This window comes from Nymphaea colorata, chromosome 14, assembly GCF_008831285.2.
Source record: "Nymphaea colorata isolate Beijing-Zhang1983 chromosome 14, ASM883128v2, whole genome shotgun sequence".
Taxonomy (NCBI): Eukaryota; Viridiplantae; Streptophyta; class Magnoliopsida; order Nymphaeales; family Nymphaeaceae; genus Nymphaea; species Nymphaea colorata.
Genome location: NC_045151.1, coordinates 3,489,759 through 3,549,760, shown reverse-complemented (window position 1 = coordinate 3,549,760; position 60,002 = coordinate 3,489,759). Strand labels below are relative to the sequence as shown.

The following is a 60,002-nucleotide window of genomic DNA, read 5'->3' as shown; positions in this document are numbered from 1 at the left end:
TATGTTATATATGTTATATTATATAGTATCTTATAGTACTTTATTATACACAACATTACATACATTATGTATAATAATATATAATATACTATATAATATATTATATATGTTAGTATATAGCATATTATATGTACAGTTAGCATATATATTATATATGGGTTATATTAACATATTGTAGCATACACACAACATATAACATATTATATACAATATTAATGTAATTTATGTTATAATATATATTATAATATATACTATGTATAACATATTATATATTACCAATAATATATAAATATATGAAACATATATGTGTTATATTATTATATAATATATCATAACATATATTATATATAACTATATAACACATATATAATTATATATGTGTAACACATAATTATATATGTGTTATATAGTTATAACATAATATCATAATATTATTTACATAACATATATTAATATAATATGTTATTATATGCGTTATAACACATAAATTATGTGTTATATGTTAATATATGTTATATAACACAAAATATATAAGTGTTATTATAATATATTATATATAGTAACACTACATGTAACATATATAGTGTATCATATATATAATAATATTTTATTATACAACATAGTAATATGTATAACACATATTATATGTGTTACATAATTATATATAACATATATATGTTATATATAACTATAATATATATATATATATATATATGTAATATATGTATAGTATGTGTTATATTACATTATGTTATATGTGTATGTGACATATATATGTGTATATATGTGTTATAAATATATATTTTGTTATATATTTTATAATATATATATTATGTTATAACACATATAATTATATATGTGTTATAACACAATATTTATTATACATTTCGGTGCTAGACAAGGCATTAGTCCCACCAAAGTATCATATAAGTTTAAATCCTGCATTACAACTTTCGGCAGAAGAAATGGATGGATCCTTACATGAAGGTTTCATATCATTAAAACACTAATTTTACGGATATAAAGCAAGAGACTTTTAATTTAATTAACTCAATGAACTTAGAAAAAACCATTAAATAATGTCTTTCTTAAATGAGAAATAATATAGGTCACTTGATTTAATAATTTTCAATAAGTGATTATCATTAAATAATAGTTTACTCCATCAAAATATGTTATTACTTAAAAATAATCAAATGAATGTTCAATATGCACAATTAATATGAAAAGAGTATGAAATGTCATATGAATAACTTATGAAAAAAATATATAAATCATATGAAAAATTTGTAGAAAAAATATGAAAACCATATAAAAAATATGTTTTATAATAAACAGAAATCTTAAACGCATTATGATATTCATTTTAAGTTGAAAGCATCTTCACTGTGCATAATCTCAAATCAACATGTTTAATATCAAAAAAATTGCTAAACTCATAAAAAAAACTATTATTTGATGATGATCACTTATTGCAAATTATTAAATTAGGTGACCAATATTATTTTTTATTAAAAAAAAGATCTTATTTAATGATTTTTGCTCATTTCATTGAGTTAATTAAAATATTTTGTGTTACATTTGTAAAAATCAGATAATTTATTGAATCGAACAATTTGTTATTTTGCTACTAGTTAAAGACTTTTGTTTTCAAATTTGTGAATTATGTGTTATATATCAAATACCTAAGACTTTTGGATAAAAATATATTTGATAAATTGAGTTCAATAGTTTTTTTTATATTAAATATATTTATTTGAAATTATATACAGTAAAGAAGCTTTCAACTAAAATGAATATCATAATGTGTTTAAAGTTTTCTATTTATTATAAAACATATTTTCTTTTAAGTTAGTTTTTAAAAAAAAATATTTTTTGCTCTCAACCTTTTTTTCATAGGTGACATACATGCCAATAGTTTTGTTTTGATACATTACATTTCTAAAGTATATAATATAGCTATTCTTGAAACCAATATGACATAACAGTCCATTAAAATTTATAGCTTTAAAAAGTGTCTTTTTCATATTTTTCAAAATTCTTATTTTTTGAACTTTCTGATTAAAGTTTTATTTATTATTTTCATTTAAATAAATATAGTGTTTATGATTTCCTGCTAAAATACATGGTGAAAAAGCTTTCATACTTTCGTTATAAAAATTGTGAATATTGAACATTAATTGGTTTATTTTTAACTAATAACATATTTTAATTGAGTAAACTATTATTTCATTATGATCACTTATTGTGAATTATGTGCTATGTATAAAATGCCTAGGACTTTTGGACATATTATATGATTATATAAAATGATTTAATTGATTTATTAAATAAATAAATTTTAATTTGATAAGTTAAAACTTTTGTATGAGTTCAAGAGTTTTTCATATTAAATATATCTACTTGTGATTAATTTTCATATTTTTAAAAATACTAATTTTATTGAAATTTCTTGGTAGAAGTTTATTATTCTTATTTTTAATTAAATAAATACATTATTTATGATATTTTATTTAGTTGATGCCTCAACTATAATAGTTTACTTGTTTGCACAAAAACGTTTAATTAAATACAATATTAATTATTAATTAATGAATTTTATATGATATTGTTTCAAATACTTTATGTTGAATGGTATACATAGTAACTATATGACTATTATTATATGCAACTTTATAAAAACCATCAGTTTTTAATGAGATTATACTTTCATATACAGTTTATATTTTTCATACGTCATAACTTTAAGTTAACTTTAAGTTGGAGCGCTTAGTTAGACCTTTTGCCTAACCATTCATAGGTCGGACACCAAATCAAAGTCTCATTTTCGGATTCGGATATCATCGGATTCGGATGTCAGCGCTTGCGCTTCGGATTCGGATAACTCATGGTTCGGATTCAGAGATCAAGCTGTAATTCAGATTCGGATATCAACTCAGCAATTTACGGTTCAGATTTGGGTATACTTGTTAAGATGGTTAAGTATCTGATCAGATATTTACTTAAAACCGAATCTGAATCCGTATTCGATCGGATAAGATGGTTAAATATCCTATCAGATATTTACTTAAAATCGAATCCGAATCCGTATCTGATCGGATGTTATTTCTTAAATCTGAATCTGATCTGATTTCTCAATCGGATGTCAAATTGCTAACCATATCCGATTTTTTAGAAGTGATTCGGATCATATATCCAATCATCTACTAATTATTTGCGTGGATGTCTCTAAATTCAATTTTAATCCAGTAATCAACTGAATTGCATTAAAAAAATTGCATATGGAAAAGTTTTAGATATTCAACTAACAATGCATATCAGATTCATATATAAAAAACATCTGTTTGGATTTGGATTATTTGGATTATTCGCACTTGTACCGGATATAGTTTTAAACAGATATTATATACTCAATGTCTATAATACGACTTAGGTTCAGTTTAAAAAATAGAATTCAGGTTCAGATGTTAATAGAAAAAAATTGAATTCAGATTGGATTCAAATTTTGGATTCTGGTATGGTATAGATTTTTCTTCATCAGACACAAAATAACCGATATGTTAAAATATACATTTTATTCAAATCCAATCAAGTCATAGGGCCAACTAGGGCTTTCCATCACAATAGCCTTTAATTGAAATTGAATGGCAGTGAAATCCAGATCGTCAGTTGGATTTCTATGGCCATTATACTCCTATGTCAATATATATAATGCCCTGGGGATCTTGGCCCTCTTTTAGAAAGTGGGATTCCCTTCTACTCATTCAAAAAACCTGGATAAGTTAAATGTAGGGATCACACAATGTTAGTGCCTAATTATTTAAACTTTTTTTGGGTCAAATTTACTTCAAAGGGTTATTTATTGAATTTGAAATATTGCTATAAATTTAGTTTTATATTGAAGATTGTGAGGAATCTTCAAGGGCTTATAAAGGGGGATAATTAATGAGATGATTGTCCTGGTTCCTAGCTTTTTCGGACTTCAAGCTAAAACTGCTAGGGGTGGGTTGAGATCCGTCGAACCAGGAGCTCAAGCCCAAGAGTGGGTCGAGTTGTTACAATACCAACCCCCTCAAAATCTTTATTAAGAGGGAGCTGGATCTTCCAACTAAGTGTGGTACCTACATCAAACCCAATCAACGATTGGTGGATGCCAAACCTATTAAGATTAGTGGCCCTGAATAAAATTCTCTGTCTCTACCACTGTAAATAGGATGCACACTTTAAGAGGACAATATTATGTTCTTAAGATGCATGTTCATGTAACACATAATTGACAAACACTATGTTCTTGTTATATGTAACATGATGTGTTTGTAAATATTGATTTCAGACCTCCTGATCAAACATCAGATATGACTGTCTCGTGTCTTCTGAAATGATAACATTACGTTATTTAAACACTTGTTACAAGAGAATACATTCCAAGAAAACAGACATTTTTTTTTTTAAATTTTAGACACCGGTTCTTTTTTATGACTTTTTCCAATTGAGAGTAAGCGCTGATGAGAAATGTGAAGCTTTACGAAGACAAAAATGACAAGGTTGGTTGGCAAACTAGGTATTCCACTTGAGGGTGATCTTCCCTTTGTCTACCTTTCTTTGTGTCAAATCAGTGTGAGTGTGAATAGGTTGCACTTTTTTTTTATTATTTTAAATTCAAATCAGTGTCAAAGTTAGCTCGGGCGTCATCTTGGATAGTCTAAGCATGCTGGTACTCTAACTAGAAAGCAGAGTGGGAGCATGAAGCAAGATACGAGTGTTTGGTGTTTGATGGTTTGAAATTTTGATTAAAAAATAAAAATTTTAGAATCATAGTTTCCCTTTAAATTGGAATGAAATTGAAATTTTAAGTTTCAGTTTGTTAATTTTGGAAACATAATATCCCGTTTGTTCAATGATTTCAATTTTTTGATTCTAAAATTCTATGATTGCAAATATATTAGTACTAGGAGCCGAGATAGAAATTTTTCGTGAGGGGGGCCAATTAAAGTTTATAAATTATGACACATGTCAAAATATAATTTTTCAAACTTTTTATATTTGACAAATAAAAATTTCTAAAATTTACATGTAATTTTTTTAAAAAAAAATTATGGTGGGGCCAGGGCCCATGCGGGCCCCCCTTGTCTCCGCCCCTGGTTGATACCCTAAAGAAATGGGGAAAGGGCGGGAGCTGGACTTTAGGATCAAATACATACTCTTCCTACTCACTCTAAAAAGAGAAACTCTCTAAATATTTGGTAAGAGGCTTAACTGGGATCTTCTGACTAAAAATGTTAACTGGGGCCTAATGGCCTAATCTAAGGAGCGCTTATAATGAAATCTGAACTCCTAAGGTGCGCTTTAAGTACCATCTTGGCACATAGCATGTGGACAGACGATGATAGTGACTTGAGGTGGAGCCAGGATTTTCTTCAGGGGTGGGCCGACAGACCAACCTCTGGATTTGAGTAGCGCCAAATTGAATTCAAATCCAAAAACTGCATGGCGCAACTAAAAAATTATATTTTTTTCAATGTAATATTTTTTTCATTGGCCAGGGTGGGGCCACGGCCTAGGCGCCACCCACCACGAAGGGAGTCCACAAAAACAAGTCCATCAAACATTCAAAGGTTGGTCTGTTAAATCAGAAGGCCGTGACGACAATGGACATTATTGTCGTCGTAATCTAGCTCAAACATGGCTATCTATAATAATCTAATAACAAGTTTAAAAGTAATAATAGAATAATATATGGTAGGCATCATAGTCATCATCAAATAAAATATTATATATGAGTTACGGCTTGCAACAATAGAACTGGAGAAGGATGCGTTCTAATAAGGTGGTGTTTTTTTATCGAGGCTGATTTGGAATCCCTTTTATGTGATGTCCATAAAGTAAATAAATATTATACTCAAATCTATAGAAAAATAAAAAATATGATTTGAAATTCTCAGTGTGGCCAAAACTTCAGAGTTGAGGTCCAATGAAAGGGAGAGTCTAACCTCATATTCTCGGATATGAGATCCTTAGTGATATCAGATCCCTAGAATCTCAGATTGAGGGAAACAAATGGCCCCAAAAGATCTGAGAGTTTAGTCCGCAGCAGATAAGCTGTTTGTTTGATTTCGAATTTGTCAAACTTTTTCTTCAATAAACTGACGAAAATGGTGTTTCCAAAGAAAAACAATAAGTTAATAGATGGCATAGTGCCCGGCAGGGGCCCAAGTAAGGTGAGCCAGCAAGGGCCTTAGTCCTTCCTTAAAAAAAAAAAATTAATTTACATGTAAATATTAAAAAAATTCATTTATCTTATATAAATATTTTGAAAAATTATATTTCAGACCATGTTAAGATTTTGAAACTATAATTTGGCCCTCTCATGAAAAATGTTTAGCTCCACCCTTGGTGACTAGGGTGGAGCCATGGCTCCAGGACACATTTTGAAAAAAGAAAAAAATGCATATTTTTGAAGATTTTTAACTTGGCGTATGTAAAAATTTTAAAAAATGTTGTTCTGCCCCAAATACAATTTTATAAAATACTACTCAGCCCCTCATTAAAAAAAAATAAAAAAAAATTTAGCTCTGCCCCTAAGAACTTATTTTCTTATATATATATATATATATATACACGTGACGTGAATGTCTTAGAGTGCAAATACAGGTCGATTTGTTGGTTAAAGAAAGTGAGGGATGGATGTGCTGAGTTCTTATAAGCTAGGAATGAATTTGGAGAAGCAAACCTTTTATGATTAATTCTTTTTAAGTGCCCCAACCTTATATATATTGCAAAAGAACACCTAACCTTTTGCATGGACGTTGGACATTAGTAGTCCTATAATAACTAGAGTTAGTTTCTGATTACTGTCAAATAAGTGATTTCACTTCACTAGCATGGAAATGATTGTGATCTTCATGCGAAATACTATATGTCAACAAAAATGTTTCATTTTATTCAACTTCTCTTGTAATGGTCCTTCACAAAAAGGGAACTGTTATCTTACTTCAACAGCAGATAATAACTAAAACTATTTAAAAAAAAGGCAATGTCAAGTTAATATCTTGTTACCATCTGTATATATATATATATATATATATATATATATATATATATATTGTAAAATACAACTTAGTTAAATACATATAAATTTCGGTGAAAATTGGGTCTCGGAAAATAGAAAATGACAAAAAAAAATTCAAACCAGATGTGGCTCATTTTGCAAACCTAATGCATGATTGGGTTCAAAATTCCGACAATATTTTTGAAGATTTAATATTATCACCCTGAACCTGGAACTCTGGCCCAACCTAGTCTCTCTCTCGATCTAGAAGACTGAAAAAAGGGGAAAAAAAAAGTTTTTAAGATCAATCAAACTTAGACCTCTGATCATGTCCAGTTGTCTCCACGTAAAAATTTCTTTTTGTTTGCACTTTCGGGTGAGTGAGAAGTCCTCACCACCAAGTTAAAGGCCAATGATTTTTCCCAGCCCCTTGCCTTGTAAAGTACAAGACATGCTTTTTGTGCCTCTAGTAGCCGCCTCTACTTAGCTTCAATTTGTGTATCAATGGCGTCCCTTTTTCAGTGCACAGAGAGTTGACACCCCGGATATTCGAACAAAGATTGGCCACCCACCAGCCCCCAATCTGTGGTGCCAACCCTCTTAGGGACTTTTACGTTTTGTCTTCATCTACTCTCGTAAACATGCATGCACGCACACACACACACACGTAAAACTTTTGGTTTCATTCCTGTTGTATGGGTCTTAATTTGCCTATAGCAATTAAATTTTGAATTGCGATTTGCTTCATGGCGCTTGGTAATAAGAACATAATTTGTTTGGAAAGCAAAGTTCTATAAATGCGTTCCCAAAAACAGATGCATTTGTAAAACATTGAGTTGCAAAGAATGCTGCCTTCCAATTACCAAATTGCCTTGAATTGTTGCTTCATGGCCCCTTCAAGTTTTTAAAAGTATGCTATGAAGAAGAAAGACTTTGAATATAACGAGAAAAGAAAATTGGGAAGAAGAAGCTGCAGTAGCGCATGTTAGTATAATGTGTGGCCAATCAAATTTGACAATGGAAAATTTTCTCTATCTTAAATTGTAGGTTGTCGACCAGAAAAGGGAAACTTTTCATGTGAACATTGGAAAATATCAGCCTTACATTCATTATTTCAACTTGGCTTTTACCTTTTAATTTTTCACGTACACCGGCGGTTGAAAAAAAACACAAAATTTGCGACAGGCAACCTAACATTTAGTGATATAGCAAAAAAGTGCTAATGTTTGGAAACTTTTCATTCGACTGCCTTGTATGTGGAGCTATACTATGTGACTGGTGTGAGCCATTGCCCTTGAAATCTTTTACTACGAGCGAGTTAAACCTGTGTGCAGCCACATAGCCACATGTAGTGATGCCCACATCAGACCTAAGTGAGTATCTCACAAACACTGATCCTTTATCCAAGATTTTCTAGCTTTATTAGTGTTCGGGCAGCAAAATGTAAGGATCCTGGAAAACAATAAGGTTACCATTTGACTGCCCTGATATTGGATTTGGGGTTGATTTCAAGTCCTCGGATCTTAAAATCAGAGGTTTCTCAAAACCTCTTCTGCCTCATTTCATGCCTCTCTCTCTCTCTCTCACACACACACACACACACAAACATCTCTAACTCTCTTCAGCATCGACCACTTTCCTTTTGTTTTCTGCAGAGGTAGGCCAGCCCAGCCCAGATAATGAGATAAGTCTCTCTCTGTGTGTGTGTGTAGGTATGTCAACGGATCATATTCAGATCAGATATACTTTTTATCATATCCGATTTTTCGGATATTCATATATTCAGCTTCATATTAGGATTTGAATTCGGATGAGAATAAGTATATGCCATATCTGAATCCGACTTTAAAATCTACATTCGAAACCGATTTTTAGTTATACTTGAATCCGATCCAAATTTTAAGTTATATCCGAATCCGATCTGAATCTAAATTTTAAGTTATGTCCGAATCCGAGAGCTTGAGTTGGCCGTTGTGACCTATGAATGGTTGGACAAAAGGTTTAACTGAACACACCAACTTAAAGCGATGAAATAAGATGAATATAAATTGTATATGAGAGTATAATGTAATTCAGAGGTAATAGCTTTTGTGAAGTTGCATATAATAATAGTAAAATAGTTACCATATATACCATTTAACTTAAAGTATTTAAAACTATATCACATAAAATTAATTAATTAATAATTCATGTTGTAATTAATTAAACTTTTTTGTGTAAACAAGCAAATTATTATAGTCAAGACATCAACTAAACATGATATCTTAAATAATATGTTTATTTAATTAAAAATAATAAAAAAAACTTGTATCAAGAAATTTCAATAAAGTGAGTATTTTTAAAAATATGAAAATTAATCGTAAATAAATATATTTAATATGAAACAACTCTTGAACTCATAAAAAAGTTTTATTTATCAAATTATCAATTATTTATTTAATTAATCAAGTAAAATTATTTTGTATAATCATATAATATGTCCAAAAGTCTTTGGTATTTGATATATAACACATAATTCACAAATTTAAAAACAAAAACCTAGGAAAACAATAAATTGTTTAATTTAATAAATTATATTATTTGATTAAATAATACAAATTTATGTAAAAAAACACTTATTGCAGTAAAGCTAAGAGGACTAACCTAAAAAGTTAATGAGGATGTGGAAGAATGAAAGTTTAGTATCATTGAAACACTCTTTTTATAGATATAAAACAAGAGTTTTTTAATTAACTCAATGAAATAAAAAAAAAACCATTGAATAATGTCTTTCTTAAATGAGAAATAGTATAGGTTACTTGATTTAATAATTTTCAATAAGTGATTATCATTAAATGATTGTTTACTCCATCAAAATATGTTATTATTTAAAAATAATGAAATCAATGTTCAATATGCACAATTAATATGAAAAAAGTATGAAATGTCATATGAATAACTTATAAAAAAAAATATACAAATCATATGAAAAATTTGTGGAAAAAATATGGAAATCATACAAAAAAAATATGTTTTATAATAAATAGAAATCTTAAACGCATTATGATATTAATTTTAAGTTGAAAGCATCTTCACTGTGCATAATCTCAAATCAATATATTTAATATCAAAAAATTGCTAAACTCATAAAAAAAACTATTATTTGATGATGATCACTTATTGAAAATTATTAAATTAAGTGACTCATATTATTTTTCATTAAAAAAAGATCTCATTTAATGATTTTTACTCATTTTATTGAGTAAATCAAAATATTTTGTGTTACATATGTAAAAACAAGTGTTCAATCATATATAAGATAATTTATTTGTAATTATACACAGTGCAGAAACTTTCAACTAAAATGAATATAATAATGTGTTTAAGATTTTCTATTTATTATAAAACATATTTTCTTTTAAGTTAGTTTTAAAAAAAGTATATTTTTTGCTATCAACTTTTTTTTCATAGGTGACATACATGCCACTAGTTTTATTTTGACATCTTTCGTTTTTAAAATATATAATATAGTTATTCTTGAAACCAATTTGACATAACAGTCTATTAAAATTTATAGCTTTAAAAAGTGTTTTTTCCATATTTTTAAAAATTCTTATTTTTTGATTTTTTAATAAACTTTTCTTTATTATTTTCAATTAAATAAATATATTGTTTTAGATTTCCTGCTAAAATACACGGTGAAGAAGCTTTCATGCTTTCGTTATAAAAATTGTGAATAAATTAATTGGTTTATTTTTAACTAATTACATATTTTAATTGAGTAAACTATTATTTCATGATGATCACTTATTGTGAATTATGTGTTATATATAAAATACTTAAGACTTTTGGACATATTATATGATTATACAAAATGATTTAATTGATTGATTAAATAAATAATTTTTATTTTAAAAAATTAAAACTTTTTTTATAAGTTCAAGAGTTTTTTCATACTAAATATATTTACTTGCGATTAATTTTCATATTTTTAAAAATACTAATTTTATTGAAATTTCTTGATAGAAGTTTTTTATTATTATTTTTAATTAAATAAATACATTAATCATGATATTTTGTTTAGTTGATGCGTTAACTATAATAGTTTGCTTGTTTACACAAAAATGTTTAATTAAATATAATATTAATTATTAATTAATTAGTTTTATATGATCCAGTTTCAAATATTTAAGTTAGAGGGTGTACATAGTAACTATATGACTATTATTATATGCAACTTCAGAAAAACCATCAGCTATGAGATTATACGTTAATATATAGTTTATATTCTTTATATGTCATAACTTTAAATTGGTACGCTTGGTTAGATCTTTTGCTTAACCATTCATAGGTCGGACACCAACTCAAACTTTATCTCATCGGATTCGGATGTCAACACTTGCGTTTCGGATTGGGATATCAACTCACGGTTCGGATTCAGATATCAAGCTGTAATTCAGATTCGGATATCAACTCAACAACTCACGGTTCGGATTCGGATATATTTGTTAAGATGGTTAAGTATCCGATCAGATATTTACCTAAAACCGAATCCAAATCCGTATCCGATCGGATAAGATGGTTAAATATCCGATCAGATATTTACTTAAAACCGAATCCGAATCCGTATCCGATCAGATGTTTCTTCTTAAATACAAATCCGGTCCGATTTCTCAATCAGATGTCAAATTGCTAACCATATCTGATTTTTTACAAGTGATTCGGATCGGATATCCAATCCAAATCCGATCCGTTAACATCCCTATCTAGGGTTGTGATTTTCCTTTGCAAAAATCTTTCGATTGGTTTGTCAATGAGTTTCCACCTTTTTTCTCTAATGTTTCTTGAAATCTTTTAGTTCCTTCTTTAATGGACGTGGATGAAATTGAAACTTTTGAAAAGAAAATTGCGGATCCCTCTAAGAGTTTGGTTCCAATAAGTTTATCTGTCGCCTCTTTGTCTTCCTTTTGCATTCATGTGTACATTTCCAATTCGTCTAGATAAAAATTCATTGCTCTAAAATAAAAATTAGCGTCGTCGTTGCTCCTTTCCCTTTGTGAACAGTGAATGATTCGCAGAAGAGGATAGACAAATCAAACATTTGAATGGCATAGCCTAGTTCATTGATTTTTATATCATCTAGATGGACAATCACTCACACACACACACACTCTCTCTCTCTCCCTTTTTCTCTCTCTCTCTCTGGCACACACACACACATCTTGAATTTTTAGTCATTTTTATTATGACTGCATCTGAACTTTTCATTCTTTTCTCCGAGAACAATTTTTTGGGAAATTCAAGAGCTTTGTGAAAAGAGCTTTTATATAAATGAAGCTAGTCGATGAGGAAAAAACAATTATCAAGAAAACGAGACTTTAAATATAACTTGGTATTGCTTTCTTCTAATTGCTTTGCTTTGCATTTGAATTTGGTTTTGGACAAAAAGTAAAGGTTGGTCATTTTGGTCTGCATATGGGTCCTTTTGTAATTCGTATATATAAGGATAATATGGTAAAAAGGTTTCACAAGTTTTTGGTTCATTTATTGTCATAGTCTTATTAGTATTACCCTGCACTTTTTTTGCATATAAGTTTAAGGACAGTTGCTCAATTTTATTGATTTCTATGTATCATTGGTAGTATACAATGTTGTTTGGTGCAACAAAGCGAAACTAAGTGCTGAACTTGTGAAGGGAGGCATAGCCAAGCGATGAATACTGAAGGATAAGTTTTAGGGCAAAATAGTATAGTACATAATATCGACAAATATCATATCTGTTTTATATTTAAAAAAAAAACAACGAGCAAAATGTATTTAACGTTGCTCTCTCATTTGTTGTGCAGGCATAAAATTTAATTAGATGTTATTGACAATGTTGAATCAAAGATTATGAAACGTTTAATATCTTCTATGTATTGCAGATGAAAGAAAAAACATTACTTTTTTTAATTTAAACAATATATAGGAGCACGTATTTCGTCTAATGGATACAAGTTCAATAAATTCACTAACTTGTATGATTTTATCCAACATTTTCTAAATTCCATGATTTCATCCAACAAATAGCGTAGAATATTTACGAACCAAACTTGGGCTTTCCAAATTTGAATGTTTCAACAGAAAAAATTTGAATTAGGTGTAATTGTATTCAGACCTTTTAAATTCACAATCCAAATTTGATCCAAATCAGACTTGTTTTTACACCCACATTCGAATCTAACTTTTAAATACATAAAATCCCATTGTGACATATTAAGGGCCAGCTTTCAAAAGATATGAATATTGAATAATACAATATTTATTTGACGTGGAGTCTCGAATATAAAACTGAAACCAATTTGATTGGATGTTGACTTTTTTCTTAATATTCGATTTTCTAAATAAATGAAGGACAGAGTAGTAGTTTTTCTTTTCCTTTCCAACGAACAATTTTTTTTTTTTTTTTTTTTTTTTTTTTCTGAAAATACATTTTTGCATGGGTCATAGTAAGTAGGTGGAAGCGTCCACTGGCAGGAGTCATTGTTGATTACAGAGGAAAGAATATCACCATCGGAGGGCGATGCTTCTGCTGTAAACGATGAGAGATCTGTGGCGGCATTTTCGTCATCTGGATGCGCACTCGCAGCAGGCAGGCAAGACTCATTCTCTGTCTCTCTTGTTTCTGTTTTGTTTGCCGTCGCAGGTGTGCCGAATTGAGGGGGGAAAGATTTATACGGGTTCTTGATATCTTCATCTCTTTTTATGTTTTGTTTGCCATCGCCGGTGTGCCGAATTGAGAGGGGAAAGATGTATACGGGTTCTTGGTATCTTCATCTCTTGTTTCTGTTTTGTTTACCATCGCCGGTATGCCGAATTGAGGGGGGAAAGATTTATACGGGTTCTTGATTTCTTCATCTCTTGTTTCTGTTTTGTTTGCCATCGCGATGGCACACCGGCGATGGCTGCTGACAGCCATCTCCACCCTGCATTTGTGTTCGTACGTGGTTTCCGTTTGATTTCATTTTGGCTCTCTGCTTTGGGGGTTTTATTTGGGTTCTTCTGTTGAAGTTGTTGCTGATTTCTGATATTTGGCTCGCCATCGGGTCTGCTACCGCTTTCGGTTAGTCCGCCGCTCGGGTTCCTGCTCGTTCTGTCGTGGGTCGCAGCTTAGGTTGTTGCTGTTGTCCCTGCTGGGTCTACCGCCTTGGGTCGCCCGTTTGGTTGCTGTTGGGCTTGTTTCTAATATTCGCTCATATTGGGATCCATCTTTCCCGACTTGGTTTTGTTTTCTTGAGGTGTTCTCCTTTGTCCATTTGTTTCTTGAAAAACTCCGTACAATGTGATGGTTTAGGGCGGCAACCTACCGGTCATAGGGTTGCTTATATGGTTATCCTACAGTTCTTGTTTCCTTTTCTATATATTGGTTCTAATACATGGTTCAGTCTTCTGATGTCGATTATGAGAGGAAAGTAGATGCTACCTCTCTTGCTTTCAGTGTTTTGGTTTCTTCATTCTCAGGGCCGTTCTTTTGTGAATAATTTTGTTTGACATTCACATATTGTTTTGTTGTTTGAGGTAGTTAACGTGATTCAAATCTACATGTTTATATGGTTATCCTCTTCATGTTCGGGTATGGTTAAAGGTGTTATTAGGTGGATTTAGGTTGAGTTACCTAAATGGACCTTAGTTTGTTATGTGTTATTCGGTATATTATTGATAAACTATCATTTTTGTTGAATCAAATGCTAAAATAAACTGCACGTGGTTTGTGTGCTTTTCACTTTACAAGGAAACTATGCCTACTCTTTTAGTTACAAATTCATATAACTGGTCATTTTTTTTAGGTACAAGATCAAGATGTCTATCTCTATATTCCCTTCCTCGGTTTCTGTTGCTGAATTTCTCCAGGTACCACCACTACTACTACTACTACTACTACATATAACCATATTTGAGTTGGAACTTTTTGCTTGCTTTTTAGGTTTCTACGCTTTCTTCTTGTTGAGGTAAAATTCTTTATACTAAAGAAATAGAATCTGTTTGTTAGGTGTCAATTATAATCACTATTCACGTGCATTTGATAAGGGTCAACTATAATTGCTAATCACGTGCACTGTTTTGTGTGATTTACTAATTTTGGATTTTAGAATTTTGGCCTATAAAGAGTTGGAACTTATTGCTGGTTGCACCTAGTGTGGGATGGATGCATTCGTTTTTATGTTTAATTTGCTGCGCATTTGATTGCTTAGTGATAATTATAATTTTTGAAAGTTTGAATATTACTTGAATGTCAGCATTCACCATAGAGTGGGATAAAGGAGGAGCTATTTGTAATACTGTTCTGGCAACATAAAGATCTGCTACGATGTAGGCTGAGCAGCTGGCGGAACTTGCCCATAATAATTGGTTCTAGCGGTTGTGCACCTGTTGTTGGTATAAGACTATAAGTTATATCATACTGATTGTTATGGATTGTTGTTATGTATCACTATCAGTCAATTGTTATCGGAGGAGCTAAGTTTGTGTTTTTCTGGCGAGCTGGTCCGAAAATTGGTGCCGTGATTATGCTGGAGTGAGGGTTAAAGTTTCCAGGGTTGTCGAAGAATGTTTTACACCCAGTTCATCTTTGCGAAGAAGGGTCCTCTGAGGACGATCTGGATTGCTGCTCATTTGGAGGGGTTTAACTGGGTCAGCATGCAATATCTTGGACACGAATAAACTGGAAATTTTTATATTAGTCATAAATTGCATTAAAAGGATAAAGTGATTTTGGCGTCGATGTATGGTTTGAATATTTACATAACCATATATGCTAATGGCAAGTCCTCCAAGCAACTTTGACGATGTTTCGACTAGTTGTATATATATATATATATATATATATATATTACTGTAAGTTTCTCTCTAATGATGGTAGTGCAGCTGGTTGGGCCTGTTGGTATGTAATGGGTATATGAGCTTTTCAAGAGTTGAAAGTTATAGAATTAATTATACACATTACGTCCGTGTAGTCAAATTTGATTAAATAATTCAGCAAGGCTGAGATTCTTGGAGTGCGATCTCAATCAATAAGCTTTTAGAAATACCATTTTGTCAGGTCCAACTTGTTTTTGTGTGTGCAAAATCTGGCTGTAAACTTCTACAACAAGCGTGCATGTTCGAATTACTAAAGGTGCATTACAACCATATGATAAGAGATCCATTTTACTTGACATGAGTGTTAACCTGAACACCTTTCATGATAAGATTGAAGGAGGCCAAGAGTTCAACACCGGAATGCATCTCTCAACATATAAATTTGCTTAACCCAGCTTACTTATTCTATTAAACAACTAATAATGGCTTGAAATTTCTAGATTTGGAACTCCCTGAATAACTTTTGCAGGTTTTAACTCTACAACATCATGATGAACAAGTTCTTTTCCTCATGATAATGGCCACATTATAGAAGTAATACCAAAGGTGTCTTGCTTGTGATTAACTTTTGTTAGAAAATGATCATGAACATGTCCTTTTACATCCTATTTCAATGCTTCCTATAGACTTATTCTAGTAAGGCTGCATATTATTGTTCTTGTTGTTGTTTGAATCTATACTTTTTAGAAGGTATATATTCATTTAGTTTATGAAAATGTGGGTATATTCTTATATATATCTTTGTTCTTTGAAAGTCAAAAAGAAATTTCCTTAAAAAGACTTTCGTTCTCCAAGATTTCTTGAGATACTAATGGCCCTTTTCATAAACTTTCTTGTTCTTCTCCCATCGATCGGATGATCAATAGTTTAGAAAATTTGGAAAAACCACTTGCCTAAAAGTCCCCTAATTTGGGAAATTCTGGACAAGAATCTAATGCAATGAAGCTTCCCCAAAGAAGATTAGTCATCCATCTTCATACTCAAGAATGTGGGAGGAAAAGCCATTCACGTCAAAGAGCAGAATTCACTGCTGATGACACCCCATAAGTTCTTGGAGTTGTTGCACTAGCGCAAACACCTAAAGCCTCTAAATCACTTGTTGCTCCGGACATCCCATATGCACTCTCGAATCTATTGAATCTATCGGTAGTGAGTCTCCCTGTTACGCCCGTAAGTTTTCAAAATGGCAATTTATGAAATTTTTAAAATTAAAGTGTGTTTTTGAAATACTACATAATATTTGGGTCGATTTTCAAAATTTGGTGAGAGGGGAGGTCTATCGATCTCTACCCGCCTCTTTCCTTCTTCAGCGCGGACAAAATTTCTGCCCATTAGCACACAATTTCTTTTTTTTTTTTGTCCTTGCCCGTGGAGAAGGGTCGTCTTCTTCTCGCAGAGGCTCTCCGCATGCAGCTGCTCATTCTCGTAGCGCTGGTCTGCTTCAGCTCCTCTTCCGCATCTCTGTCGAGGTATGGCGTGGGCTTGCCTCTTTCTATCACGTTTTATTTCCAAACAGCCTGTGTTTCCTGTTTGCCTTTCCCCACATCGCAGCCTTAGTCTTCTTCTTCGCCTGCTTTTAAATCCCATCAATGGAAAAACAAAAAAGCAATAAAGGGAGAGAGAGGGGAAATAATGCAGATTCTGTCATATGAAAAACTGGTTGTTCACCTCGAAAATGCTCTTATCTGTTGTGTTGTTTCGTATGCTGACACAAACTGCTGATCCCCAATCCGATGCTCCCATGCCCACCACGTATAAAATGATTGGCTCAGTAGAATTGGCTTCACGCTCTCTTTTTGTCCCCTTAAGCTCCTTTCTTTTATTAGAGACCTTATTGAAGCAGGAAATGTGGTTAAACTAATGATAAAAAGATAATTCCATACAACATTTCTCACCTATGATTCCGTCGTTAGGTACTGGCAAGGCTCAGTCACTAACATTTGCTCCAGTGGCGGATTTTCATATATATATGTATATATATATATATAACAGAGCAAATAGTTGAATATGTTAATGTGAAAATAAATGAGCATTGAAGGGCTGACGTGGGCAGTTCATATGTGGCTCCGTCAATGATTTGCGTTCAGTTTCAATCAGTGTGGACGGCTTGTCTGTCTTTTCCCCTGATCTCATTCTAATGCATTTGTTTTAAGGTGTTACGGTATGTTGGATGCCCTTTTAAAAATTTTGAAATTTTAATTAGAAAGCCATTTTGATCTTTAAATTTTAACACAAGTACAGTAAAATACTATTGGGTTGTATGATGAAAATATCAAAGTAAAAACGGCTGCATATTGTTAATATCAATGCATTATAGCAGATGTGATCATCTCGCTATCGGATAAGATAGAAATGCGGCCAAAATTGTTGCTATCAGCTTGTGACTTGTTGGCCACAACAGCGCCTTCCAGCTATGAACTAGCGTGCTTTGGAAAAGGGCCTGCTTACAGCATGCATGTTATATGAATATCGGACTTCCATGCACTGACGTTTTTCTTTGTTGGTTGCTAAATGCTTTTATGATTTTATCTGTTTAGTTATATTTGGGCATGTTCAACGTACTTCCTAGCATTAATGACATTATTGGCTTTTGCTTCAAATTGTATGGTTTCATCTCTTATTCTTGCCTAGTTCTAAATATTGCTTAGATCTTTCTTATAATTCTCCTTTTCTTGTATTTGCAGTTATGACTTGTGGCCTAATTTTGCTGATGGCGGGTCAAATTTGTCGTGAGAAAGGGAAGCCTCTATGAGGCAGCACATTGTTGTAGACAAGCTTTAGCAGCCGTTGTCTGGTATAAATTTTTTTCTTTTCTTTCTTTTTTTCCTTTCCTTCTTAGTTGGTGGCTTGTGCTTGTCTAAGACAGTCTTATTGTCAAAAAAATGTTTCCCCTTAGGCCTTAATGTAGCCCCAATTAATTTTCATACAATATGGTGAAGGTTCATGGTTCCTTACAAGAAGTGAGTTGCTTTGTTCTTTGAAGAGGAAATTTGTTTTCTATAAATTCTATAGAATAGCATAGTTTGATTTCTTTACTAATATACTTTCCATCTTTTCATCTATCTTAGGAGAGGAAGATCATTTGGGAACCTGACCCATTATTCCATCTTGACCGAGTGTATTCAGCCCGTTGAATTGTCTTCAACCTGTATTTCAATGACATAACCTAGACTTAGGGTTGAGGATATCATGGATGGAATATTTCTTCTGTTTTCAAAAGAACTGGTTCAGTTTTGAACTATGACATTTTTGAAAAGTTATATCCTTTTAAGTTGCATGAGTTTTGTTCCTGGCTTCATCTAATATTTGTCTTGGCTTGCAATACATGGTTTTACAAAATGGGGGTGGAGTTATTCTTCATTGTCACCAACTACCCACCCATGCCTTTGCTTCAACAGCTGGGTCCTTCATAGTTTTGGACTAGATTAGTATTCAGTTTCTTCTTGTCTCATGTTGGTTGAGTGTTATTGGCTTTTGATGTTCTTATCCAGATGTTGTGCAGGTAATGCCCGTGAATTAGAAGGTGAACAGTGATATATATATATATATATATATATATATATATATATATATATATATATATATATATATATATATATATATATATATATATATATATATTCCCAAGAATAATTTCTAATACTTGTAGCATTTTATGCATTTCATGAATTCGTGAACTTGATCCTAACATTTTGGGTTTTCCTGAACTTGGTTGCCTGCCAGGCCTGTTGTAGTCGGTGAACCAAGAGCCTCTGATGCCATTCACCATTCAACGACAACTTTTCTAGAAAAACGAAAGTAGTTAATACAACTAGAGACAAGAAATTTCCTTTTTATGTTTGTTGTGGTTTAGTGCATAATTTTTGTTGTGGTTTGAAGCATATGGAAGATATGACTCAGAGTCTCTGTCATGAACATGTGCGTGTGTGTCTCTCTCTCATACCCAAGTAGAAAGACAGATGTGCACATGCACAAGTACAGAAGAACATGTATTTGATGATGTGCAGCTAGTGCTTGAATTCTTATGGCATTTCTAAAATATCACAATGCAAGTGGATATGGCTGAGTGGTGTATTAGTGCAGCCTAAAAGGTTAGAACTGGGCCCACTGTTCAAATGTACACATATAGTGTTTTTATTTTCAGAGCTAACATGTCAATTCATACAGTTGAAAGCATGCTTTCTTTTTGTGCTTGTAACTAAATCTTAGTTATCAGATCTAATTGCAGGACTTGCCTTTGGTTGCTCAATTTTATTGCAGGTGGGGCATTTGCATTGTACTCTCTGATATGCAAACAAGCATGTAAAGCTCTGTCTTCTTCCAAACCAATTGTCATCTGATGCTCAAGTTCAACTGAAGGTCCACCTCCACAGCTTGGGATGTCAATAACGATTAAAGAATGGAAGTATATAAGCTTCATTGTCACTAAAAAGGATGTTCTCGTGTTTGTTCTTATTGGTACTTCTATGTTTTGACATAAGTGTCCACTGTCTTTTGATGTCATTGTTGAATTTCTCCAAGATAGTAAGGGTTCATCTAGATTGTCATATAGGATTTTAATGCTGCTCTTTCTATTTTTGACTTTTTTTTTATGGAACAGACAATTGCTTTACAGATTACCACAATTATGTTGTGCCTATAAAATATTGCTTTCCTCCAAAATTTCGCACATTTGATGTAGAAGGTTTGCAGAGTTCAAGCTGGACTTTAGGTAAGTTCTTGTATGAAAACCTGTATTATAGCATTTTTTTCCTTGTACACGGGAAAATCTAATTGTAAAGGGAAAAAAAGAAATTGAAGAAACATGACAAAGTGACTTAAATAGAAGAGGCCATATTTTCCATATAGGATGTATGCACTAATAGAAGCAAATTCATGTTCTTTCTTAGAAATGATATGTGCCTCACAGGGAGAGTTACTTATTACTTATGCAAGTTTTTTGTCCATGCAGTTGATTGCCACAACATCTCTTTTCTTAGCTGCAAAGTCAGAGGGGACTCCTCATCTCCTGAACACTATTCTGAAGGCTGCTTTTGAAAATTGCCATAAGCACAACTTTCCATTTTCCTCCTATTTTCTTTCTGCTGTGAGCATTTGTCACTTTGGCCTGTTGAAACGATGCTGCAACAGAAGATGCCAAATATTATGAGCTGTTTGGCCATCATCTTGATCAAAAGAGAAATAAATTATGAATCACAGGTGTGGATCAAATTGCTGGCAAACTGATTCTATTCAGTGGATATAGACTTGCCATCTGTCACTTTTTTTGTTATATTCTCAAGTCTTTTAAGATTTTTCTTATTTTATTTATTCTTTGACAAAAGTAAATAATATTTGTTTCTAAGTCCAACTGATTGAGTCATTGAATCAGCCAATTCAGCAAATGGGCACCCTAACCAATTTGATTCACAGTGAGGTTTTTATAACACTGATTAAGACTGTTGTTGACAGGAAATACATTGGCATACTTGATTCTTACCAAAACTGGTTTGGAGCAGGAGGAGCAAGTCATTGATGCTGTTACACTGATGACTCTGGACTTTGTGTGTGGTATTCAGCCTGTATGTGTTCCACTTACCTCAGTTCTTAATAAGCTGTGGATTGGACAAATGTTCTTGTGAATTTGGCTTGGAAAATGGGAAACTTATTAATCCCGTTAGGCTATGTTCTCCTGTCTTGTTTTTCTTTGCATGACTAGGATTAAAAGTCTTCTTTATAGCCATGTTAGCCATGTATTTCTGTAATCTACTTTCATAGCAATAGTGTCTTGTTTATTGAGTGTAATAATGGTAAATTTGTCCGTTGGTGCAACGTTGTAGATTCAATCTAAGATGATAAGTTTTAAGTACTTTCTTTACAATTATGTAATTTATATGTGCAATTGCTTTTCTATTAACTAGATGTGCACATGTGTGATAGAAATCTAGCACCAATATCTGTAACCAGAAAACAGCACTCACGCAGGAAGATAGAGATAGAGAGAGAGAGAGAGAGAGAGGGAAAGAGAGAATGAAAACAAGAAGAAACTGAGGAGAAGAAGCCGTAGCCAAAATGGTTTGCACGGCCTCTATTTATAATCTCATTTCCAGAATTCTAAGAGTCTCCAATCGTAGAATCCTAGGAGATTTCACAAGCTCCAAGGACATTAATTACATTATAGAAACCTAAGAGACTTCACATATTACAAGGATATTAACTACAACATAGAATCCTAGGAGACTTCCCATATAACAAGGATATTAACTACAACATAGAATCCTAGGAGACTTTTCACATGTTACAAGGACATTAAATATCTTAACACATTCTACAAGGAGGTGGAATCCTAAGAGACTCCTCTTCAACGTGCTGGTGAAGGATTTATATTTTAACACCCTCCCTCAAGTTGTGCATGGTTTTGCACCATGTACAACTTGCCTTTTAGAAACCAGAATCGTTCCTTTGTTAATCCTTTTGTAAATAAGTCTGCAACTTGCTCATCTGTACGAACATAAATAGGCTGAATCTCCTTGTCTTCCACCTTTTGTCTAACAAAGTGTTGATCAATCTCAATGTGCTTTGTTCGACCATGTTGTACGGGATTAAAGGTAATGTTAATAGCGCTTTGATTATCGCACATTAACATTGATGTTTTAATCTTTTCTCCAATGTCTTCTAGCAAATGTCTAACCCATGTAACTTCAGCAGTACCTGCAGCCATGCATCTGTATTCAGCTTCAGTGCTGGATCTTGCTACTGCCTTTTGCTTTCGACAACTCCATGACACAAGATTACGTCCAATGAAAATACAAAAACCAGAAATGGACTTTTTTTGATCGGGATCTCCAGCCCAATCTGCATCTGTGAATATCATAAGTTGATGTCCAGTAGTTATATTTTCACTCTTACCATTAACTAAGCCATCTCCTGCTGTCCCTTTAAGATATCTTAATATTCTTTTGACAGCATCCATGTGAGTATCTCTAGGTGCATGCATAAATTGAGATACTTGATTCACAGCATATATAATATCTGGTCTAGTAAATGTAAGATATTGAAGTGCCCCAACAATACTTCGATATTGCGTAGGATCTTCATATAACTCCCCATCTTGAGTACTTAGTCTTTGATTTAGAACACTAGGAGTTCCAACAGGCTTACAATCAGACATACCTGACTTTTTCAGCAGATCCAACGTGTATTTCTGTTGTGTCAATGTGAGGAGATTATTGTGCCTATCAATCTCCACTCCAAGAAAGAATCGTAAATCACCAAGCTCTTTCATTTTGAAGTTTTGCATCATCAAAACTTTAGCTTCTTCTATGTGTTTTTCTGAATTGCCTGTGATAACAATATCATCAACATATATAAGAAGTAAAGTAAATATGTTTTCCTTTCGATAAATGAAAAGAGAGTGATCTAGAGGACATCTCCGAAAACCACATTCTTGAATCTTGCAAGAGAAGCTGTCAAACCACGAACGTGAGGCCTGTTTAAGTCCATAAATAGATTTTCTTAGTTTGCAAACCCATGCATGAGAGTCTCCTTTCGTGTATCCTGGAGGTTGTTCCATATATACTTCCTCCCTTAAATCACCATGAAGAAAAGCATTCTTCACGTCCATTTGATATAGTCTCCATCCATATTCAACTGCCAATGATATAATCACGCGAATTGTTCCCATTTTGATCACAGGGCTGAATGTCTCATCATAATCTTCTCCATATTGTTGTGTAAACCCTTTTGCTACTAACCTTGCTTTGTGTCTTTCTATGCTGCCGTCAGGTTTGTATTTAATTTTGTATACTCATTTGGAGCCCACTACGTTCTTTTCGTGTGGCCTCGGAACGATCTCCCATGTTCCACATTCATGCAAGGCATCCATTTCTTCTTTCATAGTCTTTCTCCAATGATGTGATTTTGATGCTTGATCAAATGAAGTAGGTTCTTCCTCCTTGCCAACTTTTGCCATGAATAACTGAAAATCAAGTGATAAAGAATCATAGCTAACCCACCTGTGAATGGGATGACGAATGCGTTGGGATCTTCTAAGATGGGGCATGTTGTCTTCTTCACTGTGAGCATCTTTGTCCCTTAGTCGTCGACTGTAGATAAGACCCGAATACCGATGTGCATCGTTGCTCTGTTCTTCATTATTGTTTTCGTGATGACTTGATGATTGTGTTGGATCTTCTTGATTTTCACTTTGAGCCATATCCGACGGTTGTATTGCTCTCTCTGAATCTTCACTTTGAGGCACATCATTTTCTATAACAGGATCTGCATTGAATAACTGTGTACTGGTCCAGGGATCATAAGATTCAATGGTCATAGGCATTTCATTTGTATTATCAAAACTATGTTCATCAAAAATGACATTTCTTGAAGTTTTGATACGTTTAGTTGTTGGATCATAGCATCGAAAACCTTTATATTCATCAGCATATCCAACGAATCTACATTGAATAGCTTTGTCTTGAAACTTGTTCCTCAAGGCAGCATCAACATGAACATAGCATACACAACCAAAAACCTTCAAGTTCTTGTAATCAGGTTGTTTGCCTAAGAGTGTAAAATATGGCGATTTAAACATCAAGAGTGTCATAGGCAAACAATTTATTATGTATACAGCAGTATGGAAGGCTTCAGTCCACAAGGAAATGGGCACATTAGTATCATGCATCATGCTCATGGCGCTTTCAACTATATGTCGATGTTTCCGCTCAACTACACCATTTTGTTGTGGTGTGTAAGGGCAGGAAATTTGTCTAGTTATCCCTTTTTCACGTAGAAATTCAATAAAATCAAGCGAGGAATATTCTCCCCCTCCATCACATTGAAAATGCACCACATTGGATGAAAATTTAGTTTAAATCATGACATAGAAGTTTCGAAATATGTGAGGTACTTCTGATTTGTGTTTCATGAAGTAAATCCAGGTGAAACGTGAGTAAGAGTCAATGAATAAGACATAATATCTTGACCCAGACATGGAATCAATAGGGGCTGGCCCCCATACATCAGAAAAAATAGTTTCAAAAGGTTTGGAAGCCCTTTGATTTATATTATGGAAAGGTAAAACATGACTCTTACAAAGTCCACAACTTGAACATTTTTTGACACTTGAAGTAAGAGGTAAACTTGATCTTGGAATGAGACTATCTGTGACAAGTTTTTCAATGAAATGTCGACCACAGTGTCCTAGCCGACTATGCCACAAATCAGACTCCAAAAATTGGTTAGGGCCCCTTACTTTTGATTGAAAATGGCAAGAACTTGGCACTGATGACGCATTATGAGAAAGAGAAAATGTCTTCAATCCTATATCAAAAGTGGATGAATCCTTGGGTAGACATTCCTTGAGGACGTACATATTCCCTTGACGCTCCCCTCTAGCGAACATTTTCTTCGTTTGGAGGTCCTTGACATAGACAGAAGAAGGTGTGAATTCAACAGAAGAGCTTGTATCATCAATGAGTTTAGAAATGGATATGATGTTCTTTTTGATATTGGGAGCAAGAACAACATTAGACAGTGATAGAGACGAGGATGACAATGGAATATGTGCATTTCCAATATGTGTAATAGGATGAGATTTTCCATCACCTGTTATAATGCAACTTCTACCGTAATGAGGGGATAAGTTAGTCAATTTACCTGCATTTCCTGTCACATGGGTAGCTGCACCTGAATCCAAGAACCATTCTCCCTGCTCATTTTGCTTTATAGTCATCTTTGAGAATGCGGTCATCAATAGCTGTTGCATATCTTCAGCGGTGGATTTAGAACTTTGTCCTCCTTGTTTATAATCATGTGTTACCCCTTTGTTTTTATTTTGAGGATTAAACCAACATTGTGCCTTCATGTGTCCTTTCTTATTGCACTGAAAACAAATTGGTATTTTTCTTGAAGTATCCAAAGGAGACATACCTTGGTTATGTGGTGTTGGTAGAATGCCACGACCACCATGGTTGGAGCTCCCATGGCTCTTACCAAACTTTACATTCATAGCCAACACATTTTGGGAGTTCCCTTGATCAGTCCTTTCAATGACTCTTTTCATGTTCATTTCATGTTGGAGAAGTTTACCTTGTAGTTCGTTGAAGGAAGGCAGAACAGGAAGGACCTCAAGAGCTGTAATAAAAGCATGATAATCATGCCCAAGTCCATTCAAGGTTTGCTGCACCTTTTCCTTATCAGAAATGTTATTCCCTGAGGCAGCAAGTTGGTCTGCGACGGCCTTAATACGCCCCAAATAATCCATGATAGACGTTGAACCTTTGCTTAAATTATGAAATTCTTTCTTTAAGTACATAATTCGAGCTTCTGATATTTGGGAAAAGGTATCAGCAAGGGTTTCCCATAATTCTTCTGCAGTACAATCATCAGAAACTGAAAGTAACACTTGTTGAGATAAAGTGGACAAAATATACGCAACCAGACTTTGATCACGTCTCATCCACATAGCATGTTTAGGATTGTTGTCTTCATGAACAACAATAACTTCTCCTGCCTCATTTTTTATTTCCTGTAAGACGAATATTGGTGGAGCCTTTGTTGAACCATCGAGATGTCCAAAGAGGCCTTGACTTCTTATGAAAGGCATGATTTGCCTTTTCCAGATCAGATAATTCTCATGGTTGAGTTTTTCGGTAATAAGGTGAGGAAGAAAACTTGAGGACATGCCAGAATGCGAAAGGTTTTCCATGACAGCAGAAAGAAATGGTATATAGGTAGAAGATGAGAGGGAAAGAAGACACGATATAACAAGATGTGTCCTTGGGTAAGCAAGAAGAAAAAGGAACAAGAATTGCGCAAGAGAAAAGTAAATTCAGGATAGAGACAAGATGAAAAAAGAGTTCTAACCAGATCAGACCTGTTTGGGCATTTCGTTTGGTAGAGATAACGTAACCTGGCGCTCTGATACCATGATAGAAATCTAGCACCAATATCTGTAACCAGAAAACAGCACTTACGCAGGAAGATAGAGATAGAGAGAGAGAGAGAGAGAGAGAGAGGGAGAGAGAGAATGAAAACAAGAAGAAACTGAGGAGAAGAAGCCGTAGCCAAAATGGTTTGCACGGCCTCTATTTATAATCTCATTTCCAGAATTCTAAGAGTCTCCAATCGTAGAATCCTAGGAGATTTCACAAGCTCCAAGGACATTAATTACATTATAGAAACCTAAGAGACTTCACATATTACAAGGATATTAACTACAACATAGAATCCTAGGAGACTTCCCATATAACAAGGATATTAACTACAACATAGAATCCTAGGAGACTCTTCACATGTTACAAGGACATTAAATATCTTAACACATTCTACAAGGAGGTGGAATCCTAAGAGACTCCTCTTCAACGTGCTGGTGAAGGATTTATATTTTAACAATGTGGTGTTCAAAATTCATGGACTACACAATTGATGACATGCCCATTGGTAAGCATTTGTTTTTCATGAAAATCAGTTTTTTTAATTCTACCCATCTTGTTACATGTGAAAAATAATGCATAATTTTTTGCGTGAACAGGGGTATAAACATTGGTATTCATCTTGTTTGATCTTCTTGTTCTTAAATTTTGTTTTGCTTATCTGGTTGATATTTCAATGGGTTGGATATGCCCTGATTTGGATCCATATCTAATATGAAAGTTTATGGTTGGACGAAACCATCTTTTTTTAGGAAAACGAAAACGCTTTTGCTCGCATATGTCATCACCCATCGGTAGACGGCGGCAGCAGACCACCACCAGTAGGCGGAGAGCGGTGATGGCAACCGAGGTACAAGCATCTCTCTCTTTTATTTCTGTTAAAAATGAGGACTGGCCAAAAAAGCCCTCTGTTTTCAGGCTTGTTCTCTCTCTCTCTCTCTCTAGACCCTCATGCCAATCTACAACAACTGGAATTCTGCAACAACCTGCATCGATTTCCTTTTCCGATTTTGATTTTTTTTTTTCTGAATATCAATTGACGACGTATTAAGTGGTTGTAAGAAATTTTTCTCACTAAGTGTCTTCCGTTGTTGAAGGGCATGACCTTTTGCCAAGGGGATCTTTGGTTGACAAGGCAGAGGTTGTGGCCCTAGCTTGTGGTGACGACCTTAGTGTCTTTGGGAGAAGGTAGTGCTGTTTTTGAAAAGATCAGGACTGGTGTAGTGATCCTCTTGAACTTATGGTTTTAAGGGTTCAATTCTGGATGTTGACATAGTTGAGAAACCAACTGAAGCCACGCATTTGACCATTTTATAAGCTCAGGTAACAATACAGAAGTTTCCATAACCAAATACAGGTGAGTTAGCTTTAAAAATGCTGTACTGCATGTGAATATATTAGAAGTTTAGAACAAAGTCTGCAACCGAGTAATGGTTGCTGCAAGTTGACCATATGCCCAAAACCTTTAATACAATACAGTGTAAGGATTGTTGTATCTTTAACAGTTATGCACCTTCAAAGTTGTTTGCACCTTAGGTGCAAAAGCATATATGTATATAAAAAGAGGTGCTTCAAACCTAGGATGGTTGACTTTAAGTGTCTTGATTGTGATTCTTACTCAACATGCTTCAACTTTGATGAACTTCATAAAATAGATCCATTCGTTTTCTTGTGATAATGATGTCAAATTTGTATATAGTATCAAGTTAGAAACTTTTGAATGTCACTGTACAATTTGAAACCTGCAGTGAGACTTGGGGAGAAAATAAAAGAGGGTAACCACTGTACGTGCTTGGATGGTTGCCTTCCATGTTTAGAAGATGTAAAGCATCAGTTAAATAGAAGTTACATTGCGTGGTCTCAAATTGCTGGGCTGAATTATATTCAATGTCCCATAGGTCTGAAACGTAGTATATTGGACTCAATTGAATTTGCTAAACTCATCGAGTTTCTAAGTTGCTATGGGTTGGACAATGCCACTGTCAGGAAAACAAATGAAACTCATGTACTTTGAAATTTGAACAGATACGTCGTGGCTCAAAATTCCTTGTCGTTCTTTGTAATCAATTATGAATAAACACTAAGTTAAGTAACTAGGTTATGTTCGATTAGTGTGATCGCCACAATATTGTTTTCTCAAGTTTTCTTATTGAACTTAAGCGAATAGTGGAATGTACTCTAGGAACTTGCTAGGGCAAGGTTGAAAGTCGATTAGAAAGAATGATCGACTTGGTCAAAAGCGGTAAGTATCATCTCTTGGGTTGGACGGACAAACTGAAGTAATTTACTCGTGTGAGTTGAATGCTTTAAAATTTACGATCCATCGTGAAAATTTTGTTCTCTTAGGTGGAACATGAGTATCATTTAGTTGGTCAATTTGTTGGATTTTTTTTTATATTTGAAATTTTCTCGTTCTAATTAAAATAAAATATGTTTGAATTTTTTTTTAAACATCTTTTGCCAATATAACTTACGTTTGGGGCTGAAATCCGTTTTGTTCTTAAGCTCTTTAGTTTTTGCATGTTGGTGACAGGCCATTGTCATGCATCATATGCCAAAACAAGAATATTTTTTAAAGCAAATAAACTGGAGATTCCAGTGGTGGGGAAAGGGAGATTTTTCTGAATCATGAGAAATGAGGAACTTGATAAACCCCAATTTTATCTGAGAAATTTGATATCATTTGAAACCCTACCTAACCAACGAAGGTTTCGTTGGTTTTGAAACCCTTGCACCTGAGCAAGGGTTTTCAAACCCTCACACCCGATCAAGGGTTTTCCTGAACTTTTGAATGATTCATTTATGGTCATTTATTGAAACCCTCGCTCTTGCCTGCTGGAGAGGGTTCTCGCTCCCTGGAGTGAGGGAACGAGCAAGGGTTCCTGTGCTTCAGCAAGCGATGGATGAAACCCCCACTTGCTGAGGGAGTGAGCACCTTCCATTTGGATGATGTTGAAGACGAAGAAAGTGAAGAGAGAACCAGTGGTATGAAATGAGAAGCAAACCAGAAACGAAATAAATACACTGAAGTTGTTATTCATTTTTTATTGGACTAACTTGAGTCGAGCTTAAAAATTCGAGTTCGTTTGACTCGAACTCGGCTTGACTAAACAAAGGAGTTGAAAAATCAGCTTGAGCTCGGCTGAAAATAGTCAGCTCGAACTCAACCACTAGCTGAGCTTTAATGAGCTCGAGCTTGAGTTGCTAGACTCGTTGTTCACCCTTAGTTACCACTTATGGATGATGGGCATTGTGGCAGCTCATGTGACGAAGCTGACAATGTTTCTACACGAACAATGGGTAAAATGTTTTGATTTTTTTAGTTGGATAGTTGCTAAGGTCATTTTCTCTTGAATGTCAACGGATCGGATTTAGATCAGTTCGATTTTTCTTTCGGATATTCATATATTAGGACTCAGATTTGAATTTGAATTCCATAAATCCCACTTTAAAATCTAAATTTTAGTTATATTTTAATATGATCCGAATCCAAATTTTAATCTGAATTTTAAGTTATACTGAATATTCGATCCGAATCCGATCTGAATCTGAATTTTAAGTTATATCTGAATCCGAGAGCTTGAGTTGGTGTTCCCGTTGCAACCTATAAATGGTTGGGTCTAGCCAAGCACATCAACTTAAAGCGGTGAAATTAAAATGATGAACTATGATGAATATAAATTGTACATGAGAGTATAATGTAATTAAGAGGTAATGACTTTTATGAAGTTGCATATAATAATAATAGTCAAATATATCATATACACCATTTAACTTAAATTAATTCAAACTATATCACATAAAATTAATTAATTAATAATTAACATTGTATTTAATTAAACGTTTTTGTATAACTATTATGGTTAAGACATCAACTAAACAGGATATCTTAAATAATGTATTTATTTAATTAAAAATAATAAAAAAAACTTCTATCAAGAAATTTCAATAAAATGAATATTTTTAAAAATATGAAAATTAATCGTAAATAAATATATTTAATATGAAACAACTGTTGAACTCATAAAAAAGTATTATTTATCAAATTATCAATTATTTATTTAATTAATCAAGTAAATTATTTTGTATAATCATGTCCCTAAGACGTATTTGATATATAACACATAATTCACAAATTTAAAAACCAAAACCAAGGAAACCAATAAATTGTTAGAAAGTGAAGAGACAGAACGAGTGAGATGAAATGAGAAGCAAACCAGAAGAAACAAAATAAATACAATGAAGTTATTCATTTTTTATTGGACTAAGTCGAGTCGAGCTTAAAAATCGAGTCACATATAGGATTTGTGGATTCACAACACAAAATGTTTGGTGTTCAATCATACCCGATGCATTATATATATATATGTACTGACATCTATGAATTGGTGTGTTTACTCCTTAATTAATTGCGATCCTTAAGAATTCCTCACTCAACATATTAAATCATGGGATGTTAGAAATTGGGTATTAATTTATTTCGTAATATCAAAAGCATCCGGATACAAGGAAAACGTCTCCCGATCATAGTAATTACCCACAAATGACAAACAACAAAGAAAGAAGGGTTGCACAATGTGTGAGCAACCTCACATACGTACATAAAACACAAGAAAAACATATGCAGGGAGTGTAAGTCTACCGGCGAACGCCAAATGGCCGTTAAGCTGATCAGCACGGCCTGTTGTGATCATGGTGAAGTGGGCTCGTAAGGAACTGCGGGAAATTCAGGCAGAGTTGGCTTGGGAAAAGATGGGAACTCATGAGGCAACTCAGGGAGAGTAGGCTTAGGCAGATCATGAACATCTGGAAGTTCATGAGGGAGAGTTGGCTCGGGGATCTCTGGGAATTTTGGCAGCTCCGGAAGATGATGCTCAAATGGGTTGGGGATTTCTGGGAACTTCATCTCAGGCAGATCATGACCTTCGGTTAACTTGGGAATTTCCGGGAGTTTCGGTTCCGGCAGCTTGGGGATCTCCGGGAGTTTAGGCTCCGGCAGAGTTGGGAATTCAGGCAGCTTGGGCAAGGTTGGTATTGTCGGGAAAGGGTGTTGATCATGTGGGTTCACCTCCTCCGGTGCCTTGCTCTCATCAGCTTCCAACAGATAGCGACCACCCAAACATACATGGCTGCTTAGCATTGACAGAGAGAGAAGAAGAGCTAAGATGGCACAGCGGCCATGATCAGAAGAAGCCATGGGTGCTGTGAAGAATGAAGATGACTCTGACTGCTCTGTATGTAAGATCGATCCTTACAAGCTGCAGTGTCTGCTTGCAGTTGGAGCAGCTTCGTATTTGTAGATCAAACTCGGTTCACATGCTGTGTACTTAATTCTGGGGTTTTGAAATTGTTGCACGGTTGGCCACCTTCCGATTGGCGAGTCTTGATACTTGCGTCATGCTAGATCAAGGTCTGATATGATCAAGTAGTTCAACCACTCACCAAACGCATTTACTATACTCTTATGTCAAACAGATAACTATGCTCATATCAAGCAGATGATTAGTCAATTACAGAATGAGTTTGAACAAACTTGAGTGACAGTTATTCAAAAGATTTCAACCCAATTTAGTCCTTTAGTTCTGTTAGTTTAGAAGTTTTGTTGATGAGGCAACGTGTTTTGATAAATCATAAGACGTCAACGGCTTTTTTCTCTTTTCCTTTTCTCTTTGTTTTGATCAACTGGGCATGCATTAACAATTTAACAATTAAAGCTAGGTAGCTGTAAGCCTTCTGGCAAGAAGGCATGTGAAGAAATGAACAAATAGTGCGTGAAGGTGTATACATCTCTCAAGGCTATACCTATATGCCTTCTTGATAAGGCATGTCAAGACATGAACAAATCTTGTGAATATATATATATACACACACACACTCACGCACACACATAGGTCAGGGATAAAAATTAAACTAAACATCTTAAATTCTTTGTTCAAAATAAAGATTATACAAAACATGAAATCTCCAATGTATGTTTACACATTAATTTAATATAAAGTCTTAATTTAAATTTTTTATTAAAATGATTGAATTTTCTATTATTAGAATTTTGATGTTATAAGAGCCACTCATTTTCTGTTGCCTTAAAAAATTATTAAATAAATGATAATTCGTTCGGCATATATTTGTCATCAAAACATTCTTATATTAGAGTTAGATTGCGCAAAATAGTTTCTAACAATCGAGAGGGGTATATAGGTAGTCATTATTATTGAATTGTTAAAAGAACCTTAAAACATCAGTAAAACCACTATAAACCATCATAGGACTATAAACTATAATTAATACCATATTTTTTTTAGAGACAAATTTTTAAAGTTTAACCATCCGGCAGGATTGAGATGTCCTACACATGTGTGAGAGAGAGAGAGAGAGAGAAGAGAGAGAAAGAGAGATCTGCATGTGCTTGTGTTGTGTCTATGAGTCGGTGTGTTCTAAGGTCAAGGTGACTTTACTTAATTCGTTATTTAGGATTGTGAAGGCTATTTTGGGGTCTGGTGTTTTCTCTCATTGTTTTGTGATCTTTTTTCAACTAACAAAAGGAAGGAGCACCAATCCCCGATAGGCGCCGACCATCCGGCCTGCTTGGCCCAATAAGGAGTCAGGCTCCGGCAACGCCATAACTTGGACACCCAAAACTCGAGTCTGGACTTGACCCGGTCTAGCTTGATTAAAATAAAAATATAATATAAAATAATACATTAATATAATTTATCGTAATAAAATATATATAATTATATATATTAATAAAAATAATATTAAAAAAATTTATCGAACTGAATTGGGCTCAGTCGGGCCAACCCGGGCCTGATGCCAAGTTGTTTCTATGAAATGTCAAATAATTAATTGCTCACTGGTTTTAGTTACCACACTATACTGCTGTTGGATACATTTGATCTTATTTTCTATTTGGTGGTTGTGAAATTTATTTTCTCTAATGTTCTTTGAAAATGTTTATTTTCAGTTAAGTTAATGATGAAGTAGTTGTCTTAACAATAGCAGAGTCAATGATGTTGGCTGGCAATGCATTGATATGTGAATATGCTGCAATGGCGATCACCGACTGCAATTCTTTAACTATGTTTACGTTTTCAATTTCAAGGTCCCTTTCTTTTAGTTCTTCAACGAGTCTAACAATTTTTTATGTTTGATTGGGTTGAAAAATCCAATGTCATAAAGGATTTGTGGATTTCTTCTGGCCTTTTACAACAATACATTGGAAAGAGAAAGTTACGATGCACTGGGTGCACCATGCATAGTAAAGGATGAAAAAACATTTTAATAATTTATTAAAGGTCTTTTTACTTTTATTTTTAATTTTGTCTTTAAAAAAAATCATGTAAATTAAAGGTATTTTTGTAAATTAAAAATATTTTAATCATTAGTCATATTACCCCACAAAAATTCATGCACTGCATATAATCAGGTTCGTACATTGTGTGGTGTGCATATTCACACCCGCCCACACCAACCAAGGCAATGCGTCGGGTCTCTTTGATTGGACATGCATAGCTTGACACATGTCTATATAGAAAGGGCTTAAAGAAATATGTTAGGTAGCAAATATTTCATTTAGTATTTATAGCGTTGGATTTCTTGGGAACTTGCAAAGAAAATGGCGTTTCAAACCAGGTTAGGTTTGCGACCAATTAAACTCTAAAAAGACCAAACGTGATGAAACTAAAAAAGGAAAAACTAAAAAACAATAGATTGGATGCTTTGGACTCAGTTGTCCAAGGACACGTTCCGAAATTTTGAAGGCAACCAATTTTCATGTGGAAATATATATTTTCTCACTGTTCGACAGTTAACATTCAATGTAATGTTTTCGTTGCCGCAATTTACTAAAAACTAGAGACACATATAGAAATCCTTACCGAAAAATGGGAGAGGTTACGCTACTTTTATTTTTAGAGTAGAGTATAAAGAGTAGACCAGAGAACAAGGTTCAAGCAAGAACGTAACTCCGTCTACTTTTTATCAAAGTTCAAAAATTTTGTGAATTTGATAATTGAAAGGAAGAAAAGCTGCAGCTATTTTCAGAAGTGCATTAAATTACAAATTTTAAGTAAGTTTTTTGGTTATTTCGTTTCTTAAAGTTAAAAAATGTACTACAAGCTGCTCTCTCTCTCTCTCTCTCTCTCTCTCTCTCTCTCTCTCTCACACACACACACACACACACACATATATCTATATATATATATATATATATATATATATATATATATATATATATATATATATATATATATATATATATATATAATAGTTTCTACAAAAGGGCGTCGATTTCAATATTTTTTCCTTCCACAAAATAACACTCGTACTTTTGAAATTGAGGGCCAAAAAATTTCCCTGTTGAGCCGATAGGCAACTATATTGCGCATTTTTTTAAATTAAAAATTATTAACATATCTCAAATTGATATAAAAAATAATATAATAAAAAACTGTTTACTATATATGTGCTGACATTATACATAATTAACAAGAATTGGTGCATGTACTCCTTAATTAACTGTGATCCCAAGCAATTTCTCACACAACATATATAAGTATCGGGACGTTCAAAACTTGGGTGTCAATTTATTTCTAATATCAAAAGCATCTGGATAAAAGGCAACGGCTGTCGATCATAACAAATGACAAACAACTTGGAGAAGACAAAGAAAGAAGGGTTGGACAACGTGTGTGAGCAACCTCACATGCGTACATAAAGCACTAAGAAACACAGAGAGAGCGAGTCTCAAAATGGCCATAAAGCTGATCAGCATGGCCTGCAGTGAATGCGGTGATCATGGTGAAGTGGGTTTGTAAGGAACTGCCGGAAATTCAGGTAACGTTGGCTTGGGAAAAGCTGGGAACTCATGGGGCAACTCAGGAAGAGTAGGCTTAGGCAGATCATGGACATCCGGAAGTTCATGAGGGAGAGTTGGCTCGGGGATCTCTGGGAATTTTGGCAGCTCCGGAAGATGATGCTGCTCAAATGGGTTGGGGATTTCTGGGAACTTCATCTCCGGCAGATCATGACCTTCGGTTAACTTGGGAATTTCCGGGAATTTTGGCTCCGGCAGCTTGGGGATCTCCGGGAGTTTAGGCTCAGGCAGAGTTGGGAACTCAGGCAGCTTGGGCAAGGTTGGTATTGTTGGGAAAGTGGGATGATCATGTGGGTTCACCTCCTCTGGTGCCTTGGTGGTTTCATCAGCTTCCAGCAGATAGCGCCCTCCGAAACATACATGACACATGCTTAGCACTGACAGAGAGATCAGAAGAAGAGCCAAGATGGCATAGCGGCCATGATCAGAAGAATCCATGGCAGTGCAGAAGATGGCTATGAACTACTCTGTGTGGTATCTGCGAATAGGGTTTGCTGTTGGAGATTGGTATTTATAGAACAAACTCAGTTCATGTGTCATGTACTTTTAGGTTTTGGCGTTTTGAAATTGTTGCACGGTTGGCCACCTTCCCATCGGCCGTCCCTTTATCCATACGTCATGCTTCAGCTAATCGAATCTTCGCTGGGAAGGTCTAATTTGATGAAGTGCTCGAACCACTCACCAATCACATGACTCTATATTCTCAAATCAAACAGCTGATTAGCCTCAATCCACACTGAAATTCGTTAGTCAGTAATGCGATCGTATAATCCTTGTTACTGATTAGCAACCAAAAGAAGTGATCGATTTTAACTATTTGCTAAATTCGGGTCCTGTATTTGAGATTTAATTTCCAACTACTGGTTTCGTATGGGTGTCGGACGACTAATATATATATATATATATATATATATATATATATATATATAAGAAAAGGACAGGTGATAGCTCTCAAAGAACTTGAAAAACTCCGGAACGGCCAAATGAAGGGGAAACTAGCAAAAAAGACAAGGACAGTACCGATAGTTTCCTAGGTCATAGGGATGAGGATAAATAGCGATGTCAACCTTCGGATATTCACATATATTCGTATTCGAATTCAGACTTGAATAGGAATAAATAAAAGTGTCATATTTGAATCTGATCCAAAAACTTGCTTTCACATTTCAAATCCGATCCAAATCCGATTTTTATATTCATATCCGAATCCAAATTTTGAACCTAATTTTGCCAATTTTGAAAACGTAAGAGCATTAACATAGTTATCTAAAAATAAATCTGATCCGAATCAGAATATACATCAGATTGAATATTTATGTATATCTGAATCCGATCGGATGTTATTTCGTAAATCTGAATTCGATCTGATTTCTTAATTGAATATTAAATTTTTTTCCATATCCCATTTTTTGTGATCAATTTGATCTGATATCCTATTCAAATGGGATATATTGCAACCCTTGGGATAAATGTGTTGGTTGTTTGGGTGCTGGTGCAGTCTCAAACCAAATTCAACAGACCAAGTCCAAAAGTCATAGGTACGGAGATATGACTGTACACTTACACACATTATATATATATATATGTATATGAAGTAAGAAAGAAAATTACATTAATGAAGATCCTAAAGAAAACCAAAATGCACCATTTTTCATTTCAATCAACTTACCTGTCCCCAGATATCGGACCTGGTCACTGCTTAGACTGAATACGGTAGAAAAAAAAAAATCCCAATTCTTAGACTGGATGGACTCAGTTAAAGCTGACTGAGTCCAGATTTGGTCTGATACGGGCTCGGGTGCATTGACTGCACCCAACACGGTGCGTCCGGTACGTGTCCAAGGCTCCAAGCCCATACGCAGCATACCCAAACCCATGTCGGCATGGGTCCGTCACCTAAACTGGCATACCTATGCTTCATGTGTATTTGTTATTTCCAAAGAACTCAAAAGAACTTCACAACAACCAAACTAAGAGGAAACCAACCGCAAAAAAATGAAATGCCAACAGAGTGTTATGCCATGTAATAAAAAAATCTTACTCCAATTACAGAGAAAACAAACCAACACACAGCTACGAATTAGAAGGGAGAAAGAAAAATACAGTACTGTGCGTAAAGGTTAAGTGAAACAATGGAAAAGAGAGAGACGTAACAGGATATGTGGTTCGATCAAGCTTGACATATATCCATGATAAGGGTCTCCTTCACTATATTTTCATTTCCTCATTACAAGATTTTTACATGCTGCTAGCTCTATCGCATGCATAAAAGAGAGGAGATACATCTCTCAATCGGAAGTTTAGCCAGGTCTATCAAGATCCGATATTTTATGATCTTGATAATAACAATAGTTTAAATTGTTTCTTCTTTAAACCGATCTCCATATCCATGCGCGTTGCTGGCCTCCCTTGTTTCCATCTATCTTCAATTGATTCTTCTTGATTTGAGGAATACAACTCAACCAGATCTCTTTCAACAGACTCCATCAATTCAAACTCCACATCAATTGCAATGCCATTTAATTAACTCTTTGAAGAAACATTTGTATATGTTGTATTCCACTGTAAAGGTGTAACTTTAATTCAAATTTCATGCACGGGTGTGGAAGGAGGCTCTGATCATTGGCCTCCACCTTCATCATCGTCCACTTCTCTACGTTTCGAGAATCCCTCTAAGGTAAGTACTCAAAATTACATAGCCACAAAAGAAGCCTTTTTTCGAAAAAAATTGCGAAAAAAGCGTCATAAATTAAATTGCTGTTTAAAACATTAAAAGCTGCATTTTTTTGAAAAAAATATTAAGAAATTTTAACGCATTTTTTCAATTTTTTTTCACTTTCATTTTTTAATGCCAAACAGTTTTTTTCATTTTTAGTTTTTATTTGTTGCAAATTTACTTATCTTTTGATGTTTACATTATTAGTTGCTTACTTATTTTTTATTTTTCCTTATTTTAGTTTTTTTATTAATTTTTAAAAGTTTACCTTAATTTGTTCATTTTTTCAAACTCGCAGTATTATATCCGAAAAAAACCTAGTTGTTTAAAATTCTGAAAAGTTATTTATGTCTATGCTCAAAATCAATAACATAGTAAGTTTCTTGAAGCCATCAACAAAAGTAATTGAAATACTGTGACACCACCAACTGCAATCAAGAAAAATTTGGTTAGTAGCCGCTGGGTTAACTTCGACAACCTCTTGCTCCTCTCCATGAAAAAAGCAAATGGGGGGAGCAGAATGGCAATGACGAGGCTGTCAGAGATGATAGATAAGGAAGAGGGGTTCAAGCCCATGGCCAATTACAAAATATTGCATCTTATAAATAGGTGGAAGTTTAGTTATATGCATAAGCAAACATGAAATTAAAAGGTCCGGAACAAAAAGTTTGTCATCACATGGCGTACATGAGACCTATAACTTTGGGTCCACCTGAAAGCCACCAGCTGTTAAATACTGAACATTCTAATGCTCGGGTATTCCATGTACTCAAACATTATCCAAGAGAACACAATCTTAGTCCTAGCAGCGTAAGGTTTTGCAAATATATCACCAAATAGTTTTTTTGATTGGGTGTGTTTGATCTCAAGTTGATTTCTGGCTACCTTCTCTCTCACAAAGTGATTTTTCTGCTCTTGCTGCGTGCATGGAAGACTGAGTTGGCAAGACTACTGATAATTTATTTTGCCTCCATGGTTGGTTGACTTAGAATATGTTTGCTGCTTCATGGATTTCCATTATATGATAGTTTTTGCAATCATTCTAACGTATCCGTCAGTGGACATTCTATCATTAGGGCACCCTGTTCAATCTGCACCAAACTAAGCAAAAAACAGAAAGGAGTAATATGTGGATATTTCAAATCCATGATGAATACTGCCTTTGAGATATCATAAATGAGATATTATATAACATAATGAAATTGGAAGATACTTGCATTGATTCCCCCATTTTATTGTCTTATATATATGAAATAGGCTATAGACCTAGGTTTTTGCGCACCGTTGAAGCATGTTAAAGGTTTTGTTGCAGTGTATTTATTAAAAAATTACGGCCAACACAAGTAGCAACTACTCTGCAATAAAGAACAACAACAATAGTTGAAGTTGCTTCAGTAATTTATTCATCAGAGCTCTATCTTGTGCCAATGTTGAGTGAACACTTGCGCTTCATACATTAGTAATGTGCACATTACTAGCATAAGGATACATCGCACTCCAATCAAACAACAAAAAATAAATCACTATAGCTCTGTTTTTTGACTTGGTAAATCAAATATCTTAGTTTCACACATATAATGGCTTCAGGACGATCAGGAGTGGAAGGAGGTGGATTTAAATTCCCCGATCTTGTGATTCAAGACTTGAATGGTCAGAAGGCATTGTCAGGGAGAAAAATGATGCTTTCCTTTAGGTGGTTGGTCCTTTCAGGAGGAGGTCCTCGACCCAATCTTGATTTATCGGTGGTGCTTAGGGATTTGAAAGATCAATAGAATTAGATGAGGCATATGAAGTTCACGATTCTCCCTCATGAGATGTTTCTTAGTTGGCTTTTTTGAGAAGAAGACATGGAGGCTGTGCTTCAAGAAGGTCGACAGAGGGTTGGTGGGCAATACCTAGCGGCTAGCTGCCGGCATACTGCAATGCCAATGAAGATCGAAGGGAGAGCACATGTCCCCACCTGGATTAGGCTTCCATAGTTAGTTGCCTATGAAACTTTGGAACAGAATGGTCTTCTTAGACTTCGCAAGAATGACAATGATCATGCTGTTGGATGTAGATTTTTTTCATGAAACCTCGTGCGAGGTACAGTTATGCACAAATTTTTAGTTTCTGCGCTCTTAGACTTTGTTCCCATCAGGTTTGCTTGTATAAGTATTGTTGATGCAGATATTGTTCTTGACCAAAATCTTAAATATAAGGGTAAGATTTGTTTATATGAGTTTGTGGCTCTACTTCACATATTTCTGCTGCATTTAAGAATCACCCCTATGTGATTGGGGAACAGAAAGTCAAAAGAACAGATGAACGGTTAGATTTCCCAGTGGAAACCTCGGACCAGGAAGGGGTGTTTAAGTTAATCAGGTTTTAGGCAATAGATTTGGCATGTTGGATGTTGAAGAGGACAATGGTGTTGATGGATCATCTCCCCAGCAGGTCCTGATCATGGACGTGAAGGGTTTCACTACTGTGGATGTTGAGGGAACGAGTCATGGAAAGAGGATATCGGAATGTCTATTCCGAATGACGATTACTCAAATAACGAGAAGAAGAGTGCTGAGGATGTGGTAAGTTGAAACTTATTGCTTAGCCTGAACAATTCCTAGAACTGAGAAAGGTGAATAGTGACCGATTGATTTGTTGCTGTTGAAACCTTCACAAGATTTGTACCGGATTCCCTTCATGGGTAGTAAGAGATGCATTCTTATTTCTGAAAGCTGCAGTTGGTCCTAACTCCACTGTATGGGGTGCTTTATTATGTTTTTCTTGATGTGTAAGTTGTTTTCCTGTAAATGTAAGAGGTTGGTGTTAGGAGGCAAGGGGCTGTATAATGGAATGCACATAATCTCTAACGCATTTTTTGCGTTACCAAAACGGAACAGTAACGCATAACCTTCTTCGTGGGAAAAAGAATTTGTAACGGACCTTTCAGTAACAAGCTTAGCAATGCAGCTATGTGGTTTACTTTTAGTAACGCAATTTGTGCGTTACAAAAAATTTCTGTAACAAGTTTGCGAAGGGCACCTTTCTGCTCCTCAATGGTTATAGTCAACATGCTTTATCATTGTGATCATCACGCTTAGGCTAAGATTGTTGTGGTTGCCGGTAAAAAACTTGGACCATGACAACAACAAACTTATGAGCACAAAAACTTTCTTATTTTTTGTAGGCACGTACAAGACATGTTCTCTTCGTTATTCAATGTACGAATATAGTAATCGATCCCAAACATTTGTCTATCTATCAAGAACAAGTTCTTGGTTCTAGAGTTCACCTAATAACTAGTTAGATCGTTGTGGCAGAAACCGAAACATTTATTTTGTTCATGTAACTTCCACATATTAATTAATTATCATAGATTACAAAATTTATCTACAAAAAAGTTGTCTTTTATTAGTGAAAGAACATCAATGAGACGAGTACAACATTTTCAATTTCAAAATACACACACCCAAAACCAAAAGAAAAATAACACTTGATAATTTAAAAAGAAACCCCATAATGACCAAAGTGGGTCATAGGCATTTGTGTAGGACCATTTGATTCACTCTTGCAATTCCACAACCAGAACAAGGAAGCAACACAAATGTGACTTAGAGAAAAACAATGTGGTCAATTTCAAAGCACAACTAGTCCTTTCCGCTAAAGGACGGTGTCAACAGTGACCTTTGGCTTCCCTTTCATAGGCCCTTCTTTCAGTTCCATTTAGCAATGAGAGACATGAGGCCAACGCCAAGGAGGAGGAAGATGTTGGTGATGATCTGAAGCTTGACGCTGCTCTGCATCATAGGGGTGGAAAAATCGGCAGCGAGGAGATCAACCAAAGACATGTAGATGAGTATTCCAGCAGATGCTGCATTGAAGCAACCTTGGACAATGAGCGTGGTCACACTGCCCTCATTGTATGTAGATGATATCCCTATGCCCACTGCTATTCCAATTGGAGTAGTAAGCGAGAAGAAAAGGACCATCAAAGCCGAAGAGCTGAACTTGAACCTTGCCTGTCCATCAATAGAGTTTCTTTGAGCAATTTGCCGGAATTCACTAGAAATAGATAATATGATGATGAGTTAAGCCATTATCGGTGACATTGTATGCCACCATTTTAATTAATTGTGCTCTTGATTCTCCTCATTATTATATATTTTGAAATTTACAACCTATGTTATATATGTTGGATCCTACACTATGTCTGTGAATTTCTTTTTTGAATCTTTAACAACTTGAAGGCTTTAGAGTAAGGCAGATAGTACATGGTAGAACTCAACCCAACCCAACAAATTACTTGATTTGATGACTATTGGTTGTTTTTATGTCTAGTTATTTTGCAATTACTCGATTTCATTTCTCTTACAAGAAACGAAACATGGTCTTTGTGATTTATTTCTATGATTGGAAGGTGTGATATGAAAAAACTTTATGGTTTTTTGATGTATATGGCCAAGAAATATAAACCATTAATTAAAAAAAAAATCTTTATGTATGAAGAGCTAGGAACAAAAGAAAATTAGTTTGCCTCAAGGGGCATAGCATAGTTGGTCGACCTAGGGGTTTGTATAAAGACATGTCTCTAGTTCGATTTCCGTAGGCGCTATGTTCCTGTGTCTCTTCAGGTGGTAGGGTGCGACATCCAAATTGAATGGTGTACCGTTGCTATCGTTGACACCAACGCAGCTCAGAACCCTGAAGGCAGGGGGAATGAGGGGGCCTTCGGGTTTTTTTTGAGTGGTGGGATTAATACCTTTCGCTCACCCAGAAAAGAAAATTAGTTTTCTTATTTTTTTATTTTCAAACATGCATGAAAATATACATCTGTTTCAATAGGTCTAACAACAACATTTAAGATGTTTCATTTTTTCCTCAAAGGAGACATTTGGGTGAAAATCCATACGGTAATATTCATGCATGCACATATTAGACATAGTAAGGGATGAATAAAACATGACATTATTTGACCTGCCAAGTATTCTCTACTCCTTCCATGCTCAAGATAATGAAATGCCTTGGAAAACAAAAACTCATCCACCTTGATTGAGCTAGTAACTTTAGGGGCCGTTTGGCAACAGAAAGACAATGTTATTGACCATGAATCTGCCTCAAAAATGGGGCAGATTCATGAACATTTGTTACAGAATTTAATGAAACTACATTATTTTTTGGGGCATATTCATGGGACTGTAACAGTATGTTACTATTACCAAACAGCCATTAGTATTGTAAAACTAAGTTGTACTTTGTGTTTGCTGTTTCATCTCCTTGTGTTTTAAAACTAAATTCTACTTTGTGTTCATTGTTTCATCATCACTCCTCCCAATATTTCATTGCATAATTTCCTGCTTTGTATCTTTCCCCTTTCCTTATATTTTTTTATTATCCCCACTATTTCCCCCCACCTCTCCTATCTCTCTATTCAACGAGTTTTTTTTCCACTTTGGCAGCCTCCATCTCTCAAGCTGCAGCATATATTGCCACCTTACTAACACCCACCTTTCCTCAATCATTGAGTTCACTATCTCTTTTACTGGCTCAATTCTTATATTGCCACCTTATTAACACCCACCTTTCCTCAATCATTGAGTTCACTATCTCTTTTACTGGCTCAATTCTTCATGACAGGGGCAGAGCTAGGTGTGGGCATGGTGTAGGAATTGCACACATAGACCTATCAAAAGTGTTTGTTTTCGTATTAAAACTTCATGGCAGCTTTTCTTGTTTACATATAGGTGTCCCTTAAAAATTAAAATTATATAGCTAGTACCCCTCAGACATTAGCCAAAATCTTGTCGCTTTATCAACATCAAGTTAAGTTTGTTTCTCTTTCTACCCCTGCTCGACCAAACAAACACCTCTTCTCTCGTTCTAGTATATTTTTGGCATGAAGTTTATCACCTGGAACGTCCATTGCCTCAATAGTCACAGAAAGCAACCATTCCCTGCCAACTCCATGTGCTCCCAGCAGCCAAATATTTTGTGGCATACGAGAGCAGCTATCATACTTCTATGAAAGACACATCGAGCTACTTTACCTTCGCTAAATAGGAATTTGAATCACGTCAACTTCTTTGCCAACTTTTGAGTAAAATACCAAATTCGTATACTTGGCCAGTCTGCCCACCTTCAGTTGATCCAAACCACGTCTTGCTCTCACATTTGTAAGGCATGGGTTTTGGCTTTCAAATACTGTTAGCAATTGCACATGTCATTTGATAATATTCCAGGCTGCTGCCCAAGATGTGCTTAAGCACAACGAGAGTGAGTTGCATGCACCAGGGGGAGGGGTGCATGCAATAGATATGCACCAGAAAAAAAATAAGGGTGGAGTACAGGTATTTTGAGGATTTTTCATAAAGAATTGTCTTTTTTGGTCTTTTGATTTTTTGTACACGCAAGTAACTCTTCATATAGCTTTTCCAATGCGAGCCATATGCCTTCTTTTCTTTCTACTCACTCTCTTGTATTGGCAATGTTGGTTTTGTCTCAGCCCACATCTTGTGGGCTTAGCTAGACTTTTAGTCTTGTCGGATATATATATATATATATGTGTGTGTGTGTGTGTGCACTAAAAGACTCACCCAATTACAACATCCAAGCTTGTCACCCAATTTTGTCAATGCATTTTGCAATCTGTGGATCATTTCTCTCCACCTACCTCCCCTAAAGATGTCACAAAAGGACAGGTATCTATGTTTCCCTGTTTTCTTTCTATCCAAAAGAAGAAAAAATGTAGGAAGAAAAGGTGAAAGGATTTTTATGTTAACAAACAGCATTTCACATTCTTATTGTTCTAACTAAAAAGATTGCAAACCAAGGAGCAACTATATGCCAGTCCTAATGCAAGTACAGCTGATAAGCAACAACATTGTGAAAGCAATTGAAATTCATGATGTATGACTTCTTTAGAATCTGTCAGTTGATAAACGATCAAATTAATATCTTTGCCTGTATAAGATGCATCACAATAGTGATTTCTCTAAAATCTCACTTTGAAATTTTCATTCTACATGATTAAATGCTTCCTAATAGTAGTTCTATTATGGTGCCCACAACTGCTCCTATCTTTTATCTGCAGTTCACAGCGAGGACTCTATGTCTGCTCCTATCTTTTATAGAAAAACTAGAATTGGGAAGATGAATATAAGGCTGATGACCTTACAACGGCTTGACAAGTCTTTGAAGGACTCGAGAAAGAGTGTTATTGACGGTCGTCAACTCCTTACAACACCCTCACGTGGGGCTTTTTCGTCTTTTCCAAAGGTGATTCTGGGTAACCTCTTCGTTGTTAGGGCATTTTAGTCATTTTAGCAATACTCGGGTCCAAGCATTTGAATGATGTGCTAGTCAAGGTTGGCAGGTCTTTGCTTTCTCATAGGTTTCGTTGTCTTAGAACATAAAAAAAGGGAGACATTGTCTGGCAGATATTGAATATTTTACCTAGTATATTTTTTTTCATGGGTAGTATAAATAAACCATAAATCAATGCTCAGATGTTGCCTGACAGTTAAAATAAAAAAAAAATATCACCAAAAAAAGTCAATAAATTCACATTAGACATCGTGAATATGCAGCAGCCATTTATCATGACCTTAGCAATGATTTATGGTATCTGTAGCGACAAGAATTTTAAATTTAAGCCATCCGGCACATGACAGCATCTACTTCTTCTTCTCTCTCTTTCTCGCTATAACATATATATATATATATATATATATATATATATCCGCCTACACAGCCGGATGGTGATTTTATGTCATTAAAACTCACCTCAAAAAGTGCCTTCCATCGGTAAACACCATGGCCAAACAAATTGGTTGTTGCAAACAAATATATCCAGACTATTTCAATTCCTCTCTTTCTCCTTCTCTTTCTCTTTCTCTTTCTCTCTCTCACTCTATATACACAGAGAGAGAGAGAGAGAGCTGGTCATCTTGAGCTTCGTCCCATCATATCCACTTGATGCATGGCCTAATGCAATGCACCAGATAAGTGTCTTTGTTATAGGCCAGAAGATTTGTGTCTAAAACTGAGACAGAGAAATTCACAAATCATATATATATAATTTTCTCTTGGTGATCGTATGGAAAATGGGATGAAGAAAAGCACCGTGCCCCATGAGTAAAAGAGAAAAGCCATTCAACAAGAACATCTAAATCCTTTGCCTACGAAATCACTATGCAGATATTTTATAACAAGGTACTTGTAAAGCTTGCCTGAACTATGCATCCACCAAGACCCATTCCTTCAAAGAATTGATGAAAACTCAGGGCAGCCATTAGAGGTTTGATGGTGCACGGACTTTCAGAAGCCCCCATGGCGATCCCGATGATCACAGAGTGAACGATGATGCCCAATTCTAACACCTGACAAAGGAGATCACATTGGAATCTTCATTAGCCATCCCTGTTGATTTCTGAATGTTCGTACCGCAGAAATCTTTTCTATAGCAAGAAGCGGAGAGGCATTATGTGCTTGCTACTTTCATGAACTACCCACTTGTATCTACAACAAGAGAGATGCAAATCTAGGTGCAGCTCCATGAATTAGTTGAACTTTAGTTAAGCATGAGAGTATGGAGTGACAAATTCTCTGTAGTCAACTTCTAAAACTGTTTTTTATGCAGACCCTGTATATATACTTCGATTTAGATGTCTAGTTAAGTTTCACATCATATAAGAATTTCGAAACCCTTATGTAGATCATAAGGTGTTGCTATAATTATCAAATATAAAATATCTCAGTATTCATGCATCCAGATAAACCGCTTCTAGTATATATTTAATTCATGACCTAAAGTCGAACATGTTTGAAAATCAACATTTTTCTTCCTAAACTATTTTGTTCCAATATAATTCACTTTCGTTTCCCTACTTCCTTCTCTCCCATGTTTTAATTTCTTCCAATGAATCCAATCCATTTCTTTGCAATTGGTTTCAGCAATTCAAAAGAAAATTTCTGATACCAAATTAGCGGTGCATCAATCTCTGTCTACGTGAAAAACAACAAGGTCATGTTGGGGATCCGCAACTAACCTGAGAAATGATTCTATGGCGCATTGTTTCAGATTCAGCGCCACCAATGTGAGGGCCATGTGCGTGACTGTGGGAGGCATGTGTGTGAACGTGCACCTCCCCTCCGGCTCCATTGTCTTCAAGGTCTGCACCCGATCCTCCATTAATGGCGGCCGGCGGAGCGGCCCTTCTGCTCTCAACCCTCTTGTAGTAACTCATGGCGCCCGTCTCCAACATGAGCGTTCCCAGTGCTGCCATCATGGCGATGAAACCGGCAAAGGGAAACTTGGCCCACGGATTCTCCTTCAGGCACGGCGAGCCAAGGCTGTCGAAGGCGTCCGGAAGAACGTGTACCATGCCTGTGGATAGAATGACTCCGGCGGCGAACGCCTTCACGACGAAGAAGCCGCTGCTCCCTGCAGAGAGAAGGGAAAACGATTTGCCCACAATGGGAATGCAGACACCAACTGCGCCGGCTGCCAGGATGAGGAAGATGCCGCCTATCCGGAGCTTCAGCGCCTCGTCCTTGTTCCGACAGCTGTCGCCTTCTTCTTCCTCACAGGAGCCTTCACCGCCTGCATCAGCGTCTCCGAGTAACAGGAGAAGCAGCAGCGCAAGGCAGAGTAGAACGTTGGTCCATTTAGCTGAAAGTGTGGCCATCTCAGTCGATATCCAATTGAACAAAGAAGAAGAAGAAGAAGAAAGACTGTGCAGAAACAGTCACAAGGTAGATGATGAACGCCAAGTGTCGTCGATCGTAGAAGTATCTGATTTATTTATATATGTCGAAGATGAAACTTGAAGGGGCGATTCCAGCGCTTACTCTTTTCGTTGTTCCACTGACGTGATCAATCGCAAGAGGTAAGTAAGTGCAAAGTCAATCCAATTATTTTAGTAGTTAAGAACTCAGCAGAATGTCGACATGAATTAGCTAATTAGCGGTGCGACACACGTACAAGTTAGAAAAATCGTATCTGTCGCAATTATCTAGTGCTAAAACATTAACCTATGTTAATATATTATATAGCGTTTAAAGACTACATATGAATCGATAAATATATGGAGAATCTAGAGATTATGGCATTTAAGGGGGGCGTTTGATGCTTTGGAATTTCGATCAAGTACTGAAAGCTTCAGAACCATAATTCTTATTCAAACTAGAATTATGGAATCAAAATTCCAGGTTTGAACTCCATAACTCCGGAAACAAAATACCTCGTCTAAGAAATGAAATTTACCGGTGGTTCGCGAAGCATCTGGCTGACCGGTCATCTCCCATTCCCATCGTCGAGAGACTAAAAGAACTATAGCATGCCAGAAACGGGGAGTTGAGGTTCCCCTCTATGCTCCCAGCAATTGAGCCTATGGTTCCATTCTTGTTGTTGCTGGAGGTTAATAATTCTAATTCTTAAAAAATAAACGATTACATTCTAAAGTTCCATTGTTTTAGATATGTCAAATACCCCCTCAAAAAGAACATATTTTGAAAGGCCGTCCAGTTTTGGTATTTGCTTGAACTTAATTATTTACCATAAATGTAATCGTGCAGATGTAGTTAGCATTTTTAAGATGCTGTAAGATGGAAATTGTATATGAAAATCCTAATTATACGACCTATGACCAAAAGCGTGGTATAGCTAAATTCATTTCATCAAATTCGCAGATTCAATTTTCATGCTATATTTTTGTTCAGTATTATGGTTTTGGATAATTTGATCAAATATGTTGCCGGAAATGAGTTGAAGAGGTTGGGAAAAAAAAAAACCACCCGTTCTTGACGCGAAAAAGTGCATCGTCGAAGATAGGAAAATGCATCAGTTAAGATATATTGATATGCGTCAGAGAATCGTATTGGTCAGGGCTCATCATATGATATCGTACACCTAGTATGCGTCAAAAATACAGTGTCTTCTCTGACGTGCGCAGCATGTCCAAGACAAGTATCATGACATTAGCGTCAATATGCTGGATAAGCGTCGCAGTTAACCTCATAACATGGCACATCATTTAAAAGGCCCATTATCATTTGTGATGCTTCGTTGCCACGTTAGTAAAAGGTTGGGAGGTTCAGGGGGCGCCACTCAACTCCCATTTATTGATGCATCAAGCACAAATCATTGCATCAGGGGCATCATTAGGCTGGGGTGTTCGATGAGGCTAGAATTATAGAATTTTTGAACTAAAAGTCTCATTTTTTATGAAATGATAATTGGGTTGTCAAATAAGAATTTTGATTATGGAATTATGGACTTATTTTTGTATCAGAATTCTGGATTTTGATTATGGAATTATGGACTTATTTTTGTATCAGAATTCTGGAATTGTGCTACCCTAAGAGATGGAATCATGATTCCAAAATTTTAGAATTTGTTAATCTCTTTTTAGAGTATATATCATGACGGTTTTAATTCATCGTTGTAGAATGTTAAATCTTGTATTATCAAACACATTATTTTCAATTCTAGATCAAAATTAATCCAGACTATCAAAACAGTGGGAAAACACATTATTTTCAATTCGTAGGCAGTCAAAGTTTTCTGATGCAAAGCAGACTTGCCATTAGGAACCCACTAATATCATTCCTGACGCTTTAGGATGCTTCAGTAAAAGGTCATTCAAAGGGGACCTCATCGCACATCATTTCTGACACACCTTGGGCGTGACATTGAAAGATCAATATCATCTCTGATTCATCATCGTACATAGCAGTTGTTACCGTCACAAACAAAGTCTACAATCGCAATGTGCCCTGTCCGGCACACTCCACGCAACTGCTGCCATTTTGATCGAAATTATTTTCTATTTTGATGCTTATTGATGTAAAAATAAGAACTACTGTCAATGGGAAGCAAATCAATTTACCATGATTTTGCATGTGGGTGATGAAAATAGTCAAACATTTTTAGTTCTTGCTTCATCTATTTTGTCACATGCTATTCAATACATACATAGTAAGAGTTGGGGAGATATTTTTCTGGCTTTCTTTTGTCATTGGAACATTTGTAAGATCCATGATTTGGCTTTTCTGTCTCTACTGTCAAATTGTTAAGATACTTGTTCTGGAGGTTAGATAGATCTATGGATCATGATTTTCTTGTTACTTATATATATATATATATTGAAATTTTCAGTCTTCCCCTGATTTATAGGCCCTCAAGTTGGTTGTCCTATAATCATATAGGCCCAACTTGTTTATGATGTTATTGAAATTATCTATGCCAAGTCCTTTTGTAAAAATATCTGTTGTTTGTTGTTTGTTGTTAATATGCTCAGTGTTAAATCACCTTTGATTGAATCTTTTTTCTAATGAAGTGGCAGTACACTTCAATGTGTTTGGTCCTTTCATGAAAAACTTGGTTATTTTCAAAATGTGATTGCCATGCTGTCACACCTAAGGTGGAATTTGGATGGGCTCCTTGAAAAAGTAGTTTTTGCCAAACTTGGTTTTGTGAAAACCATTTTTTTTAATGAGTTTTGGAAACCTGATTATAGTGTTTGGGTAACATTAGAAAAACCAGGTGTTCAATTCTTAAAACCTGGTTTTTGTTTGGATGAAAAAAATGGATTTTGAAGGTGCTTTTATAAGCTGATTTCAACTGAACAGTAGCTTATTACAGTTAGAGTGGAGCACAGTTAATGCAGTTGATCATGTATCATCTACTAGAAGAAGGTGTTTTGTTTAACTGTGATCCCAACAAAATTGTAGTTCACATTCTTCCAACACTTGTGTCTTCTCTTTAATTTTTCAATTCAACAAGAATTCATAGGCTCCAAATGTAAGTTCATTAGAAACTAAGATGAAAAGCATGTGCCAATTCTAAAGAAATTTAATGAATCATTACACAAAAATATGCAAAACGGAGTTTTGAGCTGAAAAAGAACCCCCACGAAGGTTATGCAAAACCTGAAGGAAAACTAGGTTTTTACAAAACCTGGTTTCTGAAAAACCCGGATTCCATGACATCCAGACACCCTTGAAATGAAGTTTTGGAGGCAAAACATTTTCATCCAACGTCATTTGGCTTCCAAAATTGATTTTTCATCGTTAAGTATCCAAACATGCTCTAAGTTTTCTAGCTTCTATATCCTCAACAGGTATTTGAGCTATCAGTTCACAAATAGCCAATTCCATGGAGCTATACTATGACTTTTGCACTAGAGCGTGCTATCACATTTTGCTTTTTACTCTTCCATGATACTAAGTTGTTCCTCACAAAACAATAGTACCTTGAAGTGGACTTTTTATCATTGGGAACATCTGCCCAATCTTCATCAAAAAATCCCACTATATCTAGCTTATCATTCCTTTGTTAGTATTTCTTTAGTTGGAGTTTTATTCAGACACCTTAACACTCTATATGTTGTCTCATCTTCTAAATGTTCTCCTTCATCTTTTAGTAGTTGTGTTTTCATCCATCGGTGTGTTTGCTCCTCTTGCACCTGTCATTCTCGTGTCTTTCAATAGGTCTAATGGATATTCAGTTGACAGATAAAGACTTGTTTTTTAGAGTGAACTGCTTCTATTCCCAAGAAGTAAGTAGAACTCTAAAATCTTTGATCTCAAAGTGTCTTTTAGCACTCCTTTTGTTCTATTGATGTGATCAATGTTGCTCCTTTTTACTATTATATCATCAACATATATAGAAGGTATTGTGCTTTCGTCATGACTTATACATGTAAAAATTGAGTTGTTTGCAGCATCCATTCTCAATCCACATTTGATTAACTTATTGCTTAGCTTTGAAACCATTCCTTGGGCGACTGCTTCAGCCTATATATATAAAGACTTTTTCAGTTTGCACACTAGTGGTACTTTTGACTATGACCATACCTATAGGCCTTGAGAGAGGTCCATATTTTTTCATACAAATCTTCATGAAAAGTTGTGTTTATCACATCAAGTTGATATGGGGGCAATTGCTTTATTATAACTACTGAAACTGATATTCTAATAAAGTTCATTTTAACTACAAAGGCAAAGGTTTTATGATAGTTCACTCAACAACATTAGTCACAGGACTAACGTTTTCTACTTCCTGTAGGTCAATTTATGTCCTTATTTTTGCACCTACGGACTCTTGTATATTAATTAGTTTTCTCTCTCCATCAATGATGGGGAATGGTTTTATGATTCTTCCCTTGAATGAAAATGTCAGCGGCTAGATGTGTAGTATGGTTGATTTTTTATAAATTTGACATCTCTGGAATAATAAACTTTTTGTATGCCGGGGTTCTAAACAGTTGTACCTTTTTGTCACATTATATCCCAAGAACAGACATTTCATTGCTCTACATTAAAATCAGATGACTACCTTAATGGACATTTGGTTATTTTTTTTATTTCATAAAGCTACACACCATTGAAAAATGTGCATTTGCAGTGGCCAGTTGCTTTGTCATGGTTTTTAGCAATGGAATGTACTTTCTGTATTGGTTTTTTGGCAACATAAAATACAAAAAAAAAAGATATCCGGTTATAAAAATAGTTAGCTGATTTCAATTTCTACATATATTTATAGAGTAGCTGAAATCTTCTAGTAATCTGCAGCTCCGTGCAAGCACAGCTGGCCAATGCATTGTCAAATGGAGAAATCCAAGGATCCTACTCTCTTTCTCTCTCTCTCTCTCTCTCTCTCTCTCTCTCTCTCTATATATATATATATATATATATAGCTAGGAATCTTTGTTTGCAGGAACTGAACTGTAGTTTCAATTTTTAACAAGAGCTGAAATATAAATTTTCAATTTTTTTTATGAGCCCGTCAATATTTTTTATAGTTGTCCCATTCAATGTGCCTTTCAACAGGAAATTTTTCGGTTTTTGGAGTGCCTTTTGGCTATAATTGTAAAAAGATATCATTTTTGCAACTTTTGAATGAGACAACTATAATTTGACCGGGGCTTTGTGTTAAGCGGCGTTTGATCTTTTCATGTGACCAGAAAGCTAATCCTACCATCCAAGTGAAGGTTATCCTTTATTTTTCTAGGGTTTAAGGCTGCTTTTAGTGTCTCAAAATTACGTACCCACTATGTTTCAACTTGCATATCGACGCTTTCTTTTTATAGCACAAAAAGTTGGGTCATAGAAGTTATATGATCATCGGCCAACCTCTATCCATCTTTCAATTCGTCCTTTGAATTTGACTTTTACCATTATTAAAAGTTAAAAAAAGTGGAAGAGCTATATATATATATATATATATATATATATATATATATATATATATATATATATATATATATATATTTCAGCTCATAAAAAAAATGTATGATGCTGGAAAACTATGGCTAAAATGACCGGAAAATTCCTGCTACGGCCTCTCACAGCCCAGCAGACCTATCCGGGAGAGAATTCCAATGACTTCATGGCGAGTCACCATATGTTATATGCAACAGAGTGTCGACACCATGCAGAAACCAAGAATGGCGTGCAAGAAGAGATTTGGAGATGACGCTACTACAAAGTACGGTCAACTCGGCCATCGTTGAACAGATGCACGAACACGGCCCACTTGGGTACGATCACCACATTTCGTGGTCAACTCATTGTAAGATATGTAAAAACCGCTGACCTTGGTTTGGAAGAACTAAAAAAACCGTAATATTATATATGCACATTTGTTATGTGATATTTGAGAACATTTCGTTTTCAAGCGTATATTTTTCTTTTATAATTTCAAAATGGTGTTTTATGTTTTTTTTTTAACTTGTTATCACTTTTCACTATGAAATAACGATATGAAACGAAATTTTATAGAGGGAAAAACAGTAGCAGCAATTTGTAATTTCTTATTTTTCAATGTTACCTTTTCCAGAGGGACTTGCGAATTGCTTTCAGATATAAAAAAGAGAGAGAGAGATCATTTTATGAATTTTTGGATAAGAGGGAAAGCACAAATTTGATTTGTTTTTTCCATAATTTAGACTCTTAATCAGAGCTTGTTATTTATTATGGTTTAATAGGGGAAGGTGTAAAAAGTGCCTATATCAAGCTGGGCAATCGATGAGTACCTGGCACCCAGGCTTGTATTCGAACCCTAAAATTGAGCATTGAGCTGCCCCAATAAGTTTTTAGGTATGAGTCAGGTCAGGTTTAGTCAGTGTGGTAATTTTTTAATAATAATAATAATAATATTATTATTATATATATATATATGTTATAATTAATTATGTTTGTAATATTAAATTTTGTTGTAAATAAACCGAGCTCCAGCTGCAGTCATGGGCTATGGCTCAGCCCAAGCCCAGCTCTTCCACTTTTTTTAACTTTTAATAATGGCAAAAGTCAAATTCAAAGGATGAATTGAAAGATGGATAGAGGTTGGCCGATGATCATACAACTTCTATGGCCCAACTTTCTGTGCTATAAAAAGAAAGCGTTGATATGCAAGTTGAAACATAGTAGGTACGTAATTTTGAGACACCAAAAGCAGCCTTAAACCCTAGAAAAATAGAGGATAGCCTTCACTTGGATGGTAAGATTAGCTTTCTAGTCACATGAAAAGTTCAAACGCCGCTTAACACAAAGCCCCGGTCAAATTATAGTTGTCCCATTCAAAAGTTGCAAAAATGATATCTTTTTACAATTATAGCCAAAAGGCACTCCAAAAACCGAAAAATTTCCTGTTGAAAGGCACATTGAACTGTTTACACTATCATCGGACATTCTTTTAATCAATTTCAACGGGATGTGACATACATAGCTGAGTTTGCAAGTTAAAGTATTCACAGTACACCTAAAGTAACTGCTTTCCTCCTCCGTTGTTTGTTATTGAATATCTACTATATAGTTAACATCATTCTAATTATATAAATGTTTATTAACTATATCTTATATGTTTCATGACGTACAAGTTTTAACAATGCAAGAAAAACAGGTCTAGCTTTTTTTATTGCCACAAGATGTGTTTCGCAAAGATTCTGAAAGCTTTAACTCAGCTTCTCCAAGACATTACTCAAAACGGGCAAAAAGTTTTCGAATCCTTTTCTGGAATTGGAGGAAGACTTCAATTTACTTCGGCTGTACCAAAAACATTCGCTTTTTTTATTTTCAAAATTGAAGGTGAAAGGTCAGTGTTCTCGAGGGGTTGGCGCAAAAGCTTAGGGTGAGAGCTGGTAGGTGGTCGATCTTCATTTTGAGTATTATAGGTGTCAATCTCATATACTGCAAAAAAAGAGTTACGAGTTATCGGTGATGGCAATATCCCGAGACACCAAAAGCACACTCTATAGGCTATGGGTACTGACAAGCAGTGGATTTCCTTTACTCACAGGAAAGATGAAAGATCAATGCAAGATTGAGACTTGATTAAGATATCCAACTTTTAACAGCCTTTTACAGTCTCCTCTTACTACTTGCTCGCTACATGTTAAAAAAGTTTAGACAAGTTTTCTGTAATTTTAGAAAAAGGAAGTACATGTACCAGAAATTATGAGAAATAATCTGAAATTATAGCATGTTTATAGAAAGGAATATAGACATCGTAGATATTTTCTGTCTAGGATCAACTTTTCTTGGGCATAATTCGAGAAAAGAATGTCATTTTTCAGAATGGTTTTATATGTGATTAAAAGTTCTCTTAATAAATGAAACATTAACAGTAATTTTTTCATTCGCCTATGGAAGTAGTTAAGGTTTTCCTAATATATCCTGACAAACAATGTGAAAAAACTGCAAAGGTTACTTGTTTTCAAGTACATCAGCTTGAGGATCTTGAAAATCCGAAGGGTAAAGGACACTTTTCAATTAAAACCAAATGGTAAACCACTAAACTGGAATTAACTTCACACTATGCCCACTAAAAATGATTTCAGATTAATATTGGCAGAAGAAAATCAGTCAGTTTGAAACTCAACCATCAAGTCCGATAGAGGGTTAGCAGAATATATCAGCCCTGAATCAGTTGATTTGAATCGAACCCATGAACGATTTTAAGATTGCATGACACGTATCAAGTTTTCACTAATTTCCTAATATATCTTAATTATATTTGTTTTTGTCGGTTTTTAGTCTTTTCATTTTTTAAATAACCTTTTTCTTTTTCTGTTTATTTATTTTCATTGACAATTCTGGCCAGTACTTTCAATTGTTAACCTCAATTTAAAAACATTTACTTAAAATTGTAAAAAGAAAAATAAATTGTAGATTGCAGTACGGGCCGATCCGTGTTGGCCGATACGGCATGTTGGTGAATATTCTTGCAGCATACTAAGCCAACTTGCAGAACATTTGGTACTTTACCATAAAAACCAAGACATCAGAATAAACAAGGAAACCCTTACAGAAGCTTGTTAATGTCATTCCTCCACCACTGTCAGGATGTCCATGTATCAGTGGCAGATCTCACTGACATGCACGCCGTTAAACCGTAACTACTCAGCCAAAGGAACATTTGGATGTCAATAGATCATATTCGAATCAGATCTGCCCTTAATCACATTTTCTGATTTGAATGTGAATATGAATAAAGAAAAGTCATATCCGGATCCAAGTTACAAATCTGATGTCACAATTTGAATATGATTCTTACATTTATATCTGAATCCAAGTCCAAATTTTGAACCTGACCGATTTTCAATGTGTAAAAGCATTTGATATAAGATATTTATTTAAAACTAAATTTGATCCAAACTCCATTGGATGTTTATGTACATCTGAATTCAATGTGATGTCATTTGTTAAATCTGAATCTGATCTCAGATATTAAATTTTTTTCTATCCAATTTTTTGGAACGGTTCGGTTGGATATCCAATCCAAATCGGATATATTGGCATCCTAATCCTCACTTTTCAAGCATAATTTTCTCAAAAAATTTAGCAATATTTCCAAGTCAATTTCAATTTCTTGAGATTCAAAAATCACATGCATGAACAGAAAGGGTTTACAGATTTTGAATTTGAAGATCATTAGTTATCTACATAGGCTTTATTACTTGTTCCAAGTCATTTGCATAGTCTACTTTAGAGTTTTAGTATTTCACGTCTTAGAGTTGGTCCTTTCAGGATAAGGTCTTTAATCTGTAAACAGGATTCGAGTGGTAGCTCCTCCTCTTTTGTTTTATTTTCAGGTTGCGTGCATTAGGAGCCTTCAAGGAGAATTTTGAAGGCCTTCAAGCACAAATACATGTTTAGGATTTTATGTGTGTTGCATTTACTTTCCTTTTTGTTCTGTCAAAACTAGGTGTAGAAGATTTTAGATTTTTTTTTTTTTCTATAGTGAAGGCATCGTTTGTCTATATCCTTTTCAAATTTGTTGTTCTGCGAGTTCTACCCGAATACCTACGTAGATATTGTAAACCCTTCAACTTCAAGGTCTCGATCTCACCTTTTATGGTCCAAGAGAGTAGCACCACAAGAATTGAACACGTGACATGCCTTTTACATGCTCGCCTACTCAACCAGTTATTCGATGAACAGTTTTCCCTTGTTTTCCATTAAAAACTTCATTTGAAAAAGGTTTCATCTATAAAATGCATTCGATGGATATAGCACAATCAGTATAGTTAGTGAACATATGTTAGGTCGTTAACTTTGTGTATTTTCCCATTTTATGTTTCTATTGGCTTTTTGAAATTCGTTTTCTATTCCTATTTGATTTTTCTTCCACTTCTTTGCTGTTTATATCTTGTGAGCTTTAACACATGAAAGGGAGCATATAGACAGGTTGGTAATAGATATAATTAGTTTTTATGTGGCATGCATATTTTTTTGGCTTTATTTTGAACTGAAATTGTATATGTTTTTGCTTTATTTTGAATTGAAATAGTATATTTTAAGTTCACACGATTGATTTACCTAGAGTCGCTTTATTTTTGCTCAGATTTCCATATGCTTTCATCTATAATTTTGAATTCATTTCCAAAACAGCCAAGTTTGGCCCACGGCAGAAACTTGCTGATTTCCTTGTAAGGTTTAGGAGTTTGAATTTTCAGCTGATTTTTTGGACACACACAAAGCGTTCCAAGACATTACAGTTTAAAGACCATCGTCCAAATGGACAAGATGTGTAAGAAGTATTGAATTTTAGAAAGCCCTTAAATTTTTTTGACCAATAAACAGTTAGACTATCTTGCCTGAAGTTTTATGTTATGTAGAAGATAGATTTCGGTGTTTTTTTTTTTTTTGTTCATCCTACCACCCAATAATAAAAAGGCCGAAACACCTACCTTTCTCTCCAAAGTATAGGTCTGTTTTTAGTGCCTCTGGTGTTAGGCATCCCCATTACACTTTAACTTGTATGTCCCTCTGCAGCAAAGGAAATTGACAGTTTAGGAATTTAAAATGTCGATTGACCGCCTATCAACCCTGCCACCGCCTGTTGCCAACCCTTCTAAGATATGTAGATACGTTTTTTGGATTTTAGGTTTTCTATAGGGAATTGTAGAAACCTCAAACCTCCATATCAGGGTTCTCAGATTGCTTTAAGAAACTATTATTGATTGTGTGAATTGTTTTTTCTTCCTTGACTCCTCGTGTCAAGGAAGTAGCAATTTCTCTAGTTTCTTATAGGATTTGAGTTCAGATTAGGCTATGTCGGTTTGCTCAACGCTCATCACCGAGTTCTTGATTGAGGTGCATGCAACAGCAGAGATCACAGCAGCAGGAGGCTCGTGGGCACAATGTCTAGGCAGTCCACTGAGGGAATATCTCATCTCTAAGAACAGACTCCAAACTTCTATATAACTAACCAATATAAAAGCAAATCAATATGAAACCAATGTCAGTATCACCCAAATGCTACCATCCTTTTTTTTCTTTTTTCTTTTTTCTTTTTCCTTGAGGATCTGCACTGGCATATAGACAAGTTTCTGAAAATTGTTTGACTGTTATAATCAACAAGCTCGAAAATGAAGCCCTCAAGCCCGTGCCGTTCCCATTCTCATTAAAGGACAATGGCGACATAATGAACATTAGATGTGCAAAAGAAACAGCTATACCATTTCAACTTTCAAGGATACAAGACGATCCCACAAAGTTTGGGGAGAAAAATAATCGAACTTGAAACAAAAAAAAAACAAATTAGATTGTACACATTCTCATAGTCCAATAGACCTTCCCCATACTTTTATACACAGAATGCCCATGAAAGTGAGAGAGAGAGTTTTTCGTCTACCTAGTAAGGTGTCAGCCGAAACCCACCTTTGTCACTTTGATAGGCTTTCTTTTCTAGACTGTGGTAGTTCTCAGCAATAACAGAAGCACTTCTTATTTCCCTCCTATAGTCATCATCTTTCAGCAAATGGTAGGAACAGACTCGGGATTGGAGAGGCTTTCAAGAACGGTTCGGACAAGAATGGTTGCTTCTATCAGCAATCACTATATGGACTCGTAAATCAGCTGCACGAAAAGCCCTTGTGAGGCAAAATCTCACCATTGCATTGCATAAGAAATTCACTAAGATAACACTTGCAGAGAAAAAAATTGAGATCTCAAGGCTTTTGCCTTCAGAGGCTGTTGCAATAACAAACTTTGAGGCCAACTCGGTTGAAAAATGTCCGAGGAGATGACAAGCCAACTCAGGTAAAGTCCATGGAAGATTTCAGAGTCCCCAAAAGATCAGTACCAACA

At 34.9% G+C, this 60,002-nt stretch overlaps 3 protein-coding genes and 1 long non-coding RNA gene across 5 annotated transcripts in view; 1 reads left to right on the top strand and 3 right to left on the bottom strand.

The window, feature by feature from the left end:
• The first annotated feature begins 14,851 nt into the window (after positions 1–14,851).
• Positions 14,852–20,482, top strand: LOC116267713 (uncharacterized). The gene is made up of 3 exons (XR_004175652.2): positions 14,852–14,917; positions 18,610–18,719; positions 20,186–20,482. It is a non-coding gene; the product is annotated as an uncharacterized LOC116267713 (long non-coding RNA).
• Positions 20,483–35,403: 14,921 nt separating this feature from the next.
• LOC116267689 (protein PELPK1-like) lies at positions 35,404–36,193 on the bottom strand. The gene has a single exon (XM_031649554.1). The coding sequence runs from the start codon at positions 36,149–36,151 to the stop codon at positions 35,633–35,635; it is 519 nt and encodes a 172-aa protein (XP_031505414.1). The 5' UTR covers positions 36,152–36,193; the 3' UTR covers positions 35,404–35,632.
• Positions 36,194–41,975: 5,782 nt separating this feature from the next.
• Positions 41,976–48,094, bottom strand: LOC116267654 (zinc transporter 8-like). The gene is made up of 3 exons (XM_031649518.1): positions 47,456–48,094; positions 46,617–46,786; positions 41,976–42,473 (listed from the first exon to the last, which is right to left on the bottom strand). Exons 1-3 carry the CDS (start codon positions 48,092–48,094, stop codon positions 42,125–42,127), a joined length of 1,158 nt encoding a protein of 385 aa, XP_031505378.1. The 3' UTR covers positions 41,976–42,124.
• Positions 48,095–59,351: 11,257 nt separating this feature from the next.
• LOC116267564 (BTB/POZ domain-containing protein At1g04390) overlaps positions 59,352–60,002 on the bottom strand; it is a 10,615-nt gene continuing 9,964 nt past the window's right edge. For both annotated transcript variants that reach the window (XM_031649367.2, XM_031649366.2), the window contains exon 8: positions 59,352–60,002. This exon is cut by the window's right edge and continues 751 nt beyond it. The gene's annotated coding sequence lies outside the window, so the exon portion shown is untranslated.

Excerpts from the sequence above, each read along its gene's own strand:
- LOC116267689 (XM_031649554.1), bottom strand. The coding sequence starts at position 36,151 with ATGGATTCTTCTGATCATGGCCGCTATGCCATCTTGGCTCTTCTTCTG.
- LOC116267654 (XM_031649518.1), bottom strand. The coding sequence starts at position 48,094 with ATGGCCACACTTTCAGCTAAATGGACCAACGTTCTACTCTGCCTTGCG. Across the intron at positions 46,787-47,455 it reads GCCATAGAATCATTTCTCAG|GTGTTAGAATTGGGCATCAT; the intron begins GTTAGTTGCGGA and ends CTCCTTTGTCAG. Across the intron at positions 42,474-46,616 it reads GCAAGCTTTACAAGTACCTT|TGAATTCCGGCAAATTGCTC; the intron begins GTTATAAAATAT and ends ATCTATTTCTAG.